Source organism: Symphalangus syndactylus, chromosome 17, assembly GCF_028878055.3.
Source record: "Symphalangus syndactylus isolate Jambi chromosome 17, NHGRI_mSymSyn1-v2.1_pri, whole genome shotgun sequence".
Taxonomy (NCBI): Eukaryota; Metazoa; Chordata; class Mammalia; order Primates; family Hylobatidae; genus Symphalangus; species Symphalangus syndactylus.
Genome location: NC_072439.2, coordinates 11,298,606 through 11,367,203, shown reverse-complemented (window position 1 = coordinate 11,367,203; position 68,598 = coordinate 11,298,606). Strand labels below are relative to the sequence as shown.

Below are 68,598 nucleotides of genomic sequence, written 5' to 3'. Positions count from 1 at the left end.
CGAGTCAGGAGCACAGATATTCATTAGCACCATCATCATCATCCGTGACTCTATTTTTATGTGAAACGCTAATAGCATTAATGGGCCCCGCGCATGCGCGGCACACACTAGGCGCTCAATAAATGCAACTGAACAAATAAATCCGTTTTCCTGGGTATGCGGCCTCGCAGAAAGGCGCACCCCTCTGCGCCTCAATTTCCAAACCCAAAACACAAAATGGGGGCCCCAGTTACCCATCCCCCGTCCCAGGGAGCGCTGGGCCGCGCCGCACCGGGACGCCCCCCCACCGGGAACGAGCCCCCCCCGCCCAGGCCCCTGGCCCAGCGCCCTTCGGGGAGCCGTTTACAAGAAGCGGCGCGCTTCCCCCGCGCGGCCCCCGCCAGGCTGCAGTTCCCAGCCGGGATAATCTAATCGCGTTTCCAAGGCTGCGATCGATTACCCCGAGGCGGCGCCAAAACGAGGCTCTTAAAGGGCCAGCAGCCCCGCCCGGGCCGGCGGGGAGGGGGCCGTGAGGTTGGGACAGGCTTTGCGCGTCTGCGCCCCCCGGCCGGCCCTCACCTCCAGGCTGTGTGGCCCTAGGCAGGCAGCCTGACCCCTCTGCGCTGCTGTGCCGCAGCCGGAAAACGGGGTCCCCGGAGGCCAAGGGCAAACCTATTCCCTATCTGCGTCTTCCCCCATTGCCCGGATGGGGAAACTGAGGCTTGGGACAGGAAGAGCAGCCTGAGCCAGGTTCTGCAGGCGATCCTACCGCTCCTGCCTCTGGCACCCCAAGGCCCTGCCTCCCCTCCTGCCCCAGAATCCATACAAACGCCTTTAGCATGCAAGTCCTCCCCGGCCGGCTCACCGACCTGCAGCAGGGCCCCTGGTGGCCCCACCCGGGCTGTGCCGCCCTGAGGAGGTGTCCCCAGCGCCCCACCGAGAAGGGGGAGCCAGCTTCTCCCGTGTGCTTGGAGGGTACTCTCCCTGCCTAGCCTGCCCACCTGTTCCCTAAAGGGAAAAACCTAAGGCCAGGGCATCTTCTTCCTTCTGCCCTGGTGGCTGGAATGCAGAGATGCTCAGAGAGGCAAAGATGGAAGCTTCCAGAAATGGCAATGGTGGAATCTTCTAGAAGCAGCAGTGGTGGACTGCCCAAGAGCTATAGTGGTGACTTGTTTATTATTTATTTATTTATTTATTTAGAGACGGAGTCTCACTCTGTCGCCCAGGATGGAGTGCAGTGGCGCGATCTCGGCTCACTGCAAGCTCTGCCTCCCGGGTCCACGCCATTCTCCTGCCTCAGCCTCCCTAGTAGCTGGGACTACAGGCGCCACCACCACGCCCGGCTAATTTTTTTGTATTTTTAGTAGAGACGGGGTTTCACCGTGGTCTCGATCTCCTGACCTCGTGATCCGCCTGCCTCAGCCTCCCAAAGTGCTGGGATTACAAGCGTGAGCCACCGCGCCCAGCCGGTAATGGTGACTTCTTTTCTGGTTGGTCCCAGCCCTGACCACTGCCTGGCCCAGTGGCCTGAGGCCAGTGTCTTCTGGGCGTGTAAATTGGGATGAGGGCAGCATTGTCCTTCCTCACGGTCAGCCCAGGGACTGTGTCTCCCACGCACTGGGTTCTTCAATGGACTGGCCTGGACTGGACCCAGAGTCCGGACATCAGAGAGGCTGTGCCTCAAGGGAAACTGAGGCCCAGGGAGGGTCACAGTCAGTGTGTGGCCCAGGGCTCGCTGGACCTTTGGCCCTGCTGACCCTCCCAACGAGGACCGGCTCACCCTATCTGAGTCCCGCCACCCCTGCTCCAGCCCGAGGGACCCCCCTGTCCTACACACACTGGGTCCCTCATGGGAGGCCAGGCCTGACCCCACTTCCTTGTCACCTTCCGGGTCTGGGGTCGGGGCTGCAGGGGTGAGAGGAGATTGATCCAGCAGACGACCTTGTGGCCACTGTTGCCAAGGAGATGGCCCCTGGGGGCTGTGGGGGTGGCCAGGGCCAGGGAGTGACAGAGGGACAGAGGGAGGGAGGGATGAAGGAAAGGAGGGAGGGACAGAGGGGAGGGAGAGACAGAGAGGGAGGGAGGGAGGGAGGGAGAGAGGGAGGCATCAGCAGTGGGTACGGTCCTCACATCAGAGCCTCCTGGGCAGCTGGTCGGCTATGGTGACACAGCCTGGTGAAGACTGGGAACCAGCATTCACCCCTCCCTGGCGGTCTGCCTTTGACGAACCGCCATTGGGCTCCTGTCTACAGGCTTGGCTTGGAAGTGAGACGCAGCTGCCACCACCCAAGTTCACCCAGGAGAGCTGGGAGCCTGGGAGCTGGCACCTGGTCTGCTCTCCAAGGTAGCCTCTGGTCCATTCACCCCCCAGGACTGGGGTAGGTATCCTAGAAGTGGGGCCCGTGTTCCAGGGCCCCACAGGATGAATAGGAGTTTGCCAGGTGGAGACGGAATGGTAAAGAGGAGGGAGGCGGCCCGCTCATCCAGCCCCCCAGTGGAGAGGAAGGGGTGAGTGAGTGTCAGGAGGGTCTCTGCTTGGCAGGCTCTGTGACGGGGGAACCTCCGGCTGAGGCCAGCTGGTGACGGCTGGGTTTGTGGGAGCTGAGCATGGATTTCCCATAGTGACGGGAGCTGCTGGGCACGGCTGAAGGACGGTTAGGCTTCTGACCCGGTTACTGCGTGCCGGCTGGATACCACAGATCAGGGTGCAGCCATGGACCCCAGACACGGCCCTGCCTCCTAAGAGCTCTGCATCTCTTGCTGGCACAGGCAGCAGCTGGGGCTGACTGGGGACCGGACCCAGAAGCCACCACAGCAGGAAGAGGGTGCGGGTGCAGGAGGCTGCAGCCACTGAAGTGGGGGAGATCGAGTGGAGAGCTGGGGTTGGGGCAGCCCAGGGAGAGGCCGACTGGGGGCGACCTGGACCCTTTGGCTGCAGGGATTGGCTCACAGGGTCAGGGGGTTTGGGGCAGCGGAGCTGTGGGAGGGCCCTGGGGTATGTGGGGCCTGACTCAGGGGTGTCCTGCGGAACCCAGTCCATAAGGGTCCATCGCACTCAGGGACCCGAGCATGGGCTGTGGCTGTGAGTGCACCCACATGCACACACACAAATGTACATATGCGAACATGCGCAAGCACACCAGAACACGCAAACACAAGCGTTTACCAGGACACACATGTGCAGATACAGCAGGCTGCACATGAGAAGGTGTATGTGTGAACATTCCTGACACATACGTGCCCATGCGTGCACATGTATAAATATGACTGATCAAGTGCAAACATACCTGAGCTAGTAGCAATGAGCAAACATGTCACAGCCTCTGTGTGCACCCACACGAACATGCCAGCACACGCATGCAAACCTGTGTATAGGAGTGAGCGCACATGCTAGAATGCACACGAGCATGCGAGAACACGCATAAACATGCCCGTATACATCACGTGTGGCACACCTGAATCTACGTGAACACTGTTCATGCAGAAACACACCAACCACACAGGAGCACGTGTGCGTCGGGTCAAAATGCCTGAGCCCGCAGGGCGCGGTGGCTCATGCCTGTCATCCCAGCACCTTGGGAGGCCGAGGTGGGCGAATCACAAGGCCAGGAGTTTGAGACCAGCCTGACCAACATGGTGAAACCCCATCTCTACTAAAAATACAACAATTAGCTGGGCGTGGTGGCACGTGCCTGTAGTCCCAGCTACTCTGGAGGCTGAGGCAGGAGAATCGTTTGAACCAGGGAGGCGGAGGTTGCCGTGAGCTGAGATCGCGCCACTGCACTCCAGCCTGGCGACAGAGCGAGACTCCGTCTCAAAAAAAAAAAAAAAAGCCCGAGCCGCGAGGCACTGGGGGAGCCGCGGATGCACGTGTGAGCGCGCACGTGGGGAGCGCCCGCGGGTTTCTGGGCTGCGGGCGCGCCCTGGTGGACGCCAGCCCCGCTGCAGCTCTGTCCCTGGAAGGGGGTCCCAGTTCCACCTCCCTCGGTCTGGGCGTCACGCAGGGGTAAGAAGGGGACGGGACCGGGCCAACACCAGAAGTCCCAGGGAAGGCAGCCCGCAGGACCCCCACTTCCTCATCATCCAGCTCCCTCCATTCTTCCCATGACGCGCCCGAGTTTGCGGGAGTCTGGCGAAGCTCCGTGTCCCCCACCTCTGGCGTCCCAAGCGGGGGCCGCGGCTTTCCTGAGCCCACCTCCCCCAGCGCAGGGTGGGCTCTGTGCGATGGGGGCCCCGACGCCCGGGAGGGGGGGACCCGCGGCCTTGCCCCAGTGGCCACCAGGTGGCAGCACGCGCGCCCGACTGAACCCCAGGACCAGCGAGGCCCCAGCGACCCACCCCATGCACCCCCAGACCACAGGGAAGGGAGGGGTCTGGGGAGTACCCCGGGGGTCCGTGAGCACCAGCCTCGCCGCTCTGCGCCTCGGTTTCCCCACCTCCCAGGGAGAGGGAGAGTAACTGAAGACACAGGTGTGGTGAAGTAACCAGGAGGGCTTCCCTGGGGAGGTGGGGTTGAAGGAAAAGGCACCAATGGTGAAGAAGAGCAGGCCGGGTACGAGACGCGGCAGGTGCAGAGGGCCGGGGGAGGGCGCGGTGGGGGCGAAGGGAACTGCGTCCTGAGCCTGGGCGGGATTGTGGGGTGGGGTTTGGAGGCGAAGGTCCCAGGTTGCCCATCTGAGCGCAGGAGGTGAGGACAAGGGCAGGATTTAGGGTCTACCTAGGACAGAGAACACAAAGGTTTGTTTTGATTTTTTTAAAAATGATATTCTTCGCCGGTAAATATTCTTACTATCCTCAACCTCGATGGGTAAAATCCAAAGGTTTTAAGATACTCTGAACTTGAATTCACAGCTTTCCAAATATTGGATTCTCAGGATGGAGCCAATTGGAGAAAATTCCAGAATCCCAGTTCCCCTGGCCAATGCCAGCGTTGATGCCCAAATGCAAGAGTGGCAAAGACAGGGCGTGATGGCTCACCCTGTAATCCCAGCATTTTAGGTGGCTGAGGCAGGAGGCTCATTTAAGCCCTGGAGTTCGAGACCAGCCTGAGAAACAGCAAGACCCCTGTCCTGCAAAAATGTATTTATTTATTTATTTTTGAGACGGAGTTTCACTCTGTTGCCCAGACTGGAGTGCAGTAGCAATCCCGGCCCATTGCAACCTCTGCTTCCTGGGTTCAAGCAATTCTCCCTGCCTCAGCCTCCCGAGTAGCTGGGATTATAGGCACGTGCCACCATGCCCAGCTAATTTTTGTATTTTTGGTAGAGAGGGGGTTACCCTATGTTGGTCAGGCTGGTCTCCAACTCCTGACCTCAAGTGATCCACCTCTGCCTCCCAAAGTGCTGGGATTACAGGCGTGAGCCACGGCACCCAAACTCAAAATTTTAAATAATTAGGCAAGTGTGGTGGTACACGCCTGTGGTCCGAGCCACGTGGGAGGTGGGAGGATCACTTGAGCCAGGAGGTGGAGGCTGCAGTGAGCTGTGATTGCACCACTGCACTCCAGCTCGGGCAACAGAGCAAGATCCTGCCTCAAAAGAAGAGTGGGCCAGGCGCGGTGGCTCAGGCCTGTAATCACAGCACTTTGGGAGGCTGAGGTGGGCGGATCTCTGAGGTCGGGAGTTCGAGACCAGCCTGGCCAACATGGTGAAACCCCATTTCTACTAAAAATACAAAAAGTTATCCGGGCATGGGCCGGGCGCGGTGGCTCACGCCTGTAATCCCAGCACTTTGGGAGGCCGAGGCGGGCGGATCACCTGAGGTCAGGAGTTTGATACCATTCTGGCTAATACAATGAAACCCCGTCTCTACTAAAAATACAAAAAATTGGCCGGGCGTGGTGGCGGGTGCCTGTAGTCCCAGCTACTTGGGAGGCTGAGACAGGAGAATGGCGTGAACCCAGGAGGTGGAGCTTGCAGTGAGCCGAGATCGTGCCACTGCACTCCAGCCTGGGCGACTGAGCAAAACTCCGTCTCAAAAAACAAACAAACAAACAAAAATTAGCTGGGTGTGGTGGCACACACCTGTAATCGCAGATACTTGGGAGGCTGAGGCAGAAGAATCACTTGAACCCTGGAGGCAGAGGTTGCAGTGAGCTGAGATTGGGACATTGCACTCCAGCTTGGGCAACAAGAGTGAAAGAAAGAAAGAGAGAGAAGGGAGGGAAGGGAGGGAAGGAAGGGAAGGAAAGAAAGAGAGAGTGGCAGAGACTCTGTGATTCCTGTGAGCCCCAGAGGCAGGGACCCCATAATCCCCAAGGGTCCCTGCAGCTCCCAGAAGCAGGGGCAGCTCCCAGGGCAGAGACCCTGTAACCTGTAACCTGACGGCCAGCACCCCCCAGGCCAGGTGAGGAAGGCCGGGGTCCTCACCCCCTCACCGCCTCCGTAGTTTCAGAGCTACTGCATCTTTAAAATCATGTGCCAAAATTAGCAGCTCTGCTGTCATTAATATGCAAAAATGCAAATCAGGAACTGATTAAGCCCCAGCCCCAGAGGATGTTTCTACAGTGATGAATTCTGTTGTCTGCCAGGGTTGGTGGTGTGGATGTGCTGGCGGGGGGATCAGGGGTGTGGATCCCGGAAGGCAGAGTCCTTGGGGGGAGTCCCAGCTCCGCCCCCCTAGTGCACACACAGCCCCTCCCAGCTGCCCTCCCCAGGACCATTGGGTTCGGGCAACTGGGCCAGGTTCCCTGTGTGACCTGGGAATGTGGCTGGGGGTGGCCCAGGGAGGGACTCTCAGGGCCCTTACCCTTCCTGCTTCTCCACCCGGGATTCCTCTGGCCTCTGCCTGCAGTTTCAAATGCCTGTAAGGCGATTCCTTCGAAATTCTCCTTCCCCATCTGGCTGGGCGCCCCAAGGAGCTGAGGTGTCTGCCCTGTGGTTCCCCAGAGCTCCACTCTGAGAGGGCTCTGCAAACACCCTGCATGTGGGGAAACGGAGGGTCACAGGGAAGCGATTCGCACAGGGTCCCCAGCCCGTGAGAGGGTCCCGGGCGCCTTCTGGTGGGTAGAGACCTTCATGCTAGCACAGAGGCGCTGGCTGACTCAGGGGTGCAGGCAGCAGGGAGCGGGGCGGAGCGGGAGGTCTGGAAGAGAGGGTGCAGAAATGTGACCAGCCCCTGTCGGGGCCAGTCAGGGGAGGCCCCAGTGTGAAGGGGAAGGAGAGACAGACAGAGACAGAGGGAGACAGCGAGACAGAGAGAAAGAGAGAGACAGAGAGAAAGACAAGAGATAGGAACAGAAAGAGAGAGAGACAGAGAAGCAGAGAAAGAGACAGAGAGGAACAGAAACAGAGACAAAGAGCTAGACAGATAGAGATACAGAGAGGCAGAGGGAGACCAAGACAGAGACAGGCAGAGAAACTAAGAGAGAGACAGAAAGAGATAGAGAAAGAGACAGAAACAGGGAGAGACAACGAGAGAGACGGAGACAGAAAGAGACAGACACACACAGACAGAGAGACTGACAGAGACAGAGGGACAGAAAGAGATGCACACAGACAGAAAGAAACAGAGACAGAGACAAAAAGAGAGACAGAGACGGGGGAAGAGAAAGAGACAGAGACAGGGAGGCTGACACAGAGAGACAACAGATAAAGAAGACAGAGAAACAGTCACAAAGAGACAGAGACAGACAGACAAACACAGAGATGGAGACCAACCGAGAGGGGCTAAGGGGGACTCAGAAGGGGACCCAGAGGCGACGTGAGCTGACCCAGCGCCCTCCCTCTGCACAGGCTCCAGCTGGCCCAGGGCCAGCCACCAGCTGCTGCCTCCCGCCCACCCTCCCCCACGGCCAGAGCCCCAGCTGCCACCGCCACACACACGGCCACCCTTTGGCGGCCCCACCAGCTGCCCCGGGACCCCACAGCGCCCTGGGCCGGGAGGAAATACCTTCGCCTGGGTCAGGCTCCCAGACGCCTCTCAGGCCGCCCTCTTCGGAGCCTCAGTTTCCTCACCTGTAAGATGGGGAACCCCCCAACTCAGCCTGTGCATTTATGGAGCACCTACTGTGTGCCAGGCCCCAGCTGGATGCTGGAGGTGTGGGGCGGCCAGGCTGGGCCTGGGGCTCCCCTCCCAGAGCCAGGCAAGCCCCACCGGCGCAAGGGGGAGAAACAGGGGCCTGAGAGTGGGAGGAATGGCTCCTGGCTGAGGGACATCCCGGGCACAGGCCCTGAGGTCACAGGGAGAAAACGGTGTCCAAGCAGCAGCGAGGAGGTGGCCAGCGCAGCTGGAGGGAGGTGGGCAGAGGGGGCTTGGGAGGCCAGACATGGAGGGCAATGGAGCCTTCCCAGAGAAAATAAAGCTCAGGGTCGGCCGGGCGCGGTGGCTCACGCCTGTAATCCCAGCACTTTGGGAGGCTGAGGCGGGCGGATCATGAGGTCAGGAGATCGAGACCATCCTGGCGAACACAGTGAAACCCCCCCCATCTCTATTAAAAATACAAAAAAATTAGCCGGGCGTGGTGGCGGGCGCCTGTAGTCCCAGCTACTAGGGAGGCTGAGGCGGGAGAATGGTATGAACCCAGGAGGCGGAGCTTGCAGTGAGCTGAGATGGCACCACTGCACTCCAGCCTGGGCAACAGAGCGAGACTCCATCTCAAAATAAAAATAAAAAAAATTAGCCTGGCATGGTGGCGGGCGCCTGTGGTCCCAGCTACTCGGGAGGCTGAGGTGGGAGGATGTCTTGAGCCCAGAATGTGGAGGCTGCAGTGAGTAATGACTGTGCTGCTGCACTCCATCCTGGGGCACAGAGCAAGACCTTGTCTCAAAATAATAATAACGAATAAGGAGAAGAAGGAGAAAGAGAAGGAGGAGGAGGAGAGGCCGGGCGTGGTGGCTCACGCCTGTAATCCCAGCACTTTGGGAGGCCGAGGCGGGTGGATCACCTGAGGTCAGGAGTTCGAGACCAGCCTGACCAACATGGAGAAACCGTGTCTCTACTAAAAATACAAAATTAGCCGGTCATGGTGGCACATGCCTGTAATCCCAGCTGCTCAGGAGACTGAGGCAGGAGATTTGCTTGAACCTGGGAGGCAGAGGCTGCGGTGAGCTGAAATCATGCCATTGCACTCCAGCCTGGGCAACAAGAGTGAAACTCCATCTCAAAAAAAAAAGGAGGAGGAAGAAGAGAAGGAAGGAAGGGAGAAGCAGCTCCTGCCGCCGCCGGGCCTGGCCAGGTGCAGGGCACATGCTTCTCGCCCCTTCTCCAGTTTGCTGTGTCCCCTGGATTCCTCCTGTGCTCCTGGGCCTGCCCTGACTCAGCCCTAGCTGCAGGCGCCTGTGCCCACTTCTGTATCCCCTCTCAGCCCAGGTCTCCCTGACAGGGTCAGGTTCAGGGTCAGGACAGGAGGAGTGGCTGGTGAATTTCTTGTCTGTCTCTGCCCAGTGTGCAGACCTTATGCGTGAGGTACAGAGAGGCCACAGACAGGCCGGGGACCCGGTGTTCTGCCGTGCCCTGCGGGTAGCTGAGGTTACGAGGGGGCCATGCCCCCACCCAGACAGCCAGGGTGATAAGGAGGCCAGGCCTGACAGAGCAGGAGCTGGGGGGACTAACAAGAGTCTGAAGCAAATAGAAAACCTGAGACCAAGCTTCAGGGGGTGGCTCCAGGGGGTCACATGACCCGGTTCCTCCCAGGCAGCCCTTGGGGCCGTCCCTGGCCTCTGGAAAGGGGCCTCCCCTTCTCACGCCCCTGCCACCTGCTGGGAGACCCAGAGGCCCAGCCTCTGCTAGGGGCCTCAGCAGCAGAGAGCACCCGCTCCTTCCCTGGCAGGACTGCCTTGTAGGGCTTTCTGGGACCAAGGCACTTTTGCCATCCTGAGTCCTTCCCTCTATTAAAAAAAAAAAGTATAATTGAGGCTAGAATTGTTATTATTAATTTATTATTATTATTATTTGAGACAGAGTCTTGCTGTCACCCAGGCTGGAGTGCAGTGGTGCGATCTCGGCTCACTGCAACTTCCGCCTCCCGGGTACAAGCGATTCTCCTGCCTCAACCTCCCTCGTAGCTGGGATTTACAGGCGCCCACCATTACACCCGGCTAATTTTTGTATTTTTAGTAGAGACGGGGTTTCACCATGTTGGCCAGGCTGGTCTTGAACTCCTGACCTCATGATCCGCCTGCCTCGGCCTCCCAAAGTGCTGGGATTACAGGTGTGAGCCACTGTGCCCGGCCTTAATTCATTATTATTATTGTTCATTGGAAAACAATTATTATTCATCGTTTTTCGTCTGATTTAATTTTTTTTTCTTCCTGAGACAGGGTCACACTCTGTCTCCCATCCTGCAGCGCAGTGTTGCAACTTGGCTCACTGCAGCCTCAACCTCTTGGGCTCAAACCATCCTCCTGTCTGAGCCTCTCCAGTAGCTGGAATACAGGTGTCTGCCACCATGCCTGGCTCTTTTTTTTTGTTTGTTTGTTTGTTTGTTTTTTTGAGACGAGGTCTCGCTGTATTGCCCAGGCTGGTCTCAAACTCCTGGGTTCAGGTGATCTTTCCCCCTCGGCCTCCCAAAGTGTTAGGATTACAGGTGTGAGCCACACCGTGCCCTGGCCCTGATTTTAAAAGAAATAAAATCATTTTCGGCCAGGTATAGTGGTTCACGGCCTGTCATACCAGCACTTTGAGAGGCCGAAGCAGGTGGATCATCTGAGGTCAGGGGTTTGAGACCAGCCTGACCAACATGGTGAAACCCCATCTCCAACAAAAAATACAAAAATTAGCCAGGCATGGTGGTGGGCACCTGTAATCTCAGCTACTCGGGAGGCTGAGGCAGAAGAATTGCTTGAACCTGGGAGGCAGAGGTTGCACTGAGCCGAGATTGTGCCATCGCACTGCAACCTGGGTAACAGAGCAAGACTCTGTAACAAAGTAAGAAAGAAAGAAAGAAAGAGGGAGAGAGAGAGAGGGAGGGAGGGGAGGGAGGGAAGGGAAAGAAGAGAAAGAAAGAGAGAAAGAAAGAAAGGAAGGAAGGGAAGGGAGGAAGGGAGGGAGAGAGGGAGAGAGGGAGGGAGAGAGGAAGGCTGACAGACATTTTCGTGGGCCCCTAAAAGCCTCCGGGGCCTGGGCCTGTTGCGTTCGATGGACAGCTTGAATTCACCCTGGTGGGTGCTCTTGTTAACCTCCTTTGACAGATGAGCGCTCACACCATTGTGTGATCACAGCCACAGTGGACTCACTGGGCAGTGCTCCTTGCCCTGAGCTCAAGCTCACTATCAACCTGGTGGGGCCTCCCCAGGACACCAGTGGTTTCCCCCAGGGGACCCTGGGACAGCAAGAGACCTCCCCACCCCCAGGGAAACGCCCAGGCAGTGCAGAGCCTGCAGGAGGAGGGGGGTGCTCTGGTGGAAGCCCTCCCACGCCTGTTCTGTGGTTCTGCAATCTCAGTCATGCAGCATCTATGGTGAGGTGAAAAACTAAACATTCTTTAATTTTAAAAAGCGGCCGGGGCCAGGGCACAGTGGCTCACGCCTGTAATCCCAGCACTTTTGGAGGCCGAGGTGGGGCTGATCACCTGAGGTCGGGAGTTCGAGACCAGCCTGACCAACATGGAGAAACCCCGTCTCTACTAAAAATACAAAATTAGCTGGGCGTGGTGGCACATGCCTGCAATCTCAGCTACCAGGGAGGCTGAGGCAGGAGAATCGATTGAACCCGGGAGGTGGAGGTTGCAGTGAGCTGAGATCACGCCATTGCACTCCAGCCTGGGCAACAAGAGCAAAACTCCGTCTCAAAAAAAAAAAAAACAGCGTGGTGGGGGCGTCGCCGGGTATGGTGGCTCATGCCTGTAATCCCAACACTTTGGAAGGCCAAGACGAGAGGATGGCTTGAGTCCAGAGGTTGGAGACCAGCCTGGGCAACATAGCAAGATCCCTTCTCTACAAAAAAAATAAAGAAAAATTAGCCAGGTGTGGTGGTACGTGCCTGTAGTCCCAGCTACTTGGGAGGGTAAGGATGGAGGATGGCTTGATCCCAGGAGTTTGAGGCTACAGTGAGCCGTGATCTTGCCACTACACTCCAGCCTGGGTAACAGAGCAAGACCCCATCTCTTTTTTTTTTTTTTTCTTTGAGATACAGTTTCACTCTTTTGCCCATGCTGGAGTGCAGTGGTGCAATCTCGGCTCACTGCAACCTCCACCTTCTGGTTTCAAGCGATTCTCCTACCTCAGCCTCCTGAGTAACTGGGATTACAGGCACCCCCCCACCATGCCCAGCTAATTTTTTTTTTTTTTTTGAGATGGAGTCTCATTCTGTCACCCAGGCTGGAGTGCAATGGCACGATCTCAGCTCACTACAACCTCTGCCTCCCGGGTTCAAGCAATTTTCCTGCCTCAGCCTCCCGAGTAGCTGGGACTACAGGCGCCCGCCACCATGCCCGGCTAATTTTTTGTATTTTTACTAGAGACGAGGTTTCACTGTGTTAGCCATGATGGTCTCGATCTCTTGATCTTATGATCCACCCACCTTGGCCTCCCAAAGTGCTGTGATTACAGGCATGAGCCACCAGGCCCAGCTGAGACCCCATCTCTTAAAAAAAAATTAAAACTAAAAAAAATAAAATACACACAAAGATAAACCATCATCTTAGAACATGAAGATGAAGTGGATGCTGGCAGTCTTTTTTTTTTTTTTGAGAGGGAGTCTCACTCTGTCTCACAGGCTGGAGTGCTGTGGCACAATCTCAGCTCTCAGCTCACTGCAGCCTCTGCCTCCTGGGTTCAAATGATTCTCCCGCCTCAGTTTCCTGAGTAGCTGAGAGTACAGGTGCCCACACCACCACACCTGGTTAATTTTTGTATTTTTAGTAGAGAGGGGGTTTCGCCATGTTGGCCAGGCTGATCTCAAACTCCTGGCCTCAAGTGATCTGCCCACCTTGGCCTCCCAAAGTGCTGGGATTACAGGTGTGAGCCACCGTGCCTGGCCCATGGCAGTCTTTAATCAATGTCTCCAGGACAGCAGCTCACCTCTCAGCCTCACCTTCCAAATATTCTGTGGCCTTGTATCCAGTGGCCATTTGCATTTCCTCTTGTGTGAATTAATCATTCATTTCTTTGCATGGTTTTCTTTTTGAGTTTTTTCCTTATTGATTTGTTGTAACTCTTTGTATATGAAGAACCCAAATCCGTTGCCTCTTATGATGTTGCAAGTGACATTCCAACTGAGCTTCACGCATGTGGCCTTATGCATATTGTCAAAATGAAATTTTTTTTTAAGAGACAAAGTCTTGGTCTATCCCCCAGGCTGGAGTGCAGTGGCACAATCATAGCTCCCTGTAGCCTCCAACTCCTGGACTCAAGGGATCCTCCCACCTCAGCCTCCCTAGTAGCTGGGACTACAGTTGCACACCACCATGCCTGGCTAATTTTATTTATTAATTTATGGTAGAGATGGGGTATTGCCATGTTGCCCAGGCTGGTCTCGAACTCCTGGACTCAAGCAATGCTCCCACTTTGACCTCCCGAAGGGCTGGGATTACAGGCATGAACCACCACTCCTGGCCGCCAAAACATTTTCAACCAAGGGAAAGAGAAAATAACGTCCAATATAAACTCTCAAGCTAATCCTGCCTGTTAAAAAGATAAAGTAAGGACCGGGCGCGGTGGCTCACGCCTGTAATCCCAACACTTTGGGAGGCCGAGGCGGGTGGATCACGAGGTCAGGGGATGGAGGCCATCCTGGCTAACACGGTGAAACCCCGTCTCTACTAAAAATACAAAAAAATTAGCCGGGCGTGGTGGCGGGCGCCTGTAGTCCCAGCTACTCGGGAGGCTGAGGCAGGAGAATGGTATGAACCCGGGAGGCGGAGCTTGCTGTGAGCCGCGATTGTGCCACTGCACTCCAGCCTGGGGACAGAGCGAGACTCCATCTCAAAAAAAATAAAAAATAAAGATAAAAAGATAAAGTAAGAACTGAAAGTGTCCCCCACCCCCAGAGTAACCACCAAGCCCTTGGGGCATTTCCTCCTGCACTTTTTCAATATGCTTTTTTCCTTTACAAAAGCTTCAACCAAAAGTGGCATGGTGGGTCTTTAACTTGTGTTTCATTCCCCCAGAGAGGCGGCCTTAGGAGTCTCTTGGCTCCCAGCAGGCACGGGAACCCGACTTGCTGGATGGTCAACAATCGTGTTCCTAGTGCGGCTGCGACAGAATCTCCTACAGCCCTTGTTGTTGGACACTTGGGTGGTTTTCAAATCAAGTGTTCTGTGCCACAAACCACGTTCTAATGCACAGCCCTGCTTATGCTGTAATGTTGTGTCTTGTTTTTAAAAAACGGCCTTGGCATGGGTGAGCAGTGGTCGTGCCATCCTTTTTATTAGATTTATTAGATTTTTTTTTTTTTTTTTTGAGACAGAGTCTTGCTCTGTCGCCCAGGCTGGAGTGCAGTGGCACGATCTCGGCTCACTGCAAGCTCCGCCTCCCGGGTTCACGCCATTCTCCTGCCTCAGCCTCCCGAGTAGCTGGGACTACAGGCACAAGCCGCCGTGCCCAGCTAATTTTTCGTATTTTAGTGGAGACGGGGTTTCACCGTGTTTCCCAGGCTGGTCTCGATCTCCTGAGCTCAGGCAATCCACCTGCCTTGGCCTCCCGAAGTGCGAAGATTACAGTCTTGAGCCACTGCGCCCGGCCCATTTGTATTTTTTTCACTATGAGTGACTTTAGGTTTTTTGTTTCCTCTGTGTATCCAGTGGCCATTTGAATTTTTTCCTGTATGAATTAATCATTCATTTCTTTGCATGGTTTTTTTTTGAGTTTTTTCCTTATTGATTTGTTGGAACTCTTTGTATATGAAAAGCCCAAACCCTTTGTCTGTTATGATGTTGCAATAGTTTCTCCCTAGCTTTCTCATCTCATCTAACTTTATTGTGAGTCTGTGACCACGCAAAAGTGTTTTAAGTTTTATGTAATCAAAACACTTTTTTTTTTTTTGAGTCAGAGTCTCACTCTTGTGTCCCAGGCTGGAGTGCAGCGGCATGATCTTGGCTCACTGCAACCTCCTCCTCCCAGGTTCAAGTAATTCTCCTGCCTCAGCCTCCAAGTAGCTGGGATTACAGGCGCCTGCCTCTGTGCTCGGCTAATTTTTGTATTTTTAGTACAGAGTGGGTTTCATCATGTTGGCCGGGCTGATCTCGAACTCCTGATCTCAAGTGATCTGCCCACCTTGGCCTCCCAAAGTGCTGGGATGACAGGCTTGAGCCACCGTGCCCAGCCTAAAAAACATTTTTTTTTTTTTTTTTTTTTTGAGTCTGAGTCTCGTTCTGTTGCCCAGGCTGGAGTGCAGTCACACAACATGGCTCGATGCAGCCTCAACCTCCCTAGACCCAGGTGATCCTCCTGCCTCAGCCTCCACAGTAGCCGGGACTATAGGCACATGCCACCATGCCTGGCCTAATTTTTGTATTTTTTTTGTAGAGATGGGGGTCTCGCTATGTTGCCAAGGTTGGCCTCAACCTCCTGGCCTCAAGTGATCCTGCCGCCTGGGCCTCCCAAAGTGCTGGGAATACAGACATGAGCTGCCGTGTCTGGCCTGTGTGGTCAAATTTGAAGAATTTTCTCCTTGCATGGTTCTGGACTTTGTATCTTCTCTATGCCTGAAAAGGGCAAGGGGGCTGGGTGTGGGGCCGACCTTTGCTGAGCCTGTTCTGATCCCAGCACCTCCTGCTCACCCTCTCGTGTCTCACACGCAGCCACCCCCAGCTGTTAGAAAACTGCCGACCAAGGCCGGGCACAGTGGCCCACACCTGGAATCCCAGCACTTTGGGAGGCCAAGCGGGGGTGGATCACCTGAGGTCAGGAGTTCAAGACCAGCCTGGCCAACATGGTGAAACCCCGTCTCTACTAAAAACACAAAAAATTAGCTGGGTGTGGTGGCAGGCACCTGTAATTCCAGTTTCTCAGGAGGCTGAGGCAGGAGAATTGCTTGAACCCAGGGGGCGAAGATTGCAGTGAGCCAAGATGGCGCCATTGCACTCCAGCCTGGGCAACAAGAGCGAAACTCTGTCTCTGGAAAAAAACAAACAAAGCAAGGGAGGCTCCCCGGAGGAGGTGGCCCCCAAGCTGAGGGTGGAAAGATGAGGAAGAGAAGACAGCCAGGTACAAAGAGAGGAAAGTTGTTCCAGGAGAGGACACAGCCAGGAAACAGGCCCGGGAACTGACAGGTGCTTGGAGGGACAACCAGGAGGGGCAGGCCGGGGAGCTGTGGAGACAGGGAGGTGGGCAGAGACTTTCGGGCTCTGGGCAGCAGCAAGACATACAGTGTCCGTGGAGGGGCCGGGCGCGGTGGCTCACGCCTGTAATCCCAGCACTCTGGGAGGCCGAGGCGGGTGGATCACGAGGTTGGGAGATCGAGACCATCCTGGCTAACACAGTGAAACCCCATCTCTACTAAAAATACAAAAAAAAATTAGCCGGGCGTGGTGGCGGGCGCCTGTAGTCCCAGCTACTCGGGAGGCTGAGGCAGGAGAATGGCCTGAACCTGGGAGGTGGAGCTTGCAGTGAGCCAAGATGGCGCCACCGCGCTCCAGCCTGGGCGACAGAGCGAGACTCCGTCTCAAAAAAAAAAAAAAAGACATACAGTGTCCACGGAGTGCAGGGCCGGTCTGACGGGGGCAGGGACGGGGCGAGGGTGGGGTCCCGGATCCAGACAGGGTGGTCCGGATGCGGGCGGGTGGCACATCCGTCAGTGCCACCTGCCCCCACCCCCCGGCCCTCGGCCCAAACCCAAGGAACAACTTGCATTTCCCCTTCTTGTAGCCTTTGCCTCTGCTGTTCCCTCTGCCTAGTTACCCTTCCTCCCTGTTCCAGCTTTGCAGGCTCAGCTCCAGGCAGCCATCCCTGCAGCCCCCAAGCCCTGAGTCTCCTCCTCGAGTCTAGTTCTCACCCCATGGGGTTGGGGGCACCTGTGCTCCCCGTCCTCCTAGGATCCTTGTCGTCTTTCCCCAGGGGCGCCCCCCCCACCCAGTTTCCCATCTAACAGGCATCTCTTTCCACCCCTCCGGTTGCCCTGGGCATCCCACTCCACAGCCACGTCGCCGGCCTCCACCTCTGTCTCCCAGATACCCTTCCCCACCTGCAGTGAGACCATGTGGCCCCCTCGGCTCCTCCAAACCCGCGAATCAAACCCAACCTCCTTAGCGTGACAAGACATCCCTGGATGGCTTCTGACCTCCTGGCCTTTGTGCCAAAGGGCTGACAGCCTGGAGTGGCCTCCCCCGTTTCTGGAAGGCACCAGGTGCAGGTGAAGGAGCCTGGCGGGATAAGGTGGGGTCGGGGAGGACAGGTGGACCGGGGGTGGGAGCCTGGCTCAGCTTCAGGCATGAGGCCACTTGAGTCCTGCCTCGGTTTCCCCATCTGAGCAATGGGATGACGTCCTCTGTCCCTTGAGCAAAGTTCAGGGGAGGAGAAGACCCCCGGGAAGAAGGGAGATGCCCCCATCGTGCCCAGGGTGCACTACAGAGGCGCCGTCCCCCCACGTCAAGCGGGGTGCAGGTCAGCAGGGCTGCCTGTGGGCAGGCGCGTGGGTGGCGGGAACTGAGAATCCGGCTGGGCTTCCTGTCCCCTGCCCCGCCCCCGCCTCGGGGTAACTGGGCCAAACAATGCCCTATGGGGGGTGATGGGGAGGCGCCCCGTGTTTGCACAGGCCGCCCCGGAATGTGGCAGGACAGGCCCTCAGGGGCCCCTGAGTCAGAAGCTGTGGGCGCCTGGCCAGGAGGGGGTGGGAACATCCTCGGCAGTTGGCCCTGGCCCTGGGGGTGGACGGGCACCCGGCAGGTGCAGAGGGGCTGCGTGGGGGGCTCCGACGGAAGGCAGGCTTGGTGGGGCCAGGCTGCACCCAGAGCTGGGCTCCCCGCCAACTGGGGACTGTGCCTTCTTCAGCGGTGCCCCCTCTCATGCAGCCCCTCCTGGCCATGACCCGCCTTGTCTCATGGGGCCTGGACACCACCCTGGGACAGGAGCCTCCTGTTCCCCCTTCATGCCTCTCCCTTGACCCACGCTGGCCCCACTCAGAGAACGATACTGCCATTCACACGCCCAGGTCCCTAACCCCACACCCAGCAGGCAGGCTGCTAACTCCTCGCACCCACCCCCTGGGAGAGCCCTCAGTTATCCTCCAAATGTACCCCAGATCCACCCCAACTCATGGTCCCTGTGAGCACGTCCCTCTCCTGCTCAAACTCCCACCATGGCTCCCTAGTCCTCTCACCATGAAGACCCAATTCCGCCCTGTGGCATAGGAGGCCCTGCCCCTCTCTCTGATCTTGGCTCCTCTTCTCTGGTCTTCTCTGGGCTCCGGCCTCACAGGCCCTGTTCCTTGAACACCCCACACGCCTTCCCACCTCAGCATCTTTGTCCCTCAGCTTCCCCTGCCTGACATGCTATCGGCTCTTTGCCTCTCGACCGCATACATCTTGAGGTCATAGCCCAAGGGTCACTGTCCCAGGTGACCCACTCCCTGTGGGAGATGGTCCTCCCTCCCCCGAATGCCCTACAGCAGGAGGTCTGAGGCTGCGTTCCCGTTCCCGTCAACCTCAGAGCCTCCTGCCCAGCTCTCCTGGCCCTCCACCTCCCACAAGTCTGGGTGGAGGGGTAGGGGTCTGATCACCGACAAGCCTCTTCCCTTCCTTGGTATCCTCATAGCTGGAAGTGCCTGAGGAGTCGGGAACCCCTTGTGATCAGACCCCACGAACTGGAATGTGTCCCCACTGCTCCATTTCACACCAGAATCTCCTCCCTCTGCTAGGGGAGAACGATCATAAGCCCCCAGCACCCCGAATCTCAGGAGGCTTCCTTGCCCAGGTCCAACCAGCAAGCCTGGAGACGCCTCCTCCCAGAAGGCAGGAAGAATGGGGCCGGGCGTAGTGGCTCATGCTGGTAAACCCAGCACTTTTGGTAGGCCAAGGCAGGAGGATCGCTTGAGGCCAGGAGTTCTAGACCAGCCTGGGCGACAGGGTGAAACCCCATCTCTATAAAAAAAATACAAAAATTAGCCAGGCGTGGTGGTGGGCACCTATAATCCCAGCTACTCAGGAGGCTGAGGCAGGAGAATCGCTTGACCCCGGGAGGTGGAGGTTGTAGTGAGCTGAGATGGTGCCGCTGCACTCCAACCTGGGCGACAGAGTGAGATTTCATCTAAAAAAAATTTTTTTAAGAGATGGGGTCTTGCTGTGTTGTCCAGTCTGGTCTCGAACTCCTGGGCTCAAGTGATCCTTCTACCTCACTCCATCTCTGCTAAAAAAATAAAATAAAATAAAATAAAAATGAAGTCACGGAGAATAAGGGAATGGGCCCTACCCTGGCCGAGTCCCAGCCCAGGGCTCTGTGGGGTGGTCCTGATCTGGTTGTGTTGGGATCAGGCCCCTCGCTGGCAGTCTGAGCTCGAGCAGAAAGCCCCCACCTCGGGAGGTGACACCGATCGCCCCAGCTGCCCATGATCAGTGGACGCCGGAGCGAGGTTTGTCCCAGGGCCTGACGCCGGTGATAAGTGCTGGGCTGCCACTCCCTTCTCCGCCCCTGCTGGAGGGCGCTGGAGGTTGGGGGGAGTGTGTTCACACCCTGGGAGAAGTCAAAGGTGCCCACTTCCATGTGACAAATGGAAACAGAAATCTGGAGTGTGGCCCCAACGTCCTAATCCAAGCCCAGTCTCTCTGCGGACAGCTGTGGCCTGCACACCTACTGTGTCTGTCTCCGAAACCTCACCATCGCCGCCCCCCGCCCCCCTCGCTTCTGTGTCTCCCTCGTGGGAACTTGTCCTTGGCCTCGGTTTTTCTGACGTATGTGGTTCCTATTGGTGGGGGCGCACACAGTAGGTGTGGAGGGAACAGGCGGCAGGTGAAGAGGCCCTGCTCCTCCTCCTGCCCAGCCCCAGAGCAGAACAAAGGCCACAGTCAGGAGGATAGCTTGCTGCCTGTCCCCGTGCCAGGGCCCTGGAGGGAGCACCCAGGCCTCGGAGCTGGGCAGAGGTGGTGGCCAATTGGGGGGCCCCCACGGGCTGCTCCACCCAGTGACTCAGCCCCAGGACTGACCTCCTTGGGGAAAACAATGGTGGCTTGTGGTTGCCAGCAGAATCTCCTGGCAGGCGCAAGCCCCAGGGTGCCCTGGGGCCCAGGGTTGAGATCTCTGAGTCTCAGTTTCCTCCATCTGTGCAATAGGCAGGAGGACCTTACAGGAATAGAGCCACATTCAGGACTAGACAAGGGGTCCCTCATGGGTCATCCTGCCTGGGACAGCAGGGCCTGGGTCCATCACCGTCCGCAGTGCTGCAATGCCCAGCGCAAGGCCCCATGCACTGTCAGCACCCTATGACTGAATAGTCCTGCAGTCCTGCCCAGCGTGGTGACACACGCCTGTAATCCCAGCACTCTGGGAGGCTGAAGCGGGAAGATCACCTGTGCCTAGGAGTTCAAGACCAGCCTGGGCAACAGAGAGAGAACCCCGTCTCTACAAAAAATACAAAATTAGCTGAGTGTGGTGGCGCGTGCCTGTGGTCCCAGCTACTCGGGAAACTGAGGCAGGAGGATCGTTTGAGCCCAGGAGGTCAAGGCTGCAGTGAGCTGTGATCTTACCCCTGCACTCCAGCCTGGGCGACAGAGCTAGACTCTTTCTCAAAATAATAATAATTATTATTATAATAATTGTTCCGTGATTGGATGGTTGCTTCCCTTCCGTGGGTGAAACTGAAGGGCTCCTCTGGAGGACTCCGGCTCCCACACTATGGCTTGGACCCTGAGTGTGGGTGGGGAGTGGCCCACAGTGCGTGAGGCTCCAGCCCAGCCTTCAAGAGCTCCCTACACTGGAAGGGGGAGAGCCAGACCCGGCCACAGACACCCTCAGACCCATGGGGGTCAGGGCTGGGCCACAAGGAAGGGCCAGGGGCTGAGGAGGCTGGGATGGGATTGGAGCTGCTTGGAGACCCTCGCTCCGGAGAGGCCCCTGCGGAATGGGGGGCAGCTGAGGAAGGCAGGCATCAGCCGTGAGCACCTACTCTGTGCCAGACGCCCCCTCTTCCACTGTCCAGATGGGGAAACCGAGGCCCAGAGAGTAGCACGAACTTGCCTGAGGTCACAGTGAGGTGGAGAGGGATGAGGGATGAGGGATTGCAGCGCAGACCCCGGGACCCACAGCCCTCTCCCCAGACCTGCAGCAGGTGGAACTCTCTGGGCACAGAGGGTCAGACTGTGGATAGCCCAGTTTGGGTGTATAGCAGGAGGGGCTTGTGGCTTTGGTGGGGGGCCCCTGTGGCCCCGCCTCCCCGCCGGCCTGTCATAGGAGCAGCATTGAACTGTGATGACTCAGGGGCTCCAGATAGGGGTGGGAAAACCCTCCGAGGTAGAGGACACAGCAAACGTAGAGGCCGGGGGTGGGGATGAGCTTAACAGGTTCTGGACCATCCAGAGGGCAGGATGGCTGGAGCCAAGCGGACCAGCGAGATGGCGGCATCTTCCCAGGCTGGGAGTAGAGTGTAAATTTCACTTTGGGGCCCCAGGGAGCCCTGGGAGATTATGTTATTTTCATTTATTTGTTTAGTTATTTTTTTTTTTTTGAGACGGAGCCTCGTCCTGTCGCCCAGCCTGGAGTGCAGTGCTGCGATCTCTGCTCACTGCAACCTCTGCCTCCTCGGTTTAAGCGATTCTCCTGCCTCAGCCTCCCGAGTAGCTGAGATTATAGGTGTATGCCACCACGCCCAGCTAATTTTTGTATTTTTATTTTATTTATTTATTTATTTATTTTGAGACGGAGTTTCGTTCTTGTTGCCCAGGCTGAAGTGCAGTGGCGCGATCTCGGCTCATTGCAACCTCCGCCTTTTGGGTTCAAGCGATTCTCCTGCCTCAGCCTCCCAAGTAGCTGGGACTACAGGTGCCTGCCACCATGCCCGGCTAATTTTTGTATTTTTAGTAGAGATGGGGTTTCACAGTGTTGGCCAGAGTGGTCTCGAACTCCTGACCTCAGGTGATCTGTCCGCCTTGGCCTCCCAAAGTGCTGGGACGTGGGCCACCGCGTCCGGTCAACTTTTAAAATTATTAAGTTATTTTAAATATTTTCAGAGACGGGTATGGGGGGGGTTTCACTATGTTGTTCAGGCTGTTCTCGAACTCCTGGCCTCAAGCGATCTTCCCGCCTCGGCCTACTTCAAAGCGCTGGGATCACAGGCAGGAGCCACCGCGCCCGATCCGAGGCTGGGTCACTTTTTACTAAAATGTAGACACGGACTACTAAGAATCAGGAAGCCAGATCTGGCCGGAGTTCTGTCCAAAGTCAGGTCCAAATTCACAGATGCCGGGACGGAGATCCAAGTCGGCAAAGGCACCGCTGAGGCTCCCCGCGGGGCTCTTTGACCCAGAGCCGGAGCCAGCCTCGGTTTTCCCGCCGGGAAAATGGGTCTGACGTGGCCCCCTCGGGGCCGTGATACCCGCTCGCACCACTCAGCACGCAGGGCCGGCCGGAGGAACGCAAATACAACCAAGCAGAAGGGGCCGCGCGGGCGGCCACGCCAACCTGAGAACAAAACTCCAGGACCCACCCGGCCGCCTCTCGCGGCCTCTAGTCTCAGAGTCCCGCCTCCGCTGCGGGGCGGGCCGAGAAGAAACGAGGCGGGGCCTCACCACGAATGGCTAGGATCCCCGCCCATCAGACTTTCACGGCTTCCGATTGACCAGACTGTTCTGCCTTAGCTTTCAATCTCACGTGCCTTACTCGCTTGCGTCATTGATTAAGCGCACAGCTCATGTGTGCTTCCGCGGACGGGGATAGTCCGTGTTTTCTCCCCGCGCCGTGGCCCGACCGCCTCTTCTGCGCGTCCCGGCTCCCAGGCTCTGGACCCCACGGGGATTCGGGGTCCTCACGAGGGTGCTCGAGAGGCCGAGCTGGGGCGTTCGGGTCCGAGCCGCCCGGAGATGGCGGAGGGATCCGCGTGTGCCGCCGGGCGGGGCACTCGGGGGCGGGGCAGGGGCGGGACCTGCGCGGGGCGGGGTGGGGCGGGGCGGCGAGGGCGGGGGGCGGAACATGTCTCCCGCCGCAGGAAGATGAGGCAGCGGCGGCGGCTGCGGGCGTAGCGGGCCGGAGCCGACGCGGCGGCGGGCACCGCGGGCACCGCGCACGCCGCTGCCCCAGGGGCGCCCCGGCCGGCCGCGCGCACGGGCCCCGCGGGACGGGCCACGCGGGGGTGGGAGGGGCCCGGGCCACGCGCGCCGCTGCCGCCGCCCACGCGCGACCCTCGGGGGCCCGGCTGCGACGCCCCTTTGTCCGGGGGGGGCCCCCCCGCTTCATGCCGCCGCCCCCCACGCGCCGCGTGCCCGGCCGCGCCCAGCAGGTGAGCCCGGCGGGGGGCGGGGGGCGCGCCCGGGACCCCCGCGTTTTGTGCCCAGGGAACCCCGGCCCGCCCCGCGCGCGCTTGTTTGGGGGAGCGCGGAGGAAGTCGGGGCGGGGGCGGCGTCGGGAGGCGCCCCGCGGCCCAGGAGTCATTGTTCTCCAACTTCGCGCGGCGCCGGGGGGGCGGCGACGTGGAGGGGCCCGGACCTCGCCAGGCCCGCGCCGCCCCCGTCGGGCCGGGCACTTCGGGAAACTTTGCGCAGCCCCGGGCGGGGGCGCGGGGGGCGCCGGACGGCCTGTGCAACTTAGGCGCGAGGACCGTCCCCCCCAGCCCGGGCGCACGGGGACCCCGGGGCGCCCCCTTTCTGGGGTAGAGGGGGGCCCGGCCCGGGCGCCGGATTTTGGGGTGGGGGAGCGCGCGGGAGGGGCGTCCTTTTGTCTGCGCGGGGAAGGTGCCGCGCGCTGCAGGCGCTGGTCGGGGCCGGGCGGGCCGGGGGGGGGGGGCGCGCGGGGAACATCTGCTCCGCGTTAATGCGGGGCGAGGCGGCGGCCGCGCTGCGAGCTTCAAAGGCTCCCGGGCCGCGCAGCCTCCACCGGCTGCGGGGGGGAGGGGGGTCCGTCTTCCCGGGCCGCCTCCCCCCGGGAAAAAGGCGTTTCAGCGCCCCCACCCGCTTCGGCGCCGTGCAAAGTGGCTTCAAACATTCTCCAAGTCTCTAAAAGTCCTTGGGACGCCCCAGAAGTCTTCCAGCTCCCGTAGAATGCCCGTTTTAGCTCGCCACCCCCCAACTAAGTCTGTCTTAAAATCGGTTTCAGCTACCCCACAAAAAAGTGCGGTTTCGTAGTCCTCAAAAAAAGTCAGTTTCACACGCCCTCCAAAAAAGAAAAAAACTGAGCGGGGGAGGGGCTGCGCTGGGGCGCCCGCTTCACACCCGGCCTCCAGTTGGCAGACAAAGAGGGGATTTCTCTGCTTCTGAAGTTGGGTCTCCCTCGACCTCGGAGGCCCCTCCCCACCCCCAGCCTCGGAGGTGTCTCCCGGGCTGCCCCTGTCCCCACCTGGGGACCCCTGGGGAAAGTCGAGACTGGAGGGGCCTGGAGTGCATTTCTTTGGGACGGAGATTTTTCTCTGTACCTTTTTCTGGGGGTGGAATGGGTTCCGGCAGGTGGATCCCCGATCCCCCATCCCCCATCCTAGAATGGGTCCCCCTGGGACCACGCGGGGGCACCCTGGTCTTGGAACCCTCTCCCCGCTCACGGAGGGCAGGCAAGGGATGTTGTCAAAGTTTTGCTTAAAAATAATTCCCGGATACATCCCGACAGTAAAGCAACCTAGGGCTGTTTTTTTACTGTTGGGGTTTTTTGGGGGGAGGGAGATTGAGGGTGGTGGGAAGCTTTGTTGGTCCCTGCATAGGGTGCGCTTCCCCCCCCCCCCCCGCACTTTAACTCGTGGAGCTTGTAAAAGAGTTTCGTGGTTTTCTGACTTGTGGGTTTCCTTCATGTCGAATTTGGGGGCGACCTGGTCTTCAACAGGCTGTGACATCTGCTGGTGGGGGGGGAAATCACCAAATTTCCTTCGGGGTAGGGTAGGGCCGGGCTGTTCCTCCCCTTCCCGGGGGGTAGGGGGGCCTCAGAGGAAGCCCGGGGGTGGTTGGAAATGAGAGAGGTGGAGAAAGGAGAGGTTCTGGCTGCCCTGCGTGCAGTTTAAACTTGGCAACTTGATGCCTTGGTGGTCCCTGGGGGAGTTAGGGAGTTTATGTTTGCACACCCTCCCCCCATTTTTCAGACTGCCTGTGGCCTCTGGGGAGGGCTCTACGGGGACCCAGACTCTGGAATTCCAGCTTCCCTGCTCCTGCTCCCAGGGCTCCCCCTGCCCCCAGGGCTCCGCTGGAACTCAGACCCCAGGGCAGTTGAGGGTTTTTTAGGCTGCTTCCCCACTGTGCTTTGACCACTCACACCTCTTCTCTTCTCCCTGTTTCTCCCTGTCCGTCTGTCCCCACATCCACCATGCAGGCTTTCCAGGCCTGAGGTGCCCGCCCTGGCCCCAGGAGAATGAACCAGCCGCAGAGGATGGCGCCTGTGGGCACAGACAAGGAGCTCAGTGACCTCCTGGACTTCAGCATGGTGAGCCAGGACCCCCGCCCAGCCCCTGACACCCCTTTGCCCCCACAGTTCACGGGAAGGTTTTCAGGGGAGAGTGTTTGCTGAATACTTCAGCGATGGAGACTCAGCTGTTTGGATGGGAGGCCCCGGTGGGGCTGGGGGAGTGGGCCGCTCTCACGGCAGTGCGTGTGCCATGGGGCTTTCGCCCGGACGCAGCATGCCACAGCCCACTGCTTTACAGATGGGGAAACTGAGTCCTCAGGGGCATGGTCCTGGGCCCCAGCTTGGCTGGGTAAGCAAACTGCGGCTTTGATCTTCTGATCTGTAAAATGGGCCTAATCAGAGTCGCTTACTCCATTGTAGATACAAAAATTAAAAGTAAATAAAAGGCCACTGCACTCCAGTCTGGTTGACAGTGAGACCCTGGAGGCCCTGTTTCAGTAAATGGGAGGGGGGTTGGGCACAGTGGTCTCCACCTGTCATTCCAGCCCTTTGGGAGGCTGAGGCAGGAGGATCGCTTGAGGCCAGGAGTTCCAAGTCCAGCCCAGGCAACATAGTGAGACCCCATTCTCAAAAAAAAACGAAATAAAAACAAAACTCAAAAAAATTAGCTAGGAGTGGTGGTAGATGCCTGTGGTCCCAGCTACTCTGGAGGCTGAGGCAAGGAGGATCACTTGAGCCCTGGAGGCTGAGGCTGCAGTGAGCTGTGATTGCGCCACTGCACTCCCTCCTGGGTGATAGAGTAAGATCCCTCCTCAAAGAAGAAAAGGAGGGGGTGCCCAGTACTGAGCAGACCACCCTCCGTGAACAGGGCAGGCACGACCTGCCCCATACAGGACTCCCCTGATGGGCAGAGGACACGGGCATGAGACGGTCTGGTTAATTAGTCACACACGGGTGCTGAAGTTAAGCTGCCAGGAGCCGAGCTTGGTCCAGGAGGAGGCTGGGTTGGGATTGAGTGGGAATTCGTAGGCCACTCAGCAGACAGCAGCGCCACAGTTGTGACTGTCAACGGTTATCACTTCGGAGCAGGCAGGCCCGGTGGGGAGGGTGGGGTGGCTTCCTCAGAGTCTCAGGTGGTTGGATCTGTCCCTGAATGGCCCGTTTTCCGGCTTGGTGGATGGAGGCTCAGAGGGTGCTGGTCCTCAGAAGTCACACAGCTCAGGCAGGTGCAGTGAGGCTGGAATGCCGGAGCCCCCTGGGGTACCGGCCGCTGCCAGGTGCTGTGAAGGTCCGGGGCCTTGGTTTGCCTGCCGGCACAGTGGGGCCATGTGTTATGGGTTCCTGGAGAAGCCCAGGGACCTCGGTTTGTTTCTTCTGGCTCGTCTACAGATGTTCTTAAATCCTGCTCCCCCACCCCACGCCCAGTGGCAGCGTTTGGGGTTGAAACAGGTTGGGGGAGGCACTTTCAGTCTGAATTTAACCCTCCCGCGTGTGAGGCGCAGGCCACTGAGGTCTGTCAAAAACAAAAGTCCCCAAACTGAAACAACACTGGCCACCCTGCGGAAAAAACAGCCCAAGGGCCAGAGGGGCCAAGGCCCCGGAAGGGCCATGCTGGTATTTTTAAGCCCCGTTTTATTTTTGCCTCCCTGGCTGAGTAACCCGAGGTGCAGTTGGGTTGTTTTTTGTTAAACTGACAAGTCACAGACCGCTGGGCTGGAACAGACTAGCATTTTGGGGGAGGGGGCACAGGTTCAGCCCCAGGACCTGACTCCTCACCTCAAGCCACTCAGCACGTCTCCCTGTCCCAGGTCGGAGCCGTTCCCAGGTGAGGAAACAGGCTGGAAGCGGCGAGGTGCCCGTCCTCTCCAGTCGTCCCCCCTTGGGCTTTACCCAGAGCTGGAGTTTCACCTTCCTGGCCAGGACGGGGAGGCAGAGGCAGCCCCCGTGACTGCCCGCAGCCCCTCTCTGTTCCTGCATACCTGCCCTCTGCCCCCGCTGCAGAAACTGAGTCCTGGGGGAAGCGCTTCCCTGGACCAGATTCGTATAAAATGGGAGAACAGGGGACTCCAAATACATATGAGGGAGACCTCTAACCCAAGCTGTTCCCAGCGCGCCTGCATCCTGCCCCGACCCAGGCCAGCTTTGTCGGGAGCGAAAGACCCGCCAGCACTGGCCTGGGCTGACGTGCCCTCCTGGGGTCCCAGGCAGTCCCTGGGCCTGAGTCGGGCTTCAGGGATGAAGGGGGAGCGAGTCCCTGGGACCGAGGCTGTTGGAAGCGAGCTCCCCAGGCCCTGCCGCGTGCAAGCCTCCCATGGGCTCTTGGGTTTCACCACATCCCACGCAGCCGGAGCCCTCAGTCCATTTCTCAGAAGAGGAAACTGATGCTCCGAGGGGCGCGGGGGCTGTTCTGGGCTGCTCATGAGGCTTGCGGAGCCCCCAGGACACAGCCCGGTACCCCTGTGGCCTGTGCCACGTTGGTGCAGCCCTGGTGCCCTAGGGGACAAAACGGATAGAGACGCAGTTGGCTGTCCCCCACAGCAGGCCTTTGTCTCCCAAATGGGAGGTTGGCCCTTGGAGACCAGGGTCCTGGGGAGGCTGGGCACACGGGAACCTGCGGGAGGGGGTGCGGTCCTGGGCGAACACTGCCTTCAACCTGGGCGCCACCCCTACCCGCAAGGCCGTTCTTCCTCTCTAGGGCCAGGTGAGAATGCCGCCTCCGTTTCCCCTTCTACGCGACCAGGGAGTGGGGGACAACCCTGCTTCCTGGGTCCCCTTTGGACCGGTGGATCGTGGCCACAGGCGCTGTGCCTTCACCTCCTGGCTGGCTGGGGAGGGTGTTGGGGATCTTGGCCGCTCCTTAAAAAGCCCCTGGCTCTGATTCCAGCCACTTTGATCACTTGAGCCCCAATGGGAGCCTTAAAACGCAGCCCCTTGGGGCAGGGCGGAGGCTTGTGTTTTTTCTGTGGCAGAAGGGTTTGTTGCCGTTGGCTTTTCTGGTTAATGCCGCTGAGCCCGTTCATCTTTAGGGACTTAGTGTTCTGGGGACGGGTGAGCCGGGCGGGAGGGAGGGTGGCAGTCCCACACCCCTGGCACCCAGGAGCTGGATCAGCTGTGGGGTGCAGCCTCTCCCCAGCCTCTCCAGCTTCCTGTCGGGGCCCGGGCTCCATCCTGTGTCTTCCTCGACCTGCTGCCTGTCTGAGCCTCGGCTTCCCCTTTTGCCAAGCAAACCCATACCCAGCCCTGGTAGGGGGGCACTGAGCCCTACCGCCTGCTCCAGAGCCTGCCACGCGGGGCCAGTGCACACACCGGAAGCGTGGAGCCAGCCAGGTCTCAGGCATCCGGGGACTCCACGTGTCCGCCTGTTGAGTAAACCTCTCACTTTTCAGAGCTGAAATGTAAAGACAACTTTGTATCACTGTCAAGAGCTGATAAGTTGTATCGTTTGCCTAAATGGGATACCCCTCCGCCCAGAGCAAAGGCAGAGGGAACAGCGAGTTTTCAGTGGCAGGGACTCTGCCTGGCGGTGCAGCAGGGTCATCGTCTGGAGTTTTCTCACTCTGGGCATGGGTGTCCAGGGTGCAGCGTCGCTTGAGGGCACGCAAGGCCTCAGTCTTCTGGTCGCTGATGGGACGGAGCAGGACGGGCCGGGCCTAGATGGAGCCCAGTCGCAGGTCCCTGGGCGTCCCCAGCTCTGCTCCCTGCCTGGGTTCGAGACCGGGACTGTAGGGTTTGGTTTGCTGCCCGCCCCGCTCACCTCTCCCCTCCCCTCCCTGCAGATGTTCCCGCTGCCTGTCACCAACGGGAAGGGCCGGCCCGCCTCCCTGGCCGGGGCGCAGTTCGGAGGTTCAGGTAGGACCCCACCTTCCTGCCGGCGCTCGTGGAGTGAGAAGATCAAGGGTCTGTTGAAGATAGTGTGTGGGGCGAGGGAGGCTGGGGGCAGCAAAGGAGGGAGACGGTGGGGAAAGGGCCCCACAGGCCGGGTCGGGGGCAGCGAGCCTGAGGACCCCTGAAATCAGCTGCCATTGCCCGTGCGACCTGCCTTCGGAGCCCAAGCCCCTCGTCCTCTTGTCCGTCGTCTGTCCTGCGCCTGGAGCCTGGGTCTGGGGGCTGGGTGGGACTTGCTTTTAGGCGCAGGGTTGGAGCTGGGCCTGTGTGTGGGTGGGGACCTCGAGCATCCGTTTCTCCAATCAATCCACAAGGGGGAAACTGAGGCTCTGGAGGGGGCGTGGTGCGGGATCCTGGCTCTCACTGGATCCCCCTCACCTTGTGAGCCTCGACCACTTTCATTTAAGCACGTATTAGGCGTTTGCTGTATGCAGTCCCAGCACCAGGGTGACCAGCCATTGTGGTTTGCTCAGGACTGAGGGGCAATTCCTGGGACCTGGGACTTTGAGTGCTCAAACCAGAAACATCCCAGGCTGACCTGGATGAGCGGGTCACCCTCGCTGGTGGCACGGCAGTGGGCGGGACATATAGAGGAGACGTGGGGTCCAGGGGTTGGCCTGAAAATCACACTCTGGAACGTGGGCAGGGCTTCACAGCATGGCCAGTGAGGGCCAGGCTGCCCCAAAGCAGGACCCCCAGGGAAGGTCTCCGCAGAGGGCGTGTCGGGGCATAGAGCCCTAAGGGTGAGAGGAAGGGGCTGTGGGAGCATGAGGGGAAGAATTTGCCAGGCAGAGAGAACAGCCCGTACGGACGGCCTGCGGTGGGACCGGCTGGTGGGGCAGGGTAGGGGTGCTGTGTTCGTTGCAGGGGCAGCAGGGAGCCCTGGAGGGTTGTGAATGGAGAGAGGGTCTAGTCTGATGTGCATTTGGGCAGCCCAGGCTGGCTGACAGGATTTGGTGGGGGAGGTTGGGACGGGTGCCCCCGATGCTGCTTCAGAGCCACAGGTCTCTTTGTGGACATCAGCATCTTTCCGGGCAGTGGGGGCCTCAGGATTGGGGCCTCTGAAGCTGTGTCCTTCCTGCCTCCGGGATCTGGGTGGAAAGCGCCATCTTGCAGTTGTCTCCAGAATCCCCCAGGGGTGTGCCCTGGCTGGAGTGTCGGGGTTTTGAGCGGTGGGCAGAGGGGGGTCTGTACTTGGGCACCTGCACCCTCACACGGAGACATCGCTTTGCTGCCCCCACTGCCTCACACTGGCCTTCCCCTCTGCCTGAGGAAGTGGCCGCAGGGCTGGCTGGAATATGCTCCCTGAGGCGTGGAAATCCCCAAACAGCACCCTGCCAGCCCCCCGGAAACAGCCCCAGGAACCGCACATGCCGATGCTTCCCTGTGTGAGGCAGAGGGTCAGGCCCTGGGGGCTTCCTGGAAGAAGAGGCACAGCTCTCAAGGCCTTCCACCCTCATTCTCCTGGGCCTCTGCCTGGGTTTACAGCAGGGCCTGGTGGGGAGGGTGGGGCGGGAGGTGTCTTCCTTCATCTCCTGTCCTCTCTCACCCCCTCAGCCCTGGCGTGGACCCCTAGCTGTGAGGTTGGTGCCTGGGTAGCCAGAGCTGTGGTGTGTGGGCCGCCTGGCCCTGAGAATTCTCCCTCTGGCATGCCTCTGCCTGGACGCCCAGCCCAGTCCCAGCAGGAACCTGCCAATGTTTGCAGATGTATTTTCCGTGGTTCCCACAGAGTCTCGCCCCGTTCTCCAGCCCTGCCGCAATGCCGCAGGTTGGGAGGGTCTCGCCTTGTCCCCCCACACATCAGGGCGGAGGCTTTGGAGGGCCCAGTGAGGCCCAGTATGTTGCATTTCTTGCCCTTGAGGGATGTGATGTGGCTGCTCCAGCCTGGGACCCCCCCAGCTGCTGGACACAGAGGGGTGAACCCCTCCACGCTCAGTCCATGCAGTTAACGCCTTCCTGAGCCTGGAGGTGGTGGAGGATGCAGAGCTCCAAGGCCTGAGTTGGTGGCACCGTCCTCACTGCCTCCACTCCCCCAGGCCCCTGCAGGCTGTGGTGCTGGTCCTCCCGAAGCTCCCGCAAGATGGGCACCTGTTCTGTTCCATCGTCAGGTTCAGCAAGTCGGTGGGGGCGAGGGGCAGAGGGATCCCGGCAGGGCCCAGGAGCTGCAGTAACTCATTTCCCCCCTCCCCGCTTCTCCTCTCCGAGGACCCAGGAAGAGAGGAGTTTAGGGCTCAGCAGGATAGAGGATCCCGGAGCTGTGGGATCCCTTCCCAAACCTCGGCTTCTTCCTGGAACAGTGGGTGCAGCTTCCTTCCAGGTGGGGCCTAGTTGGCTTCAGGGACCCCACCCTTCGCCAGGAGTCCCCAGCGCTGATGGGGTCCCCCAGCCGCGTTCTCCACCTTGGCCCCTTCTTCACGCGCCCTGTTCTAGCGCCCTTTTAAGTCACCTCTCTTTTCTTAAGTTCGTTTGAAAGGAAACTTTAGATTTGAGAACCAGAAGCCCAGGCGAGAATAAAAGGTGTGCCTGAAAATTAAGTAAACATAAGCTTTGCCCTGCGAAGGGTCTGCTTGTTCTTCGATGTTAATTAATATCTAAAAATTGGTGTCGAGAGAGGAGTTAGGTACTGGGCGAGGTGGCTCATGCCTTTAATCCCAGCACTTTGGGAGGCCAAGGCAGGAGGATCGCTTGAGGCCAGGAGGTCAAGGCTGCAATGAGCTATGATTGAGCCACTGCACTCCAGCCTGGGTGACTGCGAGACCCCAACTCAAACAAACAGAAAAGGGCCAGACACAGTGGTTCATGCCTATAATCCCAGCACTTTGGGGGACCAAGGCGGAAGGATCGCTTGAGCGCGGGAGTTAGAGACCAGCCTGGGTAACACAGCAAAACCCCATCTCTACTAAAAATACAAAAATTAGCTGGGCATGGTGGCGCACACTTGGGGTCCCAGCTACTCGGGAGACTGAGGCAGGAGGATTGCTGGAGCCTGGGAGGCAGAGGTTGCAGTGAGCTGAGATCGCGCCATTGCCCTGCAGCCTGGGTGACAGAGCCAGACCCTGTGTCAAAACAAAAACAAAACAAAAAAGGCATTAGAGATGAACGAATAGGAAACCACGATTTTCTGGTTGTCTGGATTGGAAGACATTTAAAACGGGAATAATTTTTGTACGCCTTCTCCCGCCCACCGCCTCCCATTTTTGGAAACCCTCAGGCACAGGTCTCTGAGTGACAGCTCTTCTTCTGTCAAAAAAGACAGGATCTGAGGCCATGAGAGACACCAGGAAATTGCTTATTGACAGACCAAAGGAAAGTTCTTTCCTAGTTTTCATTTCCCCATCGCTTTCTCTGTCCGTGCGATTGTAAGTATGACACACACTCACAGTGAAAATCCACAGAATGGCACCTCCGGATTCTGCTCTAAGAGGAAACCCTCGGGGAATCTGGTGCACGGGTTATTTCCTCTGGGTGAGTGTCTGGGAGTGGAATTGCTAGGACCCTGGATGTTTTTTCACATTGAAAATGTCCCTTGTGCTGGGTGCAGTGGCTCAGGCCTGTAATCCCAGCACTTTGGGAGGCCGAGGTGGGCAGATCACGAGGTCAGGAGATCGAGACCATCCTGGCTAACACGGTGAAACCCCTTCTCTACTAAAAATACAAAAAATTAGCCGGGCGTGGTGGCGGGCGCCTGTAGACCCAGCTACTCGGGAGGCTGAGGCAGGAGAGTGGTGTGAACCCTGGGAGGCGGAGCTTGCAGTGAGCAGAGATCGCACCACTGCACTCCAGCCTGGGAGGCAAAGCGAGACTCCATCTCAAAAAAAAAAAAAAAAAAAGAAAACGTCCCTTGTGACCGGGCATGGTGGCTCAGGCCTGTAATCCCAGCACTTTGGGAGGCCGAGGTGAGAGGATTACATGGGGCCAGGAGTTTGAGACCAGCCTGGCCAACGTGGTGACAGCACGGCCTCTCTCATTTAATAGGTGACAAAGATCATGTCCTTTGACCTGCCGCTCATTTGATTAATAGAGGGTGGTGGTCTTCTCAGAAGGGGATTGACCCTGTGGATGGCTTTTTGGTGAATTTTCTGTTACTCTCGGGCCCTCGTCCTTGAAGTTGATCCACTTTTTATTCCAAAGTCATTCGGGATTCACAGGAAGTGGCAGAGTGTTCTCCTCTCACCTAGCCACCCCCAGGAGTACCGTCCCGCCCACCCGTGGTGCCACGTCAGACCTAGGAAGCCGACATTGGTGCCATCCACAGATCCTGATCAGATTCCACCAACTTTACACGCACGTGCACGCGTGCGTGCGTGTGTGTGTGTAGTTCTGTGCAGTTTTGAGACATGAACCTTCCTCAAGCCCAGGAATCACCAATCTGTTCTTCATCTGCATGATTTTTTTTTTTTTTTTTTTTTTTTTAAGACCAGGTCTCACACTGTTGTCCAGACTGGAGTGCAGTGGTGTGATCATAACTCACTATAGCCTTGGACTTCTGGGCTCAAGTGATCCTCCCACCTCAGCCTTGTGAGCAGCTGCGACCATCTAATTAAAAAAATATATATTTTGTAGAGGGCTGGGTCAGCAGCTCACACTAGTAATCCCCAGCACTTTGGGAGGTGGAGATGGGAGGATTGCCGGAGCCCAGGAATTCAAGACCAGCCTGGGCAATATGGAGAAACCCTGTCTCTTTTTAAAAAAAGAAAAATTTCAACTGGGTGTGGTGGCTCACACCTATAATCCCAGCATTTTGGGAGGCCAAGGTGGGTGGATCACATGAGACCAAGAGTTCAAGACCAGCCTAGTCAACATGGCCAAACCCCGTCTCTGCTAAAAATACAAAAATTAGCTGGGTGTGGTGGTGCGTGCTTGTCATCCCAGCTATTCAGGTGGCTAAGGCACGAAAAGCACTTGAACCTGGGAGGCGGAGGTTGCAGTGAGCTGAGATTGCGCCACTGCACTCTGGCCTGGGGGACAGAGGGAGACCGTGTCTGAAGAAGAAAAAAAGACTATAGATGGGGTCTTGCTGTGTTCTCCAGGCTGATCTTGAGTTCATGAGCTCAAGTGATCCTCCTGCCTCAGCCTCCCAGAGAGCTGCGATTACATGTGTGAGCCGCCGTGCCCAGCCCAATTTTTCACTTTGAGTATTTTGTGTAAATGGAATCCTATAGTTTGCAACCTTTTGAGATTAGCTTTTATTCTGTTACATTAGCATAATTCCCTGGAGATCCACTCAAGCTGTTGGCTGTATCTTTTTTTTTTTTATTGCTGCCTCATTAACTTTTTTTTTTTTTTTTTTGAAGAGCGAGTTTTGCTCTTGTTGCCCAGGCTGGAGTGCACTGGCACGATCTCAGCTCACTGCAACCTCTGCCTCCGCCTCCCGAGTTCAAGCGATTCTCCTGCCTCAGCCTCCTGAGTAGCTGGGATTATAGGTGCCTGCCACCACGCTCGGCTAATTTTTTGTAGTTTTAGTAGAGATATGGTTTCACCACGTTGGCTAGGCTGGTGTCAAACTCCTGACTTCCAGTGATCCACCCACCTCGGCCTCCCAAAGTGCTGGGATTACAGGTGTGAGCCACTGTGCCTGGCCGCCTCATTAACTTTTCAACAACATCCGTAATACAACAATTTACATCACTTTTTTTTTTCTTTGTGAGACAGAGTCTCACTCTGTCACCTAGGCTGGAGTGTAGTGGCGCAATCTTGGCTCACTGCAGCCTCCACCTCCCGGGTTCAAATGATTCTCCTGCCTCAGCCTCCCGAGTAGCTGGGATTACAGTTGCCTGCCAGAATGCCTGGCTAACTTTTGTATTTTTAGTAGAGACAGGGTTTCATTGTGTTGGCCAGGCTGGTCTCGAACTCCTCACCTCAAGTGATCTGCCCGCCTCGACCTCCCTAAGTGTTGGGATTACAGGCGTGAGCCACCGCTTACGTCACTGTTTCTTTTTTTTTTTTTTTTTTTTTTTTTGAGACAGAGTCTTGCTCTGTCGCCCAGGCTGGAGTGCAGTGGCACCATCTCAGCTCACTGCAAGCTCCGCCTCCCGGGTTCACGCCATTCTCCTGCCTCAGCCTCCTGAGTAGCTGGGACTGCAGGCGCTTGCCACCATGCCGGCTAATTTTGTATTTTTAGTAGAGATGGGATTTCACCGTGTTAGCCAGGATGGTCTCCATCTCCTGACCTCGTGATCCGCCCATCTTGGCCTCCCTAAGTGCTGGGGTTACAGGCGTGAGCCACCGCTTACATCACTATTTCTTTTTTTTTGAGAGGGAGTCTCGCTCTGTCGCCCAGGCTGGAGTGCAGTGGCGCGATCTCGGCTCACTGCAACCTCTGCCTCCTGGGTTCACGCCATTTTCCCGCCTCAGCCTCTCTGAGTAGCTGGGACTACAGGCGCCCGCCACCACGCCCGGCTAATTTTTTGTATTTTTAGTAGAGACGGGGTTTCACCATGGTCTCGATCTCCTGACCTCATGATCCACCCGCCTCGGCCTCCCAAAGTGCTGGGATTACAAGCGTGAGCCACCGCGCCCGGCCCCAACATCACTATTTCTTGAGCACTGTGCATTGGACACAAAGCTTGGCTTATTCACTGGGAATTCTCAGTCCTAACAGGTTAGCAAAATAAATGCAATTATTACCCCATTTTACTGGTAAAGAAGCTGAAACTTAGAGAGTTTAGTAACCATTGCGCTAATTTTTTGTATTTTTATTAGAGACAGGGTTTCACCGTGTTGGCCAGGATGGTCTCGGTCTCCTGACCTCGTGATCCGGCCGCCTCGGCCTCCCAAAGTGCTGGGATTACAGGCGTGAGCCACCGCAACCGGCGTCATTTGGCTGTTTGATAATGTTTGGAGGCGCCTGTCTGTCCACCTGCGCCAAAAGTGCTGGGATTCCAGGCCTGAGCCGCTGCGCCTGGCCCCGTTCGGCTCTTTGATAACATTTGGAGGCGCCTGTCCTTCCACCTGTGCAGGAAGGCTGAGGGCGCCGCGGTCCCCAGTGTGCCAACTTTTCGGTGGTTTCTTTGTCCTTGACTCGGCTGCCCTGTGCATTTTCTCTCTCATTGATTTTTCTTCCAGAGAATCTGCTTCATTGGCAAATCGATATTGATCAATTGATCAATTTTCTGTGTATCGGCATTTCTTCTCTTTCTAAAGTTTTTGGTGACTTTCAGATCACAGGCCCCCTTTGCTGACTTCTGCCCTTTTCCGTTCTGTCAGTGGGGTGTTGAGGGTTCCACCCCGTGAACCCCATCCCCTTGGTTTCCATAATGCGTGTGTTTCTCATATTACTGACATTTGTTAGTTGTTTTTTTTTTTTCCTAATTTCCTCTTCAGGTCAGTTTGCTTCAGAGGTTTCTGAGTTCCGAGTTGGAGGTCCTTTCTTGATTTCTAGGTCTCCAGTGCCAAAAATCAGCTTTGGCTTAAACGGTAGCTACTGTTGGGAGGATGCAGAGCTCCTCCGCCGAGGCTGAAACATGGATTCTTTTTGTCCTTCTTCGTGAGTACTTGAGGGATAGTTGGATGTGGAGCTGCGAGGCCTTTGAACCGTATTTAGATTTTTAATCCGTTTAATGTCAGGCTGAGAGCAGCGCCATCCCCCTCTGTTCTGTTTGTCAGTTTCTCTGTTGACGTATTTGGATGCCAGGTTTGTGGGCTTGTGTGGGCTCAGACAGTGGGATTTCGTTGTAGGTCGAGCCATTGTCAACAAAAAAAAACCCTTCCTTGGCTGGTGGTGGTGGCTCACGCCTGTAATCCCAGCACTTTGGGAGGCCGAGGCAGGTGGATCATCTGAGGTCAGGAGTTCAAGACCAGCCTGGCCCACGGGGCGAAACTCCATCTCTACTAAAATATAAAAAATTAGCCAGGCATGGTAGCAGGTGCCTATAATCCCAGCTGCTCGGGAGGCTGAGGCAGGAGAATCACTTGAACCCGGGAGGCAGAGGTTGCAGTGAGCTGAGATCGCGCCACTGCACTCCAGCCTGGGCGACACAGCGAGACTCTGTTTCAGAAAAAGAAACCTCCCTTGAATTGAAACTTCGATATGAACGCTGCAACCCTTTCTTTTTGTTGGCATTGCTTGGCAGTTCTTTGTGCGTCTGGTTGTATCTCCTGAGTCGCTTGTTTCAGAACTGTCTTTCGTCAGCACCGTGTTTTTAAATTAACGACATTAAGCACCCGTCCATCTTCATTCTCAGCTTTTCTTTCCGTTATTTTATATTTTTCCATCTGTGTGCTTCTGACTCTGGATTGCTTCCCCCGGTGCGTGTTTTCTGAAGCTCTGTGCCGCTTTGCGGCTCTGCCAGTGGGTCTTTTCTAGTTTTCAATAACATGTTTAAGGCTGTGATTGGATAACGGTTAGTACTCTGCGTTGTGAATAACACATTTAAACACTCTGTTTCTCGCGCTCTCAACTTCCAAAGTGAAATCGCATCTGCCCTCTTCTGTGAGAAGAAAACTGAGCCTGTGTATTTCTCTTCCCTGCTGGTATTTGCTACCAATAAATTGCTACTTTTAAAAAACATTGTCCGAGGTGGGCGGATCATGAGGTCAGGAGATCGAGACCATCCTGGCTAACACAATGAAACCCTGTCTCTACTAAAAATACAAAAAAATTAGCCGGGCATGGTGACGGGCGCCTGTAGTCCCAGCTACTTGGGAGGCTGAGGCAGGAGAATGGCGTGAACCCAGGAGGCGGAGCTTGCAGTGAGCCGTGATCATGCCACTGCACTCCAGCCTGGGCGACAGAGCCAGACTCAGTCTCAAACGGAGGAAAAAAAAAAAAAAAAAAAAAAAAAAAAAACTTTCTATCTGTTCATAATTGTGTATTTGCATCTTACTAGGAAACATTTGTATCATTAAATAGTGACTCTGCTACTTACTGTGAGGGCCTGAGCAAATGACATCTATCCTTTGCGTCAGTTTCCTCATCTGTAGGATGGGGATAATGTTGCCACTGCGAGGATTCAGTGAAATGAGAGAAAACTCACAGAGTGCCCCCAGAGGGCTTTCCTTGCGTGCCTGTCTTGTTACGGCTCCTAGGAATCTCTTGATTCGTAGTTAAATGTGCTCACCATCTACTTCATTCCGTAGAACCCCCAGGCTCTGCCATTTCTTTGAGGATTCATGGGGCTTACGGGCTTAAGACAGTCTTCTCGTTTTTTAGGGTAAACCATTGAACTTCTTGAACTTCATCCTTTATGTTCCATGTTGGGTTCCCTCTTGTGTCTCTCTTTTTCTTTTTTTTTTTTTTTTTGGGGACGGAGTCTCGCTCTGTCGCCCAGGCTGGAGTGCAGTGGCGCGATCTCAGCTCACTGCAAGCTCCGCCTCCTGGGTTTGCGCCATTCTCCTGCCTCAGCCTCCTGAGTAGCTGGGACTACAGGTGCCCACCACCACGCCCGGCTAATTTTTGTATTTTTGGTAGAGATGGGGTTTCACCCTGTTGGCCAGGATGGTCTTGATTTCTTGACCTCGTGATCCGCCCGCCTCGGCCTCCCAAAGTGCTGGGATTACAGGCGTGAGCCACCGCACCCGGCCCCGGGTTGGTTTCTGAGCTTGCTTTGAGCGGCAGGTTCTCCGGTCCCCACACTCAGGTGTCGCTGGTGATTCCCATAGACATGGAAGCAAGAGCGGGATGGGGGTCTCGGTTATCTCTGTGGTCACTGAAGTTCAAAGCGGGGCCCTGTTTCTCTGAGTTGTTACTTGCATCTGTGCTCGACGCCCACTCTCGGGGCCAGCTCTGCCCTCCAGGGAAACCCCAGGGCCTTGGGGGAGCGGGGTTGCGAGGCGCCCCTGGTCCTGGGGGAGGAGGTTGTCCCCAGTTCTGGTGGAGGAGGCTGCGAGGTGTCCCCAGTTCTGGGGGAGGAGGTTGCGAGGCGTCCCCGGCTCCCGGGGAGGAGGTTGCGAGGTGTCCCCGGTTCCCGGGGAGGAGGTTGCGAGGTGTCCCCGGTTCCGGGGGAGGAGGTTGTGAGGTGTCCCCAGTTCTGGGGAAGGAGGTCGCGAGGCGTTCGCGGTTCTGGTGGAGGAGGTTGTCCCTGGTTCTGGGGGAGGAGGTTGTCCCTGTTTCTGGGGGTGGAGGAGATTGCCTGTGTTGCCCGCACAGCGTCACTGTGCCTCTGCCCGAGGGCATGTCCTGCCACTTTAGGTGTTCTGGGGACCCCCACTCTTAGGGTGGTGTGTGGTCTCTACTCACTTTCTCTTCAGCCTCAGGTTTGTCTGCTCACGGGTGGGCCACAGGGCCCTGCTTTCCTGCCCCCCATGGCCAGACATTAGGGGCAGACGGGGGGCTTTGCGGGATCTCATCAGCCCCCCAACAAGGAAGGGCTCTGTGGCGCCCCAGAAGCGTTTTCTCCCCCACTCTGGATCCTCCTCAGAAGCTGGGAGCATGTGCCACAGCCTGCGGCCCCGGACCAAGAAGACACGACAGGAAGATAAACCCAGGGCGGCTGCAGTGCGTGAGCCGGGCCGAGGGCGTCCTGGTCTTTCACCTTCTCCCATAGGTTGAACTTAGATAAAATGGAGGCTGGGCACGCCTGTGACCCCATGGCTTTGGGGAATACAAGGCGGGAGGAGCATTTGAGTCCAGGAGTTTGAGACCAGCGTGGGCAACGTAGTGAGACCCCATCTCTACAAAAAATTTTTTTAAATTGGCCAGGCATTGTGGCTCATGCTTGTAATCCCAGCACTTTGGGAGTCTGAGGCGGATGGATCACCTGAGGTCTGGGGTTCAAGACCAGCCTGGCCAACATGTATGAAACCCCGTCTCTACTAAAAATACAAAAATTAGCTGGGCGTGGTGGCGGGCTCCTGTAGTCCCAGCTATGTGGGCGGCTGAGGCGGGAAAATCACTTGAACCCAGGAGATGGAGGTTGCAGTCAGCCAAGATCGCACCACTGCACTCCAGCCTGGGCAACAGCAAGACCCTGTCTCAAAGCAAAAGAAAAAAATTTTTTTTAAAATACTGCTCCACCCAAGGAAAGGCCACCCCCAAATTCAAACCTCTATCTGATCTCACCCGTCGTGACTCCTGGGGGGGCTGGAAATGGGTCTGAGAAGCATCACAAGCTGCAGGGGCCAGACCCAGGCAGGGCAGTGGGACGGGCTGCCATCGGGGTCCTTCAAAATTTTAATTATAAGGAGGAAGAAGAGACAGGGCGAGGCACAGGCTTAGGGGGTCAGAGTGACCCTGTATCGGGTTGCCTGCTTCTACTCCCAAGTAAACGGAACCTGCTTGAGGAGCTGTCGAGGTGTTAATTGGTTTTTAGGTGTGAGCGTGGTACTTGGTGGTGGTTGGTGGTTGCTGTTATTTCATTTGCTTTTGGGAACTGGGTTGTTCAGTACAGCAGGCACTAGCCATGTATACATCTTTAAATGTAATTTTTAATGCTCTTGAAAAAATGCTGGCCATGTTTCCGGCAGTTGGTAGTGTGGCTCCCGTGTTGGGCAGCAGAGGTGGAGAGTATTTTGATCCTCTAGGAAGGTGTTCTTGGAAGCACAGTTATTTATGAGTAAAACGAAGACGTGGAGGGTGGGTGTTTTGGGGGCCTCAGCTGTGTTCCAAGTGGTGCTGAGGACAAAGAGGGGTCCCAGGCTGGGAAGGGGTTCAGGCAGGGGGTGTGGGTGGGGGTCACCTCCTGTGTTGGGGAAGAGGAGAGTGGTGAGGTCAGGAAAGAGTTTGGTCTTTATCCTGAGGACAATGGGGAGCCATGGGAGAGGGTAGAGGGAGGGAGAAGAGCCAAGTTTTGCTTCTAAAGGCTCCACCCGGCTGCCTGGGGATGTCAGCAGACTTGGGAGGAAGCTGCTTCAGGGACTGGGCTTAGCTCACTGCTGTAGCTATGGGGCGAGCTGCTGTTCTTTGGGAGGAGGGAAGGTGAGAGGACTCCCAGGACTTTAGCCTGAGCACCTGAGTGGGGGACACATCGCAGAGCTGGGGCTATAGGATGAAGTCCCCAGGCCCATCTGAAACCAGACCACCTGGTGCTGTGCCTGAGGGTTTGGCAGGGGCAGTACACAGGGCTGTGCTCAGGGCCTGTGTCCACCAAGAGTTTTGCCTGCCCGGCATGGTAATCCCACTCCTGGTACTGAAGTCTGTCGATTGGGTTTCTTGTGCAGAGTCAGCTGAGCCACCTGGACGGTCTTCTTCTGTATCAAGGTCAGCCGGCCTTCTCCGGAAAGGACCAAGGAGTGAATATTTTTGGCTGTGCAGGACAGATGGTCTCTATTGGAATTAATTCAACTCTACTCTTGCAGCAAAAGCAGCCGTAGATAGTACATGGACAAATGGGCACAGTGTGTGCCAATAAAACTTTATTTAAAAAGCAGGCAGGGGGCCAGACGTGGTCCTTGTGTACTATTTGCAAATCCCTGCTGCAGACAAATCTCAGTCCTACCCGGTATTTACTGAGCGCCTTTTGAAGCCCCCCTCTCCCATTTGCCAGTGAGCCACCAGGCAAAGACCGGTTCCCAATCCCTCTCAGGAGGGGACCCAGCGGGGACCAGGACTGGGAAACCACCAGCCTGGAGCGTTCCTTGGCCACCGATGGCCTCTCTGAAGCAGCATCTTTCATTGTTATCCTCACGGCGGCCCAGGCAGGTGGGCAGCTTCCACACCCCGTGACTGGAATTGGAACCGAAGCCCAAGGGGTGGGCAGCTCCTGGGGCCCTCTCCCCAGTGCCCCCACGCCGTCCACTCGCAGGCCTCTCCCACGGCAGCCAGGCTGGCCCAGGGCAGGAAGGTGCCCTTCCCGGGTAAAACTCTGCGGTGCTTCACCAAAGAAATCACAGAAAACCACACTCTGACAGCAGCGTCTTGTTCTATTAGGACATTTTAATTAGAACAGGAGCAAGGGATGCATTATGAATATTCATGGTGGGCTATTAACATGCATAATTAATCGGGGGGATTTTAATAACTGTATTAATGTGGGGGATGTCCTTATTTTTATCATTTCTAGGAGGAGGCCAAGGCTGGGTGAGGGAGGGTTCCCCCAAAGGGCAGATTGAGGCCGCACTGCCTCTGCCAGGGGCCTGTTGGAGTGAACTTTGGTGGTGATCCCTGGGCATGGGGCCCCAGGAGGTCCCCCACCACACCAGGCCTTCCAGGGGGTGAGGGCTGGGGTGCCAGGAGCCTCCCATTTGCTCAGTTGGGGGTCTCTGCACCTCCTGGAGTACTGACTATGGCCAGAGGGAACCAGACAACAGGCAGGTGGTATAGAGGCAAACTGAGACCCAGAGGGTGCCGGTGCTGTGCCCACCCCCACACAGCCAGCCCACCCTGGCCTCAGCAGCCGCCCTGTTCACCAGGGCCCACGTGCAGGACCAGGATCTCAGGGTGCAGATGGCCCAGACCTGGCAGCACATGCCGTGTGGATTCCTGGAGACCACAGGAGCCCCCTGCCTGGCCCCCAACCCAGCCAGGGCAGCATCCCAGCCCCCCACTCATAATCACATTGGAAATTTTTGATTAGAAAAGAAAATCTAAATGAGGTGCATGAATATTCATTAGACTTGGAGATTAATATGCATAATTATGCAAATCAGACAGCAATTAAACACCAATACTCCCCGGGGAGGAATGATTAACACAAAGGCACTGAAATAGAAGGATGCGATTTGAAAGAATTTTCTGGTGCGGATGAGCAGGGAGGGCAGGGGGCAGAGGAGCCTGCAGAACAGCCTGAGGTTGTGCCTGTCACAGACATCAGCACTGGGCTGGGCCCCCCAGGCCTGGCTCTCGAGAAGCCTCTGGACTTGAGAGTTGGACACAGACACCCCCAGCCCTGCAAAAGTAGGGCCTGTTTGTAATTCATTTATAGAGAGGGAAACCGAGGCAGGGCGGCAACCCCGTGGTCAAGCGGAGGAGGCCCAGGGCCGCTCCTGCTTCTCCAAGGGTGTGCTCTGTGGCCCCCGATGGAAGGTGGAAGGATGCAAGCAGGCCCGCCCTGCCCAGGGCAGAAGATTCTGGAGTCCTGGGCGTTGCCCGTGAGTGTTCTGAGAGATAAGCGCCCCACCCGCCCCGCCCTGGGACCAAGGTCCTCCTGCCATCCCTTGCTGTGCTGGGAACTCGTGCCCCACGCAGGCCTCTGGTCTCTGCACTGGGCTTGTTCCTGGGTGATGAGATTCGGCTCCACCCTCACGGGCTGCCAGCCTCCTGCCCGGTGGGTGAGCCTCTGCTGCTGCTTCAGCAAAGGGTGGCCCCACTTCCCACACTGGCAGGTGGGGACAGGAAGACCCTGGGCCTCCCCAGAGCTCATGGTTTAGCTTCCACACCCTCATGCTGTCATGAGCCTTTCTCACAGGGTCAGAAGAGTCTGCACCTGACACAGAGACCCCAGCCCACATAGTCAGGGCTGGGCCAGAGGGAGGGACTTGGGGCTGATGGGGAGGAGGCTCGGCATGAGAGGGAGGTCTCTGCCCAAGGAGGGCATGAAAGCTGGGGCTTCAGTGGGTGGGTAGGAGTTCGCCAGCAGAGAGCCAATGGAAGAGTTAATTTAAGTTTATGGACCTGTAAGTGCTCCGAGTCCCAGGGTGTCTGGGTGTTAGTTGCTGACTGGTGTCCTCATGAGTCGGGCTGGGTGAGGCTGGGTTAGGAAGGGTTCCACAAGCCCCCTGCGTCCACTGAGGTTTGCCCCTGAGACGACAAACCGAAGCTTTTAGAGCTGGGCAGGCGTGAGGGTGACCCATAACTCTCTCTGTCTTCCCTGCAGGTCTTGAGGACCGGCCCAGCTCAGGCTCCTGGGGCAGCGGTGACCAGAACAGCTCCTCCTTTGACCCCAGCCGGGTAGGAGTCCCCGTGAGGCCTGAGACCCTGAGTTTCCTGTCCTCAGAGTTGGGGGTAGGGGGTGTGGGGAAACTGAGGCTGAGAGAAGGGGCCAGCCTTCCAGGGGTTTGGACTGGGAGATGTGGGTTTGAGTCCTGCCTCTCCAGCTGTAATACGGGGTGGGGGTGGGCTGTGGAGCCCCAGCACTTCTCATCCCCACCCCATCTCCCCTAGACCTTCAGCGAGGGCACCCACTTCACTGAGTCGCACAGCAGCCTCTCTTCATCCACATTCCTGGGACCGGGACTCGGAGGTGAGTGCCTGGCCTGGTGCGGTCCCTCTGCTGTGCACAGATGTGCAGACGTGGGCCTTGGCGTGGTCAGTGCACGCACAGCGCCAGGCAGGTCCCCAGCGTTCAGCCAGAGGGTGTGGACAGTTGAAGCCTCTGCCTGTCCTGGGAGCAGCTGTGGGAGGTGCAGGGGACGCGGCCCGGCCTCCCTGGCACGGCTCTCTGCAGCTCGGCTTCCCCGCCTGAGTGTAGAGGCAGGGAGGCCGTTCCAGACCCCACTTCCTCCCTGGGATTTCTGCAGGGCTCCTCCTGCTTCCCGGGGAGGGGTCAGCAGGGCTGGCCTGTGCCCGCTGGGAAGGAGGCGTAGGAGTTCTGGAGACTGGGGAAGGTGGCCAGCGTGTGCGGTGGTCAGAGCCCATGCCCTTCCGCAGACCGCCCGCCCGCCCTCCTTCCCTGGGGGGCCCTCCTGTTAAACGAGAGAATCATGACTCAGGCCGCGCTTGGTGGCTCACACCTGTAATCTCAGCACTTTGGGAGGCCGAGGTGGGTGGATCACCTGAGGTCAGGAGTTTGAGACCAACATGGTGAAACCCCGTTTCTACCAAAAATACAAAAATTAGCCGGACATGGCGTTGGGCACTTACAGTGCCAACTACTCAGGAGGCTGAGGCAGGAGAATTGCTTGAACCCAGGAGGTGGAGGCTGCAGTGAGCCGAGATCACGCCATTGCCCTCCAGCCTGGGTGACAGAGCCAGATTCCATCTTAAAAAAAAAAAGAAATGACGACTCAGGCCTGGTGTCTGGTCCACCCCACCACGGAACCTGGGCAAGCGCCATCTTTTGAGCCTCAGTTTCCCCCCTGTGGGAAAGGGGCCCTCCCAGAACCTTCTTGGAGAGAGGCGGTGAGGAGGCGCCCAGCTCCGCAGGCCCTGCCCAATGCCGGGTGGGGGTTGGTGCCTGGTCTTGGGAGTATTCCAGCCCCGTTGCAGGCTCACCCGTGCTACAGGGGAACGAACCGACGCTTGGGAAGGGCACTCTGGCCGGGGGTCTGTGGCTGGGTGGGGCTGACCAGGGCGCCCTCCTCCAGGGACCTGGGGCTGCGGCTGGGACGGTGTCCCGTGTGCCGTCCCTCCTGCGGGTGACCCAGGAAATCCCCCGAGCTTCACACCCTCAGCCTCCTGCGGGAGTGTCAAGTGCTGTGCCCCGGGGTTCGGGGGGCTCAGGTAGGGGTCCTGGGGGGTCCCGCTGTCGTGGTCAGCCTCCTGCCCCAGTGCCTCAGCTGTGGAATTTGTGGTTTCGTCCCTCAGTCATCCTGGGATGTGGGATCCTTCCGTTCTCTGGAACCCGACAGTTTGAGGCTGGGTTTTCGTGGTGCGGTGGGGGTGTGTGCTGCTTAGAAGCCGGGAGCCGTGGGGCCCTGGACCTGCTGCAGGGCCCGGGTGCACACCGTGTACCCCTCGGCATTGTTGGCTGGGGGAGAAACTGAGGCCCGGAGGACTTTGGGGGACCCAGCCTTTTCCCTGGACCCTGAGGGGCAGCCCCTGTTTGGGCCCCACAGCAGGGCAGGGATGGTCCTGTCTCGCTTTGCCCGGCCTAGGACTTGGCGTACAGTAGAGTCAGTTGGCGTCCTGGGTAGGAAGCAAACAGCGTGAAGGTGGGGCAGGTGTGTCTGGGGCCCACCACGTGCCACGGGCGGTTTCTGCCCATTCGTCATACGGGGTAGGTGAGGCCTGGCCCCGCCCCCCTGCCTGGGGTGGCCCCTGCACCTGGGAGGCTGGTTCCCCACTGGCTGTTCCTTCCTCCTGGCCTCTTCTTCATACGCCCGATGGCCCCAGGGTGGGCAGGGCTGTTGTGGGCAGTTCCCACGGCCCGGCCAGCAGTGCCCAGAGCCTAGCCGTGTCCCACCTGCCACCCCCACGGGTGGGGCCTGGGCCATAGCCAAGCAGCTTGGAGAGGGCAGGCGGGGGTCCCAGGGAGGCATGGGGAGCTTTTGGCATAACCTCAGCCTCCTAGGGCCTCAGTTTTCTCACCCGAGGAGCCGGGCAAGTGACTGCTGTGGCTGGGTGTGGCCTGTGGGGTAGGTCGTGGCCATCATCTTCCCCATGTTCCCCTGGTCACCAAGATGAGGAAACGGGAGGCAAAAAACAGCAGCATTTGTTCCAGGAGTTGGGAAATCATTGAACTTTTAGAATTCAAAAATCGGGAAATTTTTTTCCTGGTTTGAGAATAATGTACATTACTCGATTGCGTGTTCCAGCCCCTCACAGCAGCCCCAGTCACATTCCATGCCCAGTGTCAGCCAGAAGGGGATTTAAGTGGCTCAGGTCCTGAGTAATCTGGGTGCCTGCTTCAGGCAAGGCTGGATCCAGGTGTCTCTGCATCAGCCCCAGGCCTTCCATGCTGGGGGCTCGCCCTGGCCAGCTGTCCCCTCCATAGCCCCGAGGCCTCACCTGTCCTTTGTCACTGAGCACCCCAGGGAAGTGCTCATTGGCGGAGTGCAGGTCACATGCTCATTCGTGAATGAACCCTGGCCTGAAGGCTGCATGCTGGGCACTTTGGGGGAGCCTGTGCCAGGGGAACGCAGGGGCCTGTGCGCTGAACCTGATGTGGTGTGCACAGGCCCCGGGGCTCCCCGTCAGGGAGGCACAGGCCTCTCCCCTGGGACAGACAAATGCCTCTGACCCCAGCACCCCAGGGCATCAGCCCCTCAACACCTGGAACAGAGGAAACCGAGGCTCAGGAAGGGCAGGGGCCTCAGCACGAAGCAGGGCCTTTGTGAGCTCTGCTGTCCCCTTCTCGCCCCACCCTCTGTGAGCTCTGCTGTCCCCTTCCCGCCTCACCCTCTGTGAGCTCTGCCATCCCCTTCCCGCCCCACCCACTGTGAGCTCTGCCATCCCCTTCCCGCCCCACCCACTGTGAGCTCTGTTGTCCCCTTCCCGCCCCACCCACTGTGAGCTCTGGTGTCCCTTTCCTGCCCCACCCCCTCGGCAGGGCTTATGTGGGCTGCAGATGCTTAAGAGTTGGCCCCGAAATCATCGGGGACCCTTTCTTGTCCCCAAGCCTGTCGCTGGTGGGCAGGATGCGGGCACACTGAGGGCAGGGCTCTGCAGGAGATGGGCACACTGGGGTCAGGGCTCCCCGAGATGGGCACATTCAGGTCAGGCTCTACTGGCGTCCTGCCGTGGTGCTCTCAGTCGTGTGCACTTACTGAGAGCCTATTGTGTGTGGGCACATGTCAGGCACTTGGGGGGCGTCAGGATATTCCTTGGGGTCACCTCCCACTAACCTTCCTTCTCCCCTTGCAGGCAAGAGCGGTGAGCGGGGTGCCTATGCCTCCTTTGGGAGAGACACAGGCGTGGGCGGCCTGACTCAGGTGAGGGGTTCTGGCCGGGCTGAGGTATATTTTAATTTTAAACAAATCTGTCACCCACGCTCTCTGATCTGCAGAAGCTCTCCTGGCTCAGCTAGGTTCTGTTTGCTTCCTGATAGCAGCGAAACCAGGCTGGGCTTGGGCCAGGGTGGGCTGGGTGGATGTGGACCGGGAGGAGTGGGGAGGCAGGTGAGGACCAGGGAGGCCAAGGCCTGCGGGGCTGCCATGCTGCTCAGCTGGAGGGGCTCAGTTGCCCGCTCACCTGAGTGGCAGGCAGGAAAACAGGCCACGCAGCAGGGCTTTGCAGGTGTGGAGCCCCTGGGGAGCCCATACAACAGGCCCCTGTGCAGCCGAAATCCTCACCCACACTGGCCCTGGTTGTGAGGCTGGGGGAGGATGTTGGGGGCTGTGACCAGCCGCAGGGGTTCCGTGCAGTCTCTGGTGCTGGGCACCCCCGGGGTTCCTCCCTCACCCCAGGACTTCATCTCTGTCCCCGCTGTCGGCTCCTGGCTCTCGGTGGGGCTCGGCCTTGTCACAGGTGGGGCCGTCTGTGTGCTCACTGTGCCCAAGCCAGAACAACAGCAGCCACAGTGATTGAGGGCCAGCCGGGTGCCAGGCTCTGCAGCGCGGGCAGACTCGCGTTTCCCAATCAGTCCCCACAACGAGGGGCCGCGGCCTACGTGCCCATTTTAAAGACAGGAATACGCAGGTGCCCAGGCTCCCCATCCGAGAAGCAGAACTAGCTCCCGGTCCCTGCTCTCTGGCGCTCCCTGGTGACTCATCGAGTCCTGCGGTGGCCACACGGTGCGGGCTGAGGACAGGCCGGGCCTCGGGAGAAGGCACTGTCCTGGGCGCTGGGCCCACCCTGTGGGGCCACTGGATGATGATAGAACAGATGATTTTTTTTTTTTTCTTTTGAGACGGAGTTTCACTCTTGTTGCCCAGGCTGGAGTTCAGTGGCACGATCTCGGCTCACTGCAACCTCCGCCTCCCGGGTTCAAGCGATTCTCCTGCCTCAGCCTTTTGAGTAGCTGGGATGACAGGCACGCGCCACCATGCCCGGCTAATTTTGCAGTTTTAGTAGAGATGGGGTTTCTCCATGTTGGCCAGGCTGGTCTTGAACTCCCGACCTCAGGTGATCTGCCCGCCTCAGCCTCCCAAAGTGCTGGGATGACAGGCGTGAGCCTCCACGCCCGGCCTTAGAACAGAAGAAATGCAAGAGTCACTCCCGGGACCCGGCACAGGGCATCCCTGGCTTCCCAGGAAGAAAGCCCGTCTCACACTAACATGTACAGAATCCACCCGAGGGCTTTACAAAACAAAATCGAAAAGATAGGAAGCAGCCGGGTGCACAGACGCTGAGCCATGCAGCTTTGTACTTTGCATCTCAGAATCCAGGGAGCAGCCCCTTGGGTTAGCCACGCTGGCATCTGTTTCTCATCTTTCGTTCTTCGTGAAAACAGCAGTGTGGGATGCGGTCAGTCTCGAGTCAGAGAAACATGGCAGGTGTCAGAGAGAAACGCTGTGAGCAGGCAGAAGGGGCATCACCCACCGAGGGGCGGGTCCGAGCGGCTTTGGCCTTTGCAGTTTTCTCTTGAATGGAACAGCCTGGGGTCTGGATGCCAGCTGGGCGCTTCCTGACCACCTGCTCCCCACCAGGCTGGCTTCCTGTCAGGCGAGCTGGCCCTCAGCAGCCCCGGGCCCCTGTCCCCTTCGGGCATGAAGGGGGCCTCCCAGTACTACCCCTCGTACTCCAGCAGCTCCCGGCGGAGAGCGGCGGACGGCAGCCTAGGTGAGCGGGGTCTGGCCGGGGCATTGGGGGCTTCAGGGAGGGAGCCTGCAAAGGGAGGTAGGGGGCCCCCCGTTAGCTGAGGGCACCAGAGGGAGCAGACCCCGCACCTTCCAGGTCCTGGCTGGACGCCGGGCGCTCGGGCCGTGGCGAGGGATGGACGGTGATGGGGCTCAAGGCCGGGGCTGGCGGGCGTGACAAGTCCAGGGACAGGTTCCTACGAGCCTCTGGTCCTGAGGTTCCTGCAGCTGACGGGTGTGGGCTCTGCCATGTGGTCTCTGTGTAAGATGCCTCGTGGGGCTGCATCGTGGCTCATCTGCACTGAGTCCTGCTGCTCACGCCGGACAAAGCTTGCACACACGGGCATCCCCCACGAGGCGCATCACAGCCTCGGGCTCCGGAGCACTGGACGGCGCCTCGAACTACCTGGGGCCCATTCCATGCAGTGCAGTCGCCAGGCATGGTGGCAGTCACCTGGGGTCCCAGCTTCTCTGAAGGCCGAGACAGGAGGATCACTTGAGGCCAAAAGTTGGAAACCATTCTGGGCAACATAGGGAGAGCCCATCTTTGCAAAAAAATTTTAAAAATTAGCAAAGCATGGGCCGGGCGCGGTGGCTCACGCCTGTAATCCCAGCACTTTGGGAGGCCGAGACGGGCAGATCACGAGGTCAGGAGATGAAGACCATCCTGGCTAACACAGTGAAACCCTGTCTCTACTAAAAATACAAAAAATTAGCCAGGCGTGGTGGCGGGCACCTGTAGTCCCAGCTACTCGGGAGGCTGAGGCAGGAGAATGGCGTGAACCCGGGAGGCGGAGCTTGCAGTGAGCCGAGATTGTGCCACTGCACTCCAGCCTGGGCAACAGAGCAAGGCTCCGTCTCAAAAAAAAAAAAAAAAGAAAATTAGCTAAGCGTGGTGGCACACACCTGTGGTCCCAGCTACTCAGGAGGCTGAGGCGGGAGGATGGTTTGACCCTGGGAGTTCAAGGCTGCCATGAGCTGTGATCACACCATTGCACTCCAGCCTGAGCAACAGCGCAAGACCCTGCCTGAAAAAAATAAGCGTGAAATCACCCACAAAAAGCACAAAAACGTAAAAGATCGTGGCTCTGAGTAGACCAAGGACAGGAGTCCCGTGATGCGGGAGGAGGCCTCTGTTCCGTCTTGGCTGGGCACGTGCGCCTGGGCCTCGAACTTTTCCCGCTCTGTGCACGTCCGCGAGTGATCAGGAAGGCGCCTGAGTGCTGGTTTCCGGGTTATGGATTTTATCCTGTAGGCGAGTTTGCAAACAGCAGCCCCGAGAGGTGAGGCCTGACTGCGTGTGATAGTCGGGGCCGTCTTGGAAGGAGAGTGGGGCCAGGGAGCTTCTCAGCAGAGCCTTGGCTCAGAATCCACCAACTCCTCGTTTTCTGAACTGCACATCGCAGGAGAAAACCGTTGTGGTTCTTCTACGTCTTTGGAGCCATATCATATAGATAGACCCGAGGCTTTTTGTTGTTGTTGTGTTTTTGAGACAGAGTCTCGCTCTGTCGCCCAGGCTGGAGTGCAGTGGCACGATCTCAGCTCACTGCAACCTCCGCCTCCTGGGTTCAAGTGATTCTCCTGCCTCAACCTCCCGAGTAGCTGGAATTATAGGCTCCCGCCACCACGTCCGGCGACTTTTTGTATTTTTAGTAGAGACGGGGTTTCACCGTGTTAGCCAGGATGGTCTCGATCTCTTGACCTCGTGATCTGCCTGCCTTGGCCTCCCAAAGTGCTGGGATTACAGGCGTGAGCCACCATGCCCGGCTGACCCAAGGTTTTAATTTATGAAACGGGAATTGGGAGGGTCTCTCCTCCAGGGTGTAGGGCAGGGGCTGTTCTCATGGCCAGTGGCCAGTTCTCACCCCTCTTGCTCCTGACAGACACGCAGCCCAAGAAGGTCCGGAAGGTCCCGCCGGGTCTTCCATCCTCGGTGAGTTGCACGAGGGAGAAGGGACCCCACAGCTCGTCGGTGGCAGTTCCAGGCCCTGTGTCCTGGCGAAGCTTGGGAACACACATGGCGGGGTGGGCCCTGAGCGGACAGGCTCCCTGTGATTTCTGAGCCAAGATCGGAGCTCTGACCTGAGGCCACCTGCAAGGGAAGGCAGGGAAGTTCTTCCCTAGGTCCAGCATCTCTCCGTCTTGTTTTGAGAGAAAGGCAGTTCTGGTGGCTGAGGCCCCTTTAGAAAGGGCACAGTTGGGCTGGGTGCGGTGGCTCACGCCTGTCATCCCAGCACTTGGGGAGGCCGAGGCAGGTGGATCACCTGAGGTCAGGAGTTCTAGACCAGCCTGGCCAACATGGTGCATCTCTACTAAAAATACAAAAATTCGCCGGGCGTGGTGGCAGGCGCCTGTAATCCCAGCTATTTGGGAGGCTGAGGCAGGAAAATCGTTTGAACCCGGGAGGCGGAGGTTGCAGTGAGCCAAGATCGTGCCACTGCTCTCCAGCCTGAGCAACAGAGTGAGACTCCCTCTCAAAAAAAAGGGGGGGCCACAATTGGGGCTCCCTGTTACATCCTCAGGAGTTCAGGCTGCCCCGCATCCCTGCCTCCCTGCCAGGCCCTGCAGATGGTCCAGGCTGCTGTGCCACACTCCTGCGGTCTCATCTCGCTGGAGGTAGAGGAAATTTGCCGATTCCCTGGCTCAGTAGCCACCATCCACCCTCTGCCAGCGCCTGTGCTGGCCCCAAGAGCCCTGGGCATACGTCTCCTCACCCCTCGAGCCGACCAGCTCCCCAAAGGCCTGGGTTCCCAAGCCAAAGGCGTGGTCAGGCTCTGCTCCCAACAGTATCGCTCACTCCCCTCCCCAGGGCACACTTTCTCTGCCCTGAAACCACCCCCCCAGTTTCTTACATCAGGCCCACCCGGCACACTTCCCACTCCAGCACAGCGGCAGACGTTACCAACTGGCCCCAGCCCCGCAGTCCAGGCAGTGCCAGCCAGTCAGAGCTGGCGCTAATCACAGACCCTCTTGCTATTACTTGAGTGAAGGACGAATGTTGCTCTGGGGCCAAGGGAAGCTCAGCGCTGGAGGATTGATTCCAGCTGGGGAACAAGGGAGAAGGGTGGGATGGGGGTGTTGGAGCTGGGGTTTTGATGGGTCAATAGGAGTTTTCTGGATTAAGGAGGAAAAAGGCTTAGTAGGCAGAGCCAGATCCAAGTCCTCAAGTACAAAGGTCAGAAGTTCAGGGAGGCGAGAGGTGGGGGCTGGAAAAGCAGTAGGAGAGAGAGACCAGGACACCGTAAGAACCTCAAACTTGGCCAAGGGGCTGGGATTTACCTAAAGAGGGGGGTGGCTTTACAGGGAAGGGAAACGGGGTGGTAGATGTGCTACCAGGAGAGGGAACAGGAGGCCAGCAAGGTGTGTGGGCTTATTGACCCCGCGTGGCCCCTCTGTCCTGACTGTACACCCCCCACCGCCCACCTGCCCGCAGGTGTACCCGCCCAGCTCAGGTGAGGACTACGGCAGGGATGCCGCCACCTACCCGTCCGCCAAGACCCCCAGCAGCGCCTATCCCGCCCCCTTCTACATGGCAGGTACACGGCAGGGCGGGGGCTCACCAGGGACGGTGGGGCAGGGCTGGGGTTCCCCGCCCGGCCCCTGCCTTACCAGCTCCCTTCCGCAGATGGTAGCCTGCACCCCTCAGCCGAGCTCTGGAGCCCCACCGGCCAGGCGGGCTTCGGGCCCATGCTGGGTGCGGGCTCGTCCCCCCTGCCCCTCCCGCCTGGCAGCGGCCCCGTGGGCAGCAGTGGAAGCAGCAGCACGTTTGGTGGCCTGCACCAGCACGAGCGCATGGTAGGACCCAGGGCAGAGGGCAGGGGGTGGGCGGAGGGTGGCAGTGCCACATCTAACCCACCCTCCTCCTGCCTGACCCTCCTAGGGCTACCAGCTGCACGGAGCAGAGGTGAACGGCGGGCTTCCGGCTGCATCCTCCTTCTCCTCGGCCCCCGGAGCCACGTATGGCGGCGTCTCCAGCCACACGCCGCCGGTCAGCGGGGCCGACAGTCTCCTGGGTATGGCCCCTCCCTGGGATGCGGTCTCTCCGAGGGGACACGGAGCTCCAGGCAGGGCCTGGGTGGGCTCAGTGGGGGTGGCGAGGACTCGCGTTTGTTGGGCTTGAGAGCAGGTTGTCGTCAGTTCTCATCGTCCGCTGTCTGCAGGGCCTGCCACGTGCGTTGGGCTTGGGATGTCTGGAAACAGATCTTTGAGGAGCGGCTTTCCCGCCTTACAGCCGGGAAGCAGGCCCAGAGAGGGACTCACCCACCCAGGCCCAGAGGGGGACTCACCCACCCAGGGTCCCCTGCCAGCAGCCTGTCCCCAGTGCCTCAACTCCCGCGGAGGCCGGTTTCGGGGGGTTCAGACAGAAACGACCCAAGTCAGGCTGCTCTCCCCAGCGCAGCAGTGTCTGTGCGGGACGGCAGAATGCAGGAGAGCTTGCCATCAGCGGCGGCGCCCAGGCGGGGTTGCATGGGCCTCACCTCTCTTCACCCACAGGCTCCCGAGGGACCACAGCTGGCAGCTCCGGGGATGCCCTCGGCAAAGCACTGGCCTCGGTGAGGCGTGGGGCATGGGGGGTGGCCGGGCCAGTGACCTGAGAGGCCGGCCCCTGACCGCCCATCTCTCCTGGTCCTCCTCGCAGATCTACTCCCCGGATCACTCAAGCAATAACTTCTCGTCCAGCCCTTCCACCCCCGTGGGCTCGCCCCAGGGCCTGGCAGGTCTGTGAGGGTTTTGGTGGGGAGGGGAGGCTGGTTCTGGTGCCTGCGCCTTGCCGGGATAGGCAGGCAGGTGGGAGGGAGCAGGTCGCCTCCAGGGGCCCGTGGCATCTCTGGTCAGGAACCGACAGTGAAAGAGAATCCCCCTTGGGCTTGTGTTCCACTGGGCAATCCAGGAAAGCTGCCTGGTGGAGGCAGCCTCCAAGCCAGCCCTCCAAGGCTATAGCACATAACCAGGCAGTGAGGGAGTGCTGGGAGGTGACATCCAGGTTAGGTCACAGCACAGGCAAAGCCAGGAGGCAGGACCTGGCAGTTCACGCTGCGTGAACATGAGGGGACACTGATGTGCACAGCAGCTCCCAGATCCGATGGGGCCAGCGGCGCCAGGGCTGTGGCCTGGACTCTAGAATGTGTGCGTGTTGCCATTTGCTCACCCACCGGGTATTTATTAGGTACTGTTTACCCCGCGCGGGGCTCTGGCACGGTGGGGCAGACCCTCCTATCCCTGTGAGGACGTGCTTATTGGCAGGGGGTGGGGGATCAGGTGCAGGAGGAGGGGGAGTGAGAGCTGGAGGTTTCCAGAAGGCCTGGGTGGTTAAAAACACCCGTGAGTCCTCACCTCTGTCCCATGGGAAGCTCCAGGAACCCTCACTTTACCTCAGCCTGTCTGGTCCCACCTGGAGCTTGCCACTGCCTTGCCTGCTGCCGGAGCCCAGAGTGGGTCAGCCGGGGTGGGGCAGCATGGGGAGGAGCCCCCTACTGTGTGCTGCCGAGCCACTTTATCCTCTGGGTGGGGAGTTGGATTTTGTAGATGGGGAAACTGAGGCTCAGAGATGGGAATGGCGGTATCCACTGGGCACCCAGCGTCCCTGCCTGGCGGGGCTGAGAGCATCTTTGCGTCGGTGTGGGGTGCCCTGGAATGGCCATCGTGGGCATCACCAGAGGCTGGACAGGTGGTTATGAGTCCCTCCCCATGGGCATCAGGCCATGCTCACACCCTGACCCTTGCACCCCATTCACATACCCCCACCCCCTTCCAGGGACGTCACAGTGGCCTCGAGCAGGAGCCCCTGGTGCCTTATCGCCCAGCTATGATGGGGGCCTCCACGGCCTGGTGAGCGCCCGCCCTGCCCCACCCCACCCTTCCCCTGTCGTAGGACAGATGCCCCTTGAGAAGGAGAAACCTTTTAGTTAATTTCTCGTAAATAAGCCCCAAGCTGTTACTAAGGTCTCATGGCCACCCAGGCACGCACATTTTGTGTGTGCTCCCGGACACCATATGCCTGGCACACGCAACTTTTTGGGGAAGGGGAAAATGGGACCACCGGCCACTTGCATGCAGAAGGGACATGAATGGGGGCCTGTGGGGTCCCGCGGCTCAGGCCTCTCACCACCCATCGCCCACCCTGCAGCAGAGTAAGATAGAAGACCACCTGGACGAAGCCATCCATGTGCTCCGCAGCCACGCCGTGGGCACAGCCGGCGACATGCACACGCTGCTACCTGGCCACGGGGCGCTGGCCTCGGCTTTCACTGGCCCCATGTCGCTGGGCGGGCGGCACGCAGGACTGGTGAGCGCTGGGCGAGGGTGGGGCTGGGCAGTGGGCGGGTACCTGGCTCCCCCTGATGCACCCCTCTCCCCATGCCTGCAGGTTGGAGGCAGCCACCCCGAGGACGGCCTTGCAGGTAGCACCAGCCTCATGCACAACCACGCGGCCCTCCCCAGCCAGCCAGGCGCCCTCCCTGACCTCTCTCGGCCTCCTGACTCCTACAGTGGTAAGCCCTTGAGCTTGGGACTGTCCGACCCCTGGTTCCAGTTGGGGAAACTGTGGCACTCCAATGATGGGAGTCAGGATGGGAGCCCAGGGCAGGTGCGGTCACTGTGGGGGCACCTGGTGACACGGGCACCCCAGTCAGCAACTTCAGGAGGGTGGGTGAGACCAGCGGGGCCGGCGTTGGTCCTGGGCGTGTGAGGTGGACGTCTCTGGGCTGCCTCTTCATTCGCCTGCTCCCAGACGCCGTGTGCCTGGCAGCGCTCGACGCTGGGGAAGGGGAGCGAGGGGTGCAGCGGGATGCTCCTGCCTCGGGAGATGGAGCAGGAGCTCGCTGCACAGTACAGGTGCCAGGGAGAAGGAACCAAGTGGCTGGGGTGGGTTGGGGGTGTTGTGTGGCTTTGAAGATGGTGGCCCGGGAGGCCACAAGGTGATGTTTGGGCAGCGTCTGGGAGGAGGCAAGAGTCGACAGGTGCCTGGAGGAGGAGGGTTTCAGGCAGAGGGCGCAACCCAGGCAAAGGTCCTGGGGCTGGACGGCACCTGGGAGGAACAGCCAGGAGGCCCGTGGGTTTGGAGCAGAGCGAGGAGGGGGGGAGAGGGAAGGGGGGAGGGCAGGGAGAGGGGGCAGGTCAGGTCATGCAGGGCCTTGTGGGCTGCAGGGAGGACTTGGGATTTGACCATGAGAGAGGTGGCAGCCATGGAGGGCTGCGGGCCGAGGACAGATGGGGCCTGACCCAGGTGCTCACAGAGACCCTCTGGTGGCTGCTCGGAGGACAGACTGTGAGTGGCACTGGGAGACCAAGGCAGAGGCCACAGGGCTGGTCCAGGGGCCTTGGAGGGGTGAGCAGTGGGTGGGCCCTGCATCTCCTGAAGGCGGGGCCCACAGGATTTGTGACGGACAGGACTTGAGGGTGAGAGAAGGCAGGGCGGCTCTGGGATTTCTGGCCTGAGCTGTGGGTGACACTGGGGCTGGGAACCCCGTAAGGAAGGGGACAAAGGAACAGGTTGGGGACAAATCTGGATCTGGGCCTGGGGATTGTCGAGCGTCTCAGACACCTATGAGAGGCCCAGGAGAAGGCGGGGTCATTGTGGGCCCTGTCCTGGCCCTGCCCCCTCTACAACCCCAGGAATCTTGCCTGCCTTCTGGGCAGCCTTTCCAAGTGCCTTGATTTTATCACCCCTAGGCCAGGGCATCTCACCGCAGCAGCTCTGCCCCCAGGGGACACTGGGTGATGCCTGGGGACATCTGCAGTTGTCAGGGCTGAGGGGTGCTCCTGGCATGGAGTGGGTGGGGGCCAGGGATGCTGCTCAGCACCCTGCAGTGCCCAGGACGGCCCCACCCCAGAGAAGGGTCCAGCCCCACAGGTCAGCAGTTTCCAGGGGCGGCCCCAAGCTTACTCTTTTACCCGTAGGTTCCCTTCTGTTTCCTTCCTGTCCTTCAGTTCATGTGCTGAGGCTTGGGCTGGTTCTGGTGGCTGGCGTTGGCCGATTGCACCAGAGTTCACTGTGGGGAGCAGGCGCATTTCTGAGGCTCCCTCTCAGGGTATGGGGGTCTCGGGGGTTGGAAGCTGGTTTGCTCCGTGTGAGCCCTGACTCTGATTCCTGGACTCCCCAATCCCGGGTTTTGGGGGTGGCCCAGGCCCTGCTGAACGCAGTGGCCACATTTGTTTGGGGCAGCTGTGTGCCCTTAAGCCACATGTTTTGCAATTACTGTTCTTGAGCTTCATGAACACAGCATCCCACTAGCGTGTTCTTTACACCCTGGTTTGCTGGCTCATGTTGTGTGTGGGGTACACGTGTGGTGTGAGCGGCTGGGGTCCCACTGTGAGTGTGCCGTTGGCCCTGGCCCGGGCGTGGGGCACTAGGTCATTCCAACATCATGCTTTCCTGCCAACCTGCTGATCAAGGGTGTGATACACCTGTCGTCAATTCAGAGGAAAGGCTGATGAATTATTTTCCAAAGCAGCCAAGTTGCCCTCCCACAGGCAAGATTTTGAATGTTCAGGTCTTTCAACTTTGCTGGCTGACTGGGTATGAAAGGGTAGCGCATTGCCGCTCTAATTTGCATTTCCTTAATCTCTTGATGCGCTGAAGCGGACAGACTTCCACGTGTTTTCTGGCCATGTGGTTTCCTTGTCTGTGAGATGCCTTTTTGGATACTTGGCTTGTTTTTCTACTGAGCTGCTTTCTTTTTGTCCTTTCCCATTGATTTGTCAGTTGTTTATGTATGTGGGGAATCACCTCCTTGTTGGCTGCATCTGTGGTGGGTGTCTTCTGTTCTTTGGCAGATGCTTTTATTTTCCTGGTATCTTTCCTGATCATGAACTCTCAATTCTGATACAGTTGAGCTTACTGATTTTTGTTTTTTGTTTTTTACTTGTTTTGTTTTGGTTTGTTTTGAGACAGGGTCTCCCTGTCACACAATGCAGGGGCGTGATCACCGCCCACTGTAGCCATGACCCCCTGGCCTCAAGTGATCCTCCCACCTCAGCCTCCCAAAGTGCTGGGATTACAGGCATGAGCAAGCCACAGTGCCCAGCCTCTGTTCTTTTAAAAGCAGCTCCTTGAGCACTTGCTTGGACAGCTCTTGGACTAAAATGAGAATGATAAAAAATTAGCATAGCATCTGCACAAGGGTGACATGGAAATTCCTGAAGCCTTCCAAAGTTTTTTTTCTTTCTTTTTTTTTTTTTTTGAGACAGAGTCTTCACTCTGTCACCCAGGCTGGAGTACAGTGGCACAATCTTGGCTCACTGCAACTTCTGCCTCCTGGGTTCAAGTGATTCTCCTGCCTTAGCCTCCCAAGTAGCTGGGATTACAGGCACCCACCACCACAGCCAACTAATTTTTTGTATTTTTAGTAGAGATGGGGTTTCACCATGTTAGCCAGGATGGTCTTGATGTCCTGACCTCGTGATCCACCTGCCTCGGCCTCCCAAAATGCTGGAATTACAGGTGTGAGCCACTGTGCCCGTCCGAAGTGTTCCATACTTTTAAGTTAACAATTGAAACAATTTACTTTCCCTAAAAAAGAAGAGCGTTCTTTTAGCATCTTAGTAGATTCCTGCCCTTGAGTTGCCGCAGAATTTCTACACACTTTGTTCCAAAGGTGGTAAAACTGTTTCCCTTTCATCTTGTGGTCCTTAATCTGACTGGCATTGGTAGCTACACATGGCGTGAGGTAGGGATCCAGTTCTGGTTGTTGGTTTTTTGTTTTTATTTTTGGCCAAGACCTGGTTTTTCCAGGAAAGCCCAAGCCCCTCTCACCACAGGAGCACACAGAGATATGTCAGTTGGCCCTGGAGGCCGACGCAGGCCCCTGACCCCAGGCCTGTTGCAGGACTAGGGCGAGCAGGTGCCACGGCAGCTGCCGGCGAGATCAAGCGGGAGGAGAAGGAGGACGAGGAGAATACGTCAGCAGCTGACCACTCGGAGGAGGAGAAGAAGGAGCTGAAGGCCCCTCGGGCCCGGACCAGGTGCCAACCCACCCCTCGGCCCTCCCCACCCCCAACCCATCAGGATACACATGTGCACAGGCCACACGCACACCGCACCCACACTGGGAGGCCGTCGGCGGGCCCCACGCTCTTCCCCCAACCTCACTGTCTCCCTCTGGCCCCCTCCCGGCGCCCTCCCCGTAGCCCAGACGAGGACGAGGACGACCTTCTCCCCCCAGAGCAGAAGGCCGAGCGGGAGAAGGAGCGCCGGGTGGCCAATAACGCCCGGGAGCGGCTGCGGGTCCGTGACATCAACGAGGCCTTTAAGGAGCTGGGGCGCATGTGCCAACTGCACCTCAACAGCGAGAAGCCCCAGACCAAACTGCTCATCCTGCACCAGGCCGTCTCGGTCATCCTGAACTTGGAGCAGCAAGTGCGAGGTCAGTGGGGGCGCGGGCCACCAGCGTCCCCGCAGCGCCACCCTCCCTTGTGTTCCTGCCCTCACTCTCCTTCCCCGCCCGCCTTCCTGGAGCCAGCCCTCCCTCTGCAGCAGTTGCCTCCTTGCAGTGACTGTGCCCTTCACCCCCCTGACCGCACCGCCATGACTGTCCCCTCCTGACTGCTGGCCCTTCTCCCTGCCTGCCTCAGCATCCCCTCCACAGTGGGAGGACTGGACTCCTTCTGGAACCCTAGTCCTGCAGTCCTGGGCTCTGTGGCTCAGAACTGCATCTCCCAGCTCCAAGGGCTCCCACCTGCCCTGGTCTTCCTTTCTTGGGAAGCCCAGAACCCAGCTCACAGAGGCCAGTGTCCCCCGAGCCCAGAGACAGGAGCTGGTGTGCAAACCACCCTGGCCTCTTCCCCTCGAGCAGATGCCACGGAAGGCCACATGAACCCGTCCCCTGCCTCTGACTCAGTTTCCCTCTCTGAAGGTGGGTGTTAATCACCCCCATTTCCCAGGGCCAGGGGGATGAAGGATACAGACAGACCCTGCCCCTACCCCCAGATGTGAGCTGACTCCTTCTCCCTGCTGGCGGCTGCTTCCTTAACTCCTTCCTCTCCTCGCCTGCACCCCGTTAACCCTTTCTCTCCTGCAGCACTGTTGCTGGGACCGGAGTCAGAGCCCCGGCCCGGCCCACCCGCTGTCCCCTCAGCTCTAAGGTTTCCGAGTCTCCGCAGCCGTGTGTGGCACCCCTGGCACCCCCCAAGCCCGCCTCTCTGCTGTCTGCCTTCCGCTCTCCCCTCCATCCCGCCCGTCTGTCCCTCTGCTTCCCGTGGCAGCCCCTCCTCACCTCGCACTTGCTGCCCGAGCACCGGGAGCGGCTGGGCTGCAGCCTCAGGGCGTTTCCTCCCGCAAAGCCCCCCGTCAGGGCTTGCGGGAAGAAACCAGACCTGGGAGCACGCAGCCCCTGGTCCTGTCAGTTTGGTCTGTGCGCTTGTCCTGGGCTCCAGGGGCCGCCCCCGCCACCTGGAGGGATCCCCTCAGGCCCCTAAGGCACGGTGGGCAGGCAGGTGGGTGAGGCAGCACCCGAGAGACTAAGACAGGGTACCAGGCGTGTTGGGCACTGGGCCAGGCCTTTGACCATTTCATCTTCACTACAACCCAGAGCAGTGGGTGCCCCCATGGGGACCGGCATCCATTCTACCAAGTAGGAAGCCGGGGAACAGAGCGAGGTCGCCCGTGCAGGGCCGTGCAGCACAGAGGCCTGGGCCGGGACCCACACCCCCGCGGCAGCAGCAACAGCGCCCACTCGCCAGCTGCATGCGGCTCGGCCGGAGAGGGCTCAGCCTTGGGCCTGGCACGGAACAGGTTCTTGGAACCTCAGAGCTCCTACTGCGACCATTCACGGTGGCAGTGACAGCGGGGTTCCCAGAGGCCTAGGGAGCCGGCGTTCCCAGCCAGGGGCAGGTGTGACAGGGAGGGCTCATCTTGGGGCAGCCGGAGTTCACTGAAGGGGGCGGGTGCATTTCTGAGGCTCCTCCTCAGGGTGTGCGGGTCTCGGCGGATGGGAGCTGCTTTGCTCCGTGTGAGCCCGGACTCTGAGTCCTGGACTCCCCAGTCCCGGGTTTTTGGAGCTGCCCAGGCATTTGCCTGCTGAGCCCGTGTCTAAAAGGCCTCCTCTGTCCACAGTGGGTCTGGCCAGGCCTAGCTGTCCATCACCCCGCAAGTGGCTGCTCTGAGCAGGGAAAGTCAGCATCTTGAGAGGGAAGAACAAAGAGAGGAGCAGGCACTGGGCATCTCCTGCCCCCAGCCCTGCCCTGGGGCCCACAGAGTGAGCAGGGTCAAGGGAGAAGCAGTTACCCTGTGGGCTCCCAGACGGGGAAGTAGGGCCCCACCTCCCTCCACAGAAATGTCTGGGAACAGACAGACCTTGGTTCTTCCTGGGTGTGACCACATCCACAGCCTCCCCTAGAGCTGAGTCTAAGGGCACTTGCACCTGGGCAGCCAGTCACGCACACACACAGGTGCCCCACCATGGGGCTCTGCTGCATTCCAGGGAGCACGTTCCCTGTGCACATGGAGGAGCACATTTTCATGCATGTGACAACACACACATCAGCATGTGGACCCGCGCTGCTGCCCACACCAACACCAGCCGTGTACCCACACTGCTGCCCATACCCACACCAGCCGTGTACCTGCACTGCTGCCCACAGCAACACCAGCCGTGTACCCACACTGCTGTGCCCACCAACATAAGCCGTGTACCCGCACTGCTGCCCACAGCAACACCAGCCGTGTACCCACACTGCTGTGCCCACCAACATAAGCCGTGTACCCACACTGCTATGCCCACCAAGCCGTGTACCTGCACTGCTGCCCACACCAGCACAAACACAAGTAGCTGGATGCCCTCTCCACAACCCAGCCCTGCCCTCCCACCCAGCCTTGGTGCATCACTAACAGAGGCCTCGGTGCTGTGACCCAGCAGTACGGACGAGGTGCTGTCCCTGGAGGAGAAAGATCTGAGGGACCGGGAGAGGCGCATGGCCAATAACGCGCGGGAGCGGGTGCGCGTGCGGGATATTAACGAGGCCTTCCGGGAGCTGGGGCGCATGTGCCAGATGCACCTCAAGTCGGACAAAGCGCAGACCAAGCTGCTCATCCTGCAGCAGGCCGTGCAGGTCATCCTGGGGCTGGAGCAGCAGGTGCGAGGTAGGCTCCCCGGCCAGGGCTGCCCCAGCACCCTCTCCCTTCCCCACACCCAGGTGCAGATGCCAGGGTCTTCCTGTGCTTGCCGCCCCCGGACTGTGTCCATGTCTCTCTTTGTGGCTGGACTCAGACCCAGTGATGTTCCCCAGACACCCCCTGATACCCACTCTTTTCTTTACAACCCTCCACCCCATTCCCCCCAGCCTTCTCAAGGAAGGAGCTGAGAGCCGGAAATATAGGAGGCCATACGTGATGGGGCCCTGCCCCCACCCCCTCCTCCCTGACATCCTACCCCCCACTCCCATCTCACGTTTTCCTCCTCCCTCCTCCCGGGGACCGTCTCCCACAGAGCTCTCCCCCCTCCCCCCAGAGCGGAACCTGAATCCCAAAGCAGCCTGTTTGAAACGACGAGAAGAGGAAAAGGTGTCGGGTGTGGTTGGAGACCCCCAGATGGTGCTTTCAGCTGCCCACCCAGGCCTGAGCGAAGCCCACAACCCCGCCGGGCACATGTGAAAGGTATGCCTCCGTGGGACGAGCCACCCGCGCTCAGCCCTGTGCGCTGGGCCCAGAACGGCCACTCGAGACCCCGGGCTTCATCCACGTCCACACCTCACACACCTGTTGTCAGCATCGAGCCAACACCAACCTGGCGAGGTTCGGCGTGATGGGGGCGGCCAAGGTGACGCTGGGTCCAGGAGCTCCCTGGGGCCCTGGCCTACCACTCACTGGCCTCGCTCCTCCCATCCCCGAATCTCAGCTACCATGTCACCCTGTGACCTGTCCCATGGATCCTGAAACTGCATCTTGGCCCTGTTGCCTGGGCTGACAGGAGCATTTTTTTTTTTCCAGTAAACAAAACCTGAAAGCAAGCAACAAAACATACACTTTGTCAGAAAAGAAAAAAAATGCCTTAACTATAAAAAGCGGAGAAATGGAAACATATCACTCAAGGGGGATGCTGTGGAATCCTGGCTTATTCTTCAAAAGCCACCAGCAAATTGTGCCTAAGCAAAATATTTTTTTTAAGGAAAATAAAAAGAACATTAGTTACAAGATTTTTTTTTTCTTAATGTAGATGAAAATTAGCAAGGATGCTGCCTTTGGTCTCTGGTTTTTTTTTTAAGCTTTTTTTTGCATATGTTTTGTAAGCAACAAATTTTTTTGTATAAAAGTCCCGTGTCTCTCGCTATTTCTGCTGCTGTTCCTAGACTGAGCATTGCATTTCCTGATCAACCAGATGATTAAACGTTGTATTAAAAAGACCCCGTGTAAACCTGAGCCCCCCCGCCCCCCCCCCCGGAAGCCACTGCACACAGACAGAACGGGGACAGGCGGCAGGTGTATTGTTTTTTTGATGTTGGGGGTTCTCTTGGTTTTGTCATGTGGAAAGTGATGCGTGGGCGTTCCCTGATGAAGGCACCTTGGGGTTTCCCTGCCGCATTCTCTCCCCTCAGGAAGGGGGCTGACCTGGGCTTGGGGTAAGGGACATCAGCAAGGTGGCTCTGACCCTCCCAGGTGACTCTGCCAAGCAGCTCTGGCCCCCAGGGCCATGCCACATGATGCCCTCCCCAGGCCCCCCCTAAGCTGCTCTCCCTTGGAACCTGCACACCTCTCTGAAATGGGGCATTTTGTTGGGACCAGTAATCCCTGGCATGGGGACCACATCCTGGAGCCCGGTGCTGGGGACCTCATGGACACCCTGCCCTTCACTCCTTTGCCCCAGGGACACAGGCTCATGCTCTGCACTCTGGCTGAGGGGATGCCACTCAGGAGCCAGCACAGGACACTCCCCAACCCCCAGCATGTCCCCATTACACCGGAGGGCCATCGTGACGTAGACAGGATGCCAGGGGCCTGGCCGGCCTCCCCCAGTGCTGGGGAGCATCCCTGGGCCTGGGGCCACACCTGCTGCCCTCCCTCTGCGGGGTCCAAGGGCAAGAGTGGCTGGAGCCACTGACGCCTGGAGGTGGCTGGTCTGAGCCCCATGAAGGCCTTGGGCTGCACATCCGACCCTGCTGCAGGACCAGCAGGGTGGCTCCTCGGGCCCATCTGTGTCCTGTATCCCAGCACCCAGGCCTCTCTCCAGGTCCCCTTTTCTGGTCTTTGCCATGAGAGTAACCAGCTCTTCCCAGCTGTCTGGGGACTGTCTTGGGTTTAAAACTGCAAGTCTCCTACCCTGGGATCCCGTCCAGTTCCACATGAAGTACAGCGATGGTCACTGTGGCACCCAGGTGTGGGCTTGGCTAGCTTGGGTGCCTTCATGTGCCCTTCGTGCTCCTCCCTGCATTGAGGCCTTGTGGACCCCTGGGCTGGCTGTGCTCACCCCAGCAGTAGGTCGGGCGTCTCCCCCCGTGCCACCCCTGAGACTCCCACCATTACCCCAAAGAGAGCCTGGACTGCCTGACTACCCTCCCCAGACTGGCTTGGGAGCCTGGGCCCCATGGCAGATTCAAGGGAAACCGCAAGGCCAGCTCAAGGCCTGGGATCTGCCCCCAGTCCCGGCCAGGCGGAGGGGAGGGGCTGTCCGACTGTCTCTCCCTTCTCGGAGGCTTCCCCTGCTCCCCGGGGGTTTGATCTCTTAAGGGCACCTGCCTCTCCCTCGTTTTGCTCCTGGCGCTGCCCCTGGGTCTGGGTTGGGCAGTGGCCCCGTAGCCTCTGGAACTGTGCGTTCTCCATAGAATTTAAACGAGATTCACCCACCGCAAGGAGGAAGAAACAGCAGTTCTGGGGGACCACAATTATGGGGGGGTGGGGGGGTGCGCTCTGAGTGCCTCAAGATGGTTTTCAAAAAAAATTTTTTTAAAGAAAATAATTTTATACGTGTCAACACAGCTGGCTGGATTATTGGGACTTTTAAACGATCCTTTTTCAAGTGGATTCAGAGACCTGTCCTGTATATAACAGCACTGTAGCAATAAACGTGACATTTTATAACGATGCTCTGCAGTCCCCGGGTTCTTTCTGGTGTCACATGTTTAGGAAGGGAAGTGGGGGGCAGGGTCAGAGGTCTCACCCTAAATTCTCAGCCCCTGACGTTCACCTCGGGTGCAGCAAGGACCGTGGTCTGCCCTGTGCACTGGGCTTCCTCGAAGCGACTCCTCACTCTGAGGAGCCCACAGCTCCCAGGGTGGTTGGGAACCTGCACGTGTACTCAGGGCTCCAGGCCACCTGGAAGCAGGATTGGCTGCTGGGGAAAAGCAGCTCCCTGGGGGCTGCACTTGGGCGCGTAGGAACCATCCAGGACCTGTGGTCCTCCCCATTTCCCAACGTCGCCCCGGGCTGTTGGATCCCACTTCACTGCCCCTTCCTGCTCCGGAGTCGGCTCGAAGTCTGAGCCTGTCACTGCCCCTCTGAAACCTTCCACGGCTCCCTGTTGCTGGCAGCATCGACTCCACACTCCTTAGTGCGGCATTCGCGACTTCCAACCGGACACCCACGGAACCCACGGACAGGGCTCTCGGGGGAGTGTGGCAGGACCTGTGGGGGCGCTGCTCATCCCAAAGTGCCCACTGGCATCTGCTGCTGTGCCTAGGGACTTCCCCGCTGCATCTCTGCGAGGACACAGCTGGACTGCCCTGCTCCCCTACGGGGTTGGGGTGGAAGGAGTGCCTTCCTGGCCACTTGGAGGGGGGTAGCCCCCAGGCGAGAGCCCTTTGGCGCACAAGTGTCTTAGGGAGGAGAAGGCTCAGCACAGTGACTCACGCCTGTAATCCCAGCACTTCAGGTGGCTGAGGTGGGAGGATCGCCTGAGGCCAGGAGTTCCAGTCCAGCCTGGGCAACATAGTGAGACCCCATGTCTATAATTTTTAAGGGGAAGAGAGTGGCCAGGAGTTGACAGAAGGTGCTGAGGGGGAGCCCTGTCCACCACTCTACCCAGCTCACCTCTAAATTCATGCTGGAAAACAACTTTTAAAATATACATTGGCCATGCACGGTGGCTAACGCCTGTCATTCCAGCAATTTGGGAGGCTGAGGCGGGTAGATCACTTGAGGTCAGGAGTTCGAGACCAGCCTGGCCAACATGGCGAAACCCCGTCTCTACTAAAAATACAAAAATTAGCTGGGCATGGTGGCGCATGTCTGTAATCCCAGCTACTTGGGAGGCTGAAGCAGGAGAATAGCTTGAACCCAGGAGGCGGGCGGGGATTGCAGTGAGCTGAGATTGCACCACTGCACTCTAGCCTGGGTGACAAAGCGAGACTGTCTCAAAAAATTAAAATTAAATTGGTTGTACCTGGTGACACACACTTGTAGTCCCAGCTACTTAGGAGGCTCAGGTGGGAGGATCGCTTGAGGTGGCAGTGAACTGTGATTGCACCCCTGCACTCCAGCCTGGGCAACAGAACCAGAACCTGTCTCAAAAAGAAAGGGTGGGCCGGGCACGGTGGCTCATGCCTGTAATCCCAGCACTTTGGGAGACCAAGGCGGGCGGATCACGAGATCAGGAGATCAAGACCATCCTGGCTAACACGGTGAAACCCTGTCTCTACTAAAAATACAAAAAATTAGCCAGGCGTGGTGGTGGGCGCCTGTAGTCCCAGCTACTCCGGAGGCTGAGGCAGGAGAATGGCGTGAACCTGGGAGGCGGAGCTTGCAGTGAGCCAAGATTGCGCCACTGCACTCCAGCCTGGGCGACAAAGCGAGACTCCGTCTCAAAAAAAAAAAAACGGGGGGGTGGAGGGGACATCCAGATGGTCCAACAAAATAACAAAAACCAGCTCAAGAAACAAAAAGGAAGTTCTATGTCATGTTGAATGGCTTCAGGCACAGCTGAATCCAGGTGTCATTACAAATCTCCATCTCTCAGCTCTTGTTTATGTCACTGTCTCTGGTGAACTCTTTTTTTTGTTTGTTTTGAGACGGAGTTTCACTCTTGTTGCCCAGACTGGAGTGCAATGGCGTGATCTTGGCTCACCGCAATCGTGATCTCGGCTCACTGCAACCTCTGCCTCCCAGGTTTTCAAGCAATTTTCCTGCCTCAGCCTCCCGAGTAGCTGGAATTACAGGCATCTGTCACCATGTCCGGCTAATTTTGTATTTTTAGTAGAGATAGGGTTTCTCCATGTTGGTCATGCTGGGCTCAAACTCCCAATCACAGGTGATCTGCCCGCCTCGACCTCCCAAAGTGCTGGGATTACAGGCGTGAGTCACCGCGCCCGGCCCCTGGTGAACTCTTAACGTTGTGGCATCTGGAAACTCTGGGCTGACGTTCCAGCAGCCCTTGTGTTCCTGTCCTTTCTCTTAATAGTCTCTATGTCAGCCCCTGCATCCCACCTTTTTAACTTTCCACCAATGGGAAGAGTCTTATTCAGGTGCTCGCTGATCCCAAGCTCGAAAACCGCAAGGCAACTGGAAAGTTCTACAAACAATGCCCAGGGCCGGGCCCGGGGGCTCACACCTGTAATCCCAGCACTTTGGGAGGCGGATCACTTGCAGTCAGGAGTTCAAGACCAGCCTGGCCAACATGGCAAAACCCTGTCTCTACTAAAAATACAAAAACTAGCCAGGTGTGGTGGCTCACGCCTGTAGTCCCAGCTACTTGGGAGGCTGAGGCAGGAGAAGCTTGAACCCGGGAAGCGGAGGTTGCAGTGAGCCGAGATCGCGTCATTGCACTCCAGCCTGGGCCACAGAGCGAGACTCCGTCTCAAAACAAAACAAAAAACAAAAAACAAACAGTGCCCAGACTGTGGTGTCCAAAACCTGTTTCCAGCTCCCACTCTGAGTCCTTAACCAGGGATAGGGATGGGTTAGCACCCGCAGCCCCCAGAGAGCTGCAGACTTGGAGAGTACTGAGGGCCTGATACCAGGAGGACAGGCCAGGGTGGGCAGACCAACCCATGGTGTCCATTCCTTATCACGAGGCCTGCAAGTGACTCTGGCGCCCGAGAGACAAATCACGCCCAGTGCCCCGTCTAGGCTATGGCCTTTCCGTTCACGCTGTAAAGGTGCCTGTGGGTCAGGCAATCCAGGAGGGCTTCCTGAGGGAGGCAACTCTTGAAAATAGGGGAAAAGGCACAAAAGTGCAATGGCGGTGTCTGGGAATATGCCCCTCTTCCCTCTGCCCACACCGGCCCGGTGTGCAGGGGGGAGGCTGGAGGCTGGGAGCTGAGT

General features: G+C 58.2%; 1 protein-coding gene and 1 non-coding gene across 21 annotated transcripts; both read left to right on the top strand.

Moving 5' to 3' along the window:
* The first annotated feature begins 22,964 nt into the window (after positions 1–22,964).
* On the top strand, positions 22,965–65,425 carry TCF3 (transcription factor 3). Of its 20 annotated transcripts, none has more exons than XM_055247465.2 (20): positions 22,965–23,277; positions 25,284–25,394; positions 29,093–29,165; positions 43,892–43,965; positions 44,179–44,257; positions 47,539–47,606; positions 49,263–49,395; positions 51,296–51,345; positions 52,846–52,948; positions 53,038–53,207; positions 53,293–53,425; positions 53,907–53,965; positions 54,052–54,130; positions 55,168–55,241; positions 55,540–55,698; positions 55,780–55,903; positions 59,240–59,375; positions 62,264–62,490; positions 62,858–63,003; positions 63,337–63,749. In XM_055247465.2, the coding sequence occupies exons 2-19, from the start codon at positions 25,323–25,325 to the stop codon at positions 62,998–63,000; spliced, it is 1,956 nt and encodes a 651-aa protein (XP_055103440.1). In that variant the 5' UTR covers positions 22,965–23,277; positions 25,284–25,322; the 3' UTR covers positions 63,001–63,003; positions 63,337–63,749. The 20 variants fall into 20 exon arrangements, with proteins under 20 accessions (XP_055103440.1, XP_055103439.1, XP_055103435.1 ...); XM_063620625.1 differs by lacking the exons at positions 62,264–62,490; positions 63,337–63,749 and adding exons at positions 59,541–59,776; positions 64,211–65,425 and having other exon boundaries at positions 23,137–23,277; positions 55,543–55,698; XM_063620624.1 differs by lacking the exon at positions 62,264–62,490 and adding an exon at positions 59,541–59,776 and having other exon boundaries at positions 23,137–23,277; positions 55,543–55,698.
* Positions 58,466–58,570, top strand: LOC129467128 (U6 spliceosomal RNA). The gene has a single exon (XR_008652266.1). It is a non-coding gene; the product is annotated as a U6 spliceosomal RNA (small nuclear RNA).
* Positions 65,426–68,598: the final 3,173 nt, after the last annotated feature.

Bases quoted from the DNA above. Each gene is read 5' to 3' on its own strand.
- TCF3 (XM_055247460.2), top strand. From the start codon at position 25,323: ATGAACCAGCCGCAGAGGATGGCGCCTGTGGGCACAGACAAGGAGCTC. The intron at 25,395-29,092 runs GTGAGCCAGGAC...CCCTCCCTGCAG, and splicing joins ACCTCCTGGACTTCAGCATG to ATGTTCCCGCTGCCTGTCAC. The intron at 52,949-53,037 runs GTACACGGCAGG...TCCCTTCCGCAG, and splicing joins CGCCCCCTTCTACATGGCAG to ATGGTAGCCTGCACCCCTCA.